This window comes from Mercenaria mercenaria, chromosome 1 (genome assembly GCF_021730395.1).
Source record: "Mercenaria mercenaria strain notata chromosome 1, MADL_Memer_1, whole genome shotgun sequence".
NCBI lineage: Eukaryota > Metazoa > Mollusca > Bivalvia > Venerida > Veneridae > Mercenaria > Mercenaria mercenaria.
In genome coordinates this window covers 26,160,358-26,221,524 of record NC_069361.1, presented here as the reverse complement: position 1 = coordinate 26,221,524, position 61,167 = coordinate 26,160,358, and the positions used below count along the sequence as shown (strand labels likewise).

The window sequence follows — 61,167 nt, the reverse complement described above, 5'->3', positions numbered from 1 at the left end:
AGTAAAAAAGTTTACTATCTGTTGCATAAGACACGCTTATCTCGTGCCCAATGCAAATCGAAAGAATGTTCCAAATGGCGCTTAAAGTTAAGGATTCGACCCCCGGATTTGCTCACTAGATAGGAACAAACTGGCCACTTCAATGCTTTTCAGTCATTTTTACACCAGCTAATATTAACGTAAAAAGTTTAACCGCTTTTTGTAAAACATATAGATCTATGCCCCCATGATGACCTATCGCGGGATATGGAATTTTCAGGTTCAAGTATACTATGACATTTACTTCTGTTAATGGCACAAAAATATTAGAGGTCATCATCAACTGAGCATATATACTATGAAGTTTGATGGCAATAGGCCTAGGCATTTTCCAGGTGATTGATTGGAAATCATTTCTAGGCTCAATGTCATTTTGACCATGATTTTTGACCAAGTGAGTCCAGAATCAACAGAAGACATCTGATGACCCCATGCAATCATAAAACGTAAAAGAAATTGTAAGCTTTATTTAACGTCATTTATGATCAACAGACAATGTGACCTACAATATTTAAAGCTCTTGTACGTGCGACCAACCGTTTGGTATCCAGTAACAGACAATTAGGCTACCTGGATTTATTTCACCTCCTGTTACAACCCCATACATACTGCTGCCAAGTGAAGAAGCTATACTTATCTTTTTTTTACGTTTTTGATATGACGCAGCCGGGGCTACTCTTGCATTCAAAGCAGCCACTCTGCCATTGAGCTATTGATCAGTTGGTCATTTTCAGTCAGGCTCAAGGACCTTGAATTTTGAACTTACTGGCCTTCAAAACAACAGCTTGCATTTACTGAGCACAGAAAAACATCATATGAAGTGTGACACTATAGGCCTAAGCCTTCGGAAACCATCTTTAGTGTTAGGTCATTGTGACCTTGAAGTTTGACCTCTAAAAGAAGAAAAAAAGCACTATTGCAGGCCTAAGTATTTTCTAGTTACAGAGCAAAATCCGTTTCAGTATCAATGTCACAGTGTTCCAAAGACCTCCAAAACAATAGCGGTCATTTATTGACCACGGGCAATCATCCTATGAAGGTTGGCCACTGTAAGTCAAAGTGTTCTCTGAAACCAAATGGTCTTACTCTACCGACAGACAGACAGACCAACCTACTGACCATCAGACAGACAGACTTACTGATCGAGGGAGATGGGGTATAATTTAAGGCATAATTACCCCTAACAAGCTTTGAGCATTAACATATTTCTTTTGTAAAAACTGTTGAATTGCGAACATGAATAAACGTTTGCAAGAGGTGCATGTTGTAAGATGGAGTATGTTTCTTCTCACAAAACCAGTAACTCTCCTCTTCTGTAATATCTCACATCTACAGAAGGAAGATTCAAGGAAAACCTGCTTATGACAAATATTATCACAGAGATTGTGATACTTTTTCTAGATGAAAGTTCATAATTTCACAAACATTTCTCTGAATCACGATATCTTGTAGCGTAATGGCCTCTGAAAGCCACATGTCTCCAGTGTTAACAGACTTGTAAAACCTGTGGTAGAACTTTCACACACACATATAAGATTGAAGACACAAAAGTTCATTTCTGATGTTTATTTAATTTCAGGTAGTTAAAGAAAGTCTTTTAATACAAGTAATTTTATTGTCTCAGTGTCCATCTTTCAAATAATATTTAGCTACTGTAAAATGTTAAGAACTAATTATGTTTGAGTTGTCTTTCATGAAATCTACATATTTGGAAGGTAACCTAACGAGGCATAATGGTACTTTGACTTACGTTGGCAGAACCACGGTTGGTGGCTCTACCGCCTTGCCTCGCTTCCCCGAATGTCTAGTACATAGACCTTTTATATGCACCGACCAGACTGTTGATTACCAAATTAAGATGTAGTTTTCCTGGTGTTATGTCTTAACCTGCCCAGAGCTACGCTAACTTGTCAGTTTAATATTTCAACAATTCTAAAAGGTCAATAGTATGAATATAATTATACTCTCCAAGACAATGAATAATTTAGTCTTTTAAAACAATAGCCTAGCCCCCTTTTTGAAATTACATTACAATCTAACCCAATAATTATTTTAAAGCAGAAAAGTGAAAAATGCTTATTGCCTCACCAGAACACAAAGTGTGTCATTGTCACACCAGGGCATAAAATGCGTTATTAAATCACCAGAGCATAAAGTGAGTTATTAGCTCACCAGAGCACAAAGTGCGTTATACGGTCACCAGAGCACAAAGTGCGTTATACGGTCACCAGAGCACAGAGTGCATTACTAAATCAACGGAGCACAACGTGATTTATTTGGTCACTAGAGCACAAAGTTCGTTATTAGCTCACCGAATCACAAATTGCGTTATTAGCCCGCCAGCCCATCAGAGCACTAAGTGCGAATTATTAGCTCACAAGAATACAAAGTGCGTTATTAGCTCACCAGAGCACAAAGTGCGTTATTGGCTCACCAGCCCATCAGAACACAAAGTGTCTCTTACATCTCTTTTAAGAAAGGCACGTGCACTTTTTTATATTTTATATAGGGCTAACGCATAGTTTTCGTGTTTTAACATTTCGGAAGTCTGAGGGACTGGTTGGTGCACCAATATACCTTGAGGAACTCTGCACATGCAATAACAGAAAGCAAACATGCGTTAACTCAGTTCTACCATAAAACGTTAGACTTACAGTCTGATAGAACGCATTAAAGACTAAATCAATTCACAAATTTATTTCAATTATACGCAGTAGGGTTGTAATACGTTTACGTTTGACCAACAACAACATACAATAACAACATACAACAACAGAATCTTTATTTCACCCAAGTTACATCATACCACAAAATGGCTGTAAGAGATAACTATAGCCATCCTGAGAATGCGCCTACACGTGCTTGTAAAGAAAACGGTGTTCTAACAGCACGTGTATGACATCCAGATTTTGGCTAAAATTATCTTTCTTTTGAATATAAAGTTTGATCATATTATGAACATTAGAATATGAGTTTTTGTTTCTAAACGTCTTTAAAATGCCAAATAGTAAAAACAACTACTTCTCATGTGTCCATATAGCATATAGTTTGTCAAGCTTTCTTAAAAATATAGCACCTAAAACTTTCTCTTTTCTTGTTGTCGTACGATCTGGAGGCCAGTGCCAATGAACTGTTGATGTATATGTATTTCCTTTAGTGGGTACTGACATACCAGCTTACATACAAAATATTAAACCATTGTACGTGAGTGTATATTTGTCAGATTTCTATTCTATTCTGTTTATAAATTCTATGTTACAATACTCATTCTACATTTCAAATCGCATGTATAATCTTCTAGAGTGAGGTGATTATCGAAGATGATGATGCTGCTGCTGATGATGATAATGATGATGATGAAGACAAAATATAATTTCTTTTCAACTGTATAAGTATATTATGAGACCGTTGTGGCCATGCAATTCTATTCCCATCTGTGCCCATGCCCATACTACTGTAGTTTAAAATAATTCAAGGTTGGCCTATACGCGCCACCATACTTTGCGAATAATTCTTAATCCTCCAATAAGTCATTGCACGCAGTTATATAAATTATAATGCTTATAAAACAAACTGTATCAACATATTGTTTTATAGGAAGCCGTATTAAGAATTTAGTTTGTTTACACACAATATCCCCGTGTTTTATCAGTTGTGACCATCTGTGTGAGGATAAAGCGGGAGTTACAAGACTCGAATCAACAGATCTGTATTTATGTGCAGTTCAATGTCATTAAGGATTTTAAAGTGACCATGTATTTGTGAACTCGCCAGGTGTTACAAAGATGAAGACTGTAATAGTTATAGGAGGTGGACTGGTGAGCATTTTACTATCATTTATCTTTGATTAACTGTGTTAAATATTTTTTTTTTTAAATTACAAATCCGGGAAGTCGCGTTACAACTTTGTTTACACGGGTGGTAAACGCGCAATCCAATTCCCACTGGGAATACGCTAAAAATGGGTTGCGCGACTTCCGGTGCTGGTGTTGCGCATCAATATATACAAAATCGAGGTAGGTGGGTTTTTGTTTTTGAAAATAATTACACATTTACGAGTGCTTTCGAAAAAAAGCAAAATGCTATTCGACACAAAAATGAATAAGGATCATATGTGTGAAATACCAACTTATTAATTTAAGAATCAGCTCTGTTATCACGAAAACTCTGATGGCTCGAGCTGTCAAAAAAGCATGGAATCATGAAAAATGCAAATTTTCTAACTCTTGTGCCTTCTTTCTTGAAATGTGACGCTTCGAATGATCAAACACGTGTAAAACAGTCATGAATATTACATACACTTGAACGAAATGTTGCTTTTGGGGGAAAGATTGGCAAAAAAATAATCGGGAATGTGGTTGCGCCCCGGGAATGGAGTTGCGCGTATACATTATACACATTATGATGTATATGAGCAACTCCATTCCCGGTGCGCAACCCCATTCCCGACGATTATTTTGTCAATTATATCCCCGTAAGCAGGATTTGAAACAAATAATTTTGATATTCGTTACTTTATAACAGTTGAGTTATCATAAAAAGCATCAGATGTCCTCAGATTAGGCATATGAGGTCAGAAACTGCCATTTTTGTTGATTTCATACTTTTTTCACGTTTCGTGTCGCCAGAGTTTTTGTGATAATAGAGCCGAATCATAAATTACAGACCAGATAGTTTACACATATGATGTATTATCATATCTGTGTCGAATAGCATTTTGCTTTTTTCGAGAAAATTTATTCTTGTCTCATACTAAGCAAAATCATAACTTCACATACCTCAATTTCGTCTTTTTTTACGCGCAACACCAGCACCGGACGTTGCGCAACCCATTTTAAGCGTATTCCCGGCGGGAATTGGATTGCGCGTTTACCACCCGTGGTTTATATAATTTATTGCAAAGGGCCATTGTTTGGGTGAAAATCAAGGGAGACAACAGTTTTTTTATAGCGGGTTCAGTTTGCCTCTGGTAGGGGAAGTACTTATTCTAATCAAAGGACTGAAAGTACTGGAGGATCGATTGTCTTTGAACAACACAGATTGTACAAGATTTCGACGATTAGCATTTATCATTTATCAGTTAACATTAGCTATTTGACATTGACGGAACCGGCTACCTAGCTACTGCCTTCTCCGCATGTAAAAATATGATTGTTTAATACATACTCCTCGTCAATTATTTCTCGAAACATATAATTTATTAGCCTATGATCTGTTATCCGTAATCTATACTCTGTGTACATATGAATTAAAATACTGCAAGTAAGTCAAGACAGAGTCCTTTGCAATATTTTGCGTGACCGATAACCCGCCATCAGTATTAGCCCGTAATTGCATTCATGAATACTTTTGACCGTTTAACTGAACTTGATGCTTTTAAGCATTTAGAAACAAATTATCGTTTGATTTACTAGTACGTAATATATTTTTCAAAAAATAAAACAACATTTCTATACAAATTTCCAAAATGAAGGTCTGTTAAGCCAGCGGAAGATGTCGTCCCTGAAATAATTTCTGTTCCGTTTTGAAAACGTTTCAGCACTTTATAAAAGTGTTATCTAATCCAGTCCATATCTAACCATCCTTGGACCAATATCTCTTTTATATAGGATAAATATCGTAAAATGATGTCAGACCTTTATAGTTTTGCTCACTGGTTTTAAGTCGGACCGATATCATGTTTAGGTCCGATATCGATCAGGTATCAAACCGTCTATCCGTCACTGGGGATACTGGAGGGAAGCGGGGGGGGGGGGGGGGGGGGGGGGGGGGGGTGGAGCCATCTTTTACGTAGTTCACTGTTATTGCCCAAAAAAATCATCAACGTTGAAATCGGCATGCCAAACAGCTTACATTTATTACATTTAAATTGCATTTCTTACGACATCTGGCCAATACTTGACCTTTGTTGTTTTTGATGTGTTTAACATATATGAATGCTTAGGTACTGACTGAGGGGATGTTTAATCATATCTTACACACATAACACTAAGCCTAATCGTTAATGGTGTGGGTCATATTTTTATATCGGTCAGACTGCTGTCAATCCGACTGAGTGACACATCTATGAATTAGGCGCGGAGAATAATCAATAGTAAAGTGTAACATGCTGTTCAAAGTGAACCTTTGATTTAAAAATAACGTGTAATGTTCCTAGCGCCGTCATTTCATTACTGTATCAACATTTTGATGGAATACATGTACATTTGTATTTAAACGCTACTGACGGAATGAATAATTAAGAAAAACCAAAACAAAACATCTATAAAATCGAACAAATATTTCTCATTCACAAATATTTACAACTCACAACTTTCCCGTGTCTCGCTATGCTATGCTACTATAATCGTAAATGTATTAGCCAGAATCCAAAATAGTCGTAAATATATAAGCCAATGAATCTATTTATATCTTCTGCGTTTGTCCGGTGACCAAGTTTTCGCGCATTAATATGATACTGCAGTCAGAACAAAAAACAACATATATGTATATTATACTGATAGAATTGACGTTCGACAGCTGAAAATACTGGTATCGTGGCAAAATAATTATATTTTGATGGTTAAATAAATGTATGGCACGGAACTATTTGTTTGTACATACGGCACTACTTTTGTTCGGTCTGCAGTAAGGAAAACTTGGATAGATTGAGGCAATCGATCCAAAAAGCTGCATAACGCTTCTGATGATATTTTTCATCTCAGTCAAAAGCAAAGAAATTATTTCAAAAACATTTTTTTTTCTGTCCTGTTGATACCACTACCTAGGGTGAATTCTGACAATGATTGAAAAAAAATATCGCTCACAGTTGGAACTGCAGACTAGCCTAGTCAGCATTTTTATGCCCCCAGACATTTATATATGGGCACATAGCGTTGCTGCTGTTCGTGCGTACGTCCGTAAGTCCCGTAATCTTATGTTAAGTATTTTTAAAATCTCATTTTCCTATCTAGGTTGCCCAACCAAGATAGCGTTATTTTAACATAAGTATAAATTTAATAAACACATTTTGCCTAAGTAATAATGTGAACATAGTCACTACTGTATTAAAATTGTCAAAGATTTGCATCGACAAGTACATATTTAGCCAAAATTAATTAGAAATGCAAGTTTATATAATTATTATTACCCCCCTTTGTCTTTCTTTGTTGCCCACCCCCCACCCCACCTCTCTCGAAATTTTGAAAAGTTCTGAGCAAATCAAAATCAAGTTTTAATGTACACATTACTTGCTTGCATATTTGGAGTACAAGTAGATGTGATCGAAGGTTCGGGGTCCTACCCGAGACTTGACAAAATGGTGTAGCTATATTTATCAAAAATCCGAGCAAATCCGGTCGAAATGTACGCACTACTCGTTTGCATAATTGTAGTACAAGTAGAGGTGGGGGTTCGAGGTATTTCCTGAGATATTTGAACACCCAGTAAGGCAAAATTCTAGTGTCATTCCGGACAAATAAATTAGAGCAAATCAGGTTGACAAGTTTATCCTTGGGCCTCAGGAATTATGAACTTACGGTGTATATGCCAAAAGGAACGTTTTTAGCTCGACTATTCATAGAATAGTAGAGCTATTGGACTCGCCCGTGCGTCGGCGTCCCGATTTGGTAAAGGTTTTGTATGTAAGCTAATCACTTGTGGGAATGGATTGAAACTTCACACACCTATATTCGCTGTGATAAACTGACTTACATTGCAGAGGATCCATAACTTTATTTTGCTTCTTTACAAAAGTATGCCCCTTTTTCGACTTAGAAATTTTTGGTTAAGGTTTTGTATGTATGGTATCTCAGTACTCACTAATTGGAATGGATTGAAACTTCACACACTTGTTCACTGTCATGATCTGACCTGCACTAAGCAGGTCCCATATCTCTACTCTCTTTTTTTTTCAAAATTATGCCCCCTTTTTCGACTAAGCTGTTTTTGGCTTTTGTATATAAGCTGGTAGATCTATCTCAGTATCCACTAATGGGAATGGATTGAAACTTCACACACTTGTTCACTGTCATGATCTAACATGCACTGTGGAGGTCCCATAACTCTGTTTTGCATTTTAAAATTGTTTGACCCTTTTTCGTCTTAGCAGTTTTTGGTTAAGTTTTGTATGTAAGCTGGTATCCCAGTATCCACTAATGGAAAAAGGATTGAAACTTCACACACTTGTTAACTGTCATGATATGACATGCAGTGCAAATGTTCAACAACTCTACTTTGCATTTTACAAAATTATGCCCCTTTTTCCACTTAGCAGTTTTTGGTTAAATTCTTATACACATGTATGCAAGCCATATCTCAGTACCCACTAATAAGAATGGACTAAAACTTAACACACTTGACCACTGTCATGAGCTGATAAGCACAGTGCAGGTTCCATTACCCTGTTTTGCATTTTTACAAAATTATGCATCTTTTTCGACTTTTGTATTCATTCAGTTGACAAGGCTGTTGAATAGTCGAGCGTTGCTGTCCTCCGACGGCTCTTGTTTTGCAATATTGTTAGCACAGCATAATGTAATTTATATTAAAAAATACACACTTAATTTATTATATATGTACTTTGAGAAACTAAATGTGATTTCACTGAATTTGGCGGCCTAGCGGCTTAGCGGTTCAGCTGTTGAGCGGCTATTCCGCTAGGCAGCTGGAACGGAATTTTTGTAGAATAATTAAAATGCTGTTTTGTGTGTTTTATTGAACGTAAATTAACTATATATATGACTGTTTATTAATTTCTTTGTTGTAAGTCTACTCTCAAAGGCTGCGTTGCATTTTTTTCCAAAGTTTATTAACATTCTCCCCTTATGCTTTATTGGGGTTTAACGTTTGTATTCATAGTTTCTTTTGCCAGGCCGCCATGTCGCTGGGCCGCTGGGCTGCTGGGCCGCAAGGCAAATTTTTAAGGAACATGTATTCATAGTTATTTTTATATTAATCTTATCACACAAACCCGATTTTTCTACAAGAAATACACGATTACGCCAGGCCGGTATGGGCCGCCAGGCCGCTAGGCCTCCAACTTCAGTGAAATCTAAATGTGTGACTATTTTTTGGGACTGCCACCACACAACAAACAAATACCTTAAACCAGTGAAAAATATCAAGGTCAGATATCATTTTCATGGTTGTGCATTTAATACATTGGACATTATAAACAGACGATCCTAAAATAGGCAGAGAAATTGTATATTACAGCAGCTACCACAACAACAACAGAAGATTTGAATTAACAATCTCCGACTCAATTTTATGTCAGATATTAGAGCTAGATCTGCTTGGACTAATAGTGCATGTTCATGAAAACATAGAAAAAAGTTGGGAGACAAATCAGAATAGGTCCTTGTATTTAATAAGTGTTTTGTTTGAGGAGAAATCAGAAATTTTGATCTTTATAGATATTTTAAATGCATCAGAAATTACTTTGCTAAAAACATACACTAAGGCAGCTGCTCCTGTGAGACTCAACATAGTTATGGCACTGAAATACATTGGATAATGGCGTTCTTTACTTTGTTGAGAGAACCTTGGTGCCCCCGATATGCCTTCTTGATCAATGATGCAGATTGTCGACTCTACATGTTTTGTTTTCATCTTCACAAGTTGTAAAGTAACATAAGTTTGACATAGACGTGAGAGTATCACGTTTTATGTTATTACAGTTTTTGTTTTCCATGCTGAAAAAAAAGCTAGATAGCATAAAATGTCATAATATCATATTGAATGTTAAATGTAAAATGGTAACTTACATACATTTTGGAACAGTAAAGAGTTTGACAAATACTTGGCACTTGCGCAAAATCTATCGAAATTATTTATATACTTTTGTAATTTGTGTTACAGGTGGGTGCTCTTCATGCATGTTTTATGGCGAAGCGGGGCTACAAGGTGGATATCTACGAAATGAGAGATGGTAAGAAAATAGAAACAGTAAATTAAGACGCCACGGAAATACTCTTTTGGTACCATATCTTAATTAATACAACTTCTCTTTTTTATGCAAATTTATAGTTAAAACCATGCTTGTCGTTCTTGGGGGTCTGCATTTATAAGTTATAACATATGATATAGTTCCCAGTAAAATCCGTCACACTATTAACCACTTTTGACTGTAAGCGTACAATGTCTGTTTTTACTGTTAACTTTTGTTACCTTGTACGTATAGTGTATAAAAATGTAACCGTGAAAAATCCTTTGTCATTTTATTATGTATCTTCAGACATCCGTACTATGGAGGTTGTTCGAGGGAGAAGTATAAATCTTGCGTTGTCTGTGCGAGGACGGGAGGCCCTGAGGAGGGTTGGAGTAGAAGATCAGATTGTTAAGTTCGGTATTCCCATGTATTCTAGGATGATACATGATAGGGATGGCAAACGACGACCTATACCGTACGGCAAAAAGGACGAGGTATACCGATATATTTTAGTGGTTCCTGAATAACTGCCAAATATTTAGGCTTTAAATTGTTTCTAAATCGTATTTTGACACTTGTTTCAAATGCAAATGATGCGTTCTGCTCACAAAAGGTTAGAGGGCAATGACAGTTACATACATGTTCATTACTAGACAGGGTCAGTAAAACAAAGCCTGCAGAATTTTCATTTTGTCGTGTTTGGCGACCTGTGGAGTTTCTACATTTTTGAAACTACAATACAATACGCTAATATTTGACCAAGAATCAATGAATTATTTGTATTTTAGTTTTGTTTACGCAGGCAGTCACGTTGTTTACAAAAATACATTATTTTCAAGTAAATTTATGAAAGTGTCAAGTGAAATAACCGTAAGTTCGGTTTATAAAAAAAAGTATCTACTTACATCAAAACTGTCTTATCTAATATTTGGAGAAAAGGCCAGTTACGGTCGCATATTGAGTAACTACTGTAATACCGCATGTTTTATTTTCTTTCAGTATATTATGTCTATTGACAGGAGGCATTTGAACGAAATTTTATTAACAGGTAAGTAATAAGTCTCGAACGATATCTTCATAATGTATGGTGGCATATTTCTGCCACGAGATAGCTAGGTAGCTGTCACGATAATTTGTAAACTTTCCAGGAAAAGTGTGCTTTTTTGAACACATTTCAGCAATACATAATAATATTTTCTAGATACATGTATTTTTATTTTATTTCCTGCAAATGTTTTAGCGCAAAATTTCGCGTTAATGCTTGGAACTGCCACGAGATGCTCGGTAACTATCACGATAATATTTTAAACTTTCCAACAATGTTGTGCATTTTTCTGAAAACATTATCACAATAAATTATTTTTTTCTCGATATGCTTTTTTATTTCCAGGAAACTTTAGGCTTTCAGAAAAGTTCGAAATATCAGTATAATTTCTGAAAGTATTGAGAAAGCTTATCTAGCAAATGGCAGTTGTGGGCACTAACACAAAAGGTTTCTAGAAAATAATGTAAATTATCGCAATAATATTTTCAGGAAACCTTCCACTATTGAGAAAATCTTTTCAGAAAACTTTGCTTTCTCAAGATAATTTTTTGAGGTATAGCGATAGCTACCTAGCTATCTCGTGGCAGAAATATGCCACCATAATAATGATAGTCTTTCAATTTTGTATTCTTTTCATGTACGATATGTTTTTTTTTTAGAATTTCATGACATTTGCGTTACATGTCAGAGTTTTAAGAGTTCGCTTGGTGTATCTATTTCAGAGGCAGAAAAATTCCCTAACGTGTCAACACATTTCGAGCACAAAGTTGTCGAGTGTAATTTCAGTGCGGGGACAGTAACTTTTCAAAAGTAAGAGTCGTTTTTTCATGCTTCGATTGTGTGATGATAAAGGTGTTTGCTTTAACGACGAAGCGTTTGCAAAAATATCGCCAAGTATCGCCTATAAAAATACTAGTATGAAAAGTGTTTAATGTTGTACCTTTCATAGCTCTGGTGGAAAAGTATCTTAAGCTTTCAACTCTAGCTTGATATCGGTATCCAAACGTCTGCCCATTTTAGACAAAAGATAATCACGTAGAATTTTTACATTTCAGTTTTTGACTACATAATCTAAACGAGTGAGATTATTGTTTTGTAAATATGCAGGAAAGACGGCAGTTCAGTGACAGTGACGGCGGATCTTATCGTTGGTTGTGATGGTGCTTACTCTAAAGTACGCCAGGAAATGATGAAAAAAACATTGTTGGATTATGAACAAGTTTTCATACCTCATGGTTATATGGAACTCAATATGCCACCAACACCGCAAGATAAGGTATTTTTATTTATTTTTATTTCAGTCTCATTCATGTACAAAGTAAACAACATAAAAAAGAAACATGACAGATAAAATATACATGACCATTCATTAATTGAATTATAAGAGACTTGTGCATTAAAAGAATTAAATAAAAGCTGCACAACTGATTTAATATCCCCGCATAAACACATATATATAATACAAATACATACACATATACATGCATGTATGTGGACCTGATACGATAACCTAGTTTTATAACCCCGAAGACACATGTGAAGTTTTAAATCAATATCTGCATTTGATTTGGTGATAGTAACTTGCACGCAAAACTTTAACCAAGATTTTCTTAGTCCAAAAGGGAGCATAATTTGTACATGTCAGAGTTATGGAACTTGACCCAATGAGGTTAGTAATTGACCTAGAAAAGAAAAAAATAAGTATATAACAATATACAACGCATGGATGCTTGCAGCCTATTATGGCCACATCATGTGCGAATTTAGGCAGAGTGCATTTAACTCTGAAAGACAGAACTTAATGAGTCCTCTGACATCCTCTATTACTTGCTTTCAACTTTTTAAGGCATTCATTCATTTCAGTTATGAAATGAAACCGTATTTTCCTCCCTATTTAGTGCACGTGCTATCTTGGATCACTTCCACAGATCTGATGTAGACAGAATTCAGCGTCCTCCTCTGTTTGTGTAATTGGGAGATATACATTCATGTCCACAAGGAAAAAAGACATTATCACATGATTACAAATCGCCGGTCCATAGTTTGTGAAATTGACCTGTTGTTAGTTCAACATAAAAATTTGTTGGGCTAAAGTCAAAACTTGAAGTAAATAGTTACGGAAATTACTTTCTGAATTCATGTAATAAAGCACTGATTGAATGGCTTGCCAACTGATAGTCAAAAATGTTACCCGAGGGCAGACTCCGGTGTTCATCAACAAGCCTTTCGAAGCGTAATACTGTATTACAAGTCAAGCTTAACAAATAGTACTTACATAGTTTCCCTGGACTGTAGGGATGGAAAATACAAACACAGAACACACAAATTGTTATATCACATTCCATAAAAGTTGTAACACAATGACTGTCGGTATCACTTTTAAAATCTCTACAACACCCGGGATATAAATCGACCGGGTACCCAACCGCACTTTTGCACTCGGGAAATCTGCAATTATAAAAATGAATGGGCAAAAGTTATACATTCTAATGTCTGTTTTTTTTCTTTGCCCTCTTATCACAGACGTGACATTTATCATTTATTGTATTCAGGCAAGGTAATGACTCTAATATGTTGATCATTTACTCAATGCTATACTTTTCCAACTTAATTCTGTACATGAATATAAATATGGTAATAATACTTGAAATGTTCTCTTTCAGTACGCGATGGAGGTGAACTACTTACATATCTGGGCGAGAAATGAATACATGATGATAGCCCTGCCCAACTACGACAGGTCATACACTGTTACACTCTTCATGCCTTTCGAGATTTTCAAGACTCTCACCACAGAAAACGCTGTGTTGAATTTCTTCAAGGACAATTTCGCTGACTCCATACCTTTACTAGGAGAGTAAGGTCATTTGTAGCATAACTTTTTATATGTAAAATCATTACTACCACATCTGATAAATACATGAGCAGGACCTTTTCATACATGCGCTAAGAGAAGCTGAAGAGGGGGTATAACCAATTCTCATATTTATTTTCTTCCAAATTGTCTGCGTCAGTCCGAGCACACGCTCAGTACTATAACTTGAAAGATATTGTGTAGCCACAGTAGTAATGACTCCATACCATGTCTAATGTTTGTCTATATTATTTCATATTTTTCAGCTTAAAAGATTGTGTTTGTTTCAATCGTTAATTTAGACGTATTGTGTTTTTTTTTATCTCGACCGCTCAAATCTATTGAAATCATTCCACAACCACCTGTGTTCTTTAAGTGGCCATTTAATTGACAACAGTAAGTTAAAACACGTGTGTCTGTCTGTCTCCCGGCCTAGAAGGTCAATTGCTGCGATTTCCGATGTGGCGGCCTTGCGTGGCAAGTGGAACATAAATAGTTTTGAATTGTATCATTCAGTACCTTCACGAGAGTTTTGTCCCTTAGTATATTTTTTACTTAAACTACAGAACTTTACCGTTTGTGTGTCCACCAAAGATGTTTATTACATTGAAAATTAGTTTGGTGGTGATGCTCCATTGTAAAATTAAATTTCTGTAAAATAACCTCGGTAGACACACTTAAATGCGTTTGTTGTACATGTTTTTGCACTGTACATAGCGGTAATGAAAAGAAAGTATATGACCCTTTGTAGACCTGGAGGTCTTTTTCTCCTAACAGATGTATGCAAATGATGTATTTATTACAGAGACATAAGCAAAACTATGATAAAGAGTAAATCATCCGGCCCAGCTGACCTATATCTGACAGGAAGGCTTTGTTTAGTCTAGGACTGATTATGCACGAGTTTACTCATGCAGTGTATGTATAATGTGCACCTAAAGAAAGACTTTTTGAAATGGCGTTGCACTGTGTGTCATTTCAAGCTGCAAACATGGGGGCCTATTCTTCGGGATAGAGGCATGGCGGGGTTGATCGTTGATATTGGGTTCAAAATATACTTTGGTCTAAATATTGTATCTTAAAAAGAACGTGCCAGGTAAACAACTACTTAGCGTAATTTCATCGGAGAGGTCCAATTCTTAAGCTTTAGAGGGCTTTAGTTTTTCAGGTGGTATCTCAACCTTTTTTATTTTCATCATGTTACATTTGGTCACAGGCTGGGGTAATTAGAAATTAACTAAAATATTAGCAATCTACGGAGATACCAAATACTCTTTTACCCTCTTGAAAAGCGGAGATACTAAAATATTAGCAATCAGCGAAGATACCAAATACTCTAAGCGGAGATATATAGTTTTGGCGATGTTCATGTGTCCGTCCGTCAGTCTGTCAACAACCATACCTTAGTAACGGTTAGTCGCATTGAACTGATATTTAGTTATTTCGTTTGTATTTACTCAGCGCTTCTACTATGTATTTTTTAAATCAAATACTAGTATATGTTACCAGAGTTTTAATGCACGGAAGGGCACCTTGGGTCTTCTTCCACCACCAAAGCTGGAAAGTCGCCATAGTTGTGACCTAAAATTTTGTCGATGCGACGTTAAACCCAACAAAAATGCACTTTAATTAATTGCTACCATTTTGTGTTTTCTTGAAAATCAAATGAGTATAACCAGAGTCTTTAACCTTTAGCCTGCTGGTGGCGAGTTATTCTGCCTTTGCGACCAGCGCAGACCATGATTAGCCTGCACGGTTGCACATCCGTGCAGGCTAATCATGGTCTGCACTGTTCGCTATTCAGTCAGTACAATTTCAGTGAACACCCCTTTGAATAATAAGTGGTATGGCCCAAATTGAATAATAGACCAGTTCATTTTAGAAATTTAGCAGGCAAAAGGTTAATATATTAACGCGACTACAACTTTTGTCTATCTGTCACAATATCTTTCTCTTTCCTTGTTAAGCCTGGCTTTCGGATCTTATCCTTTTTCAACATGTATAATATCGATATTGTAAATTGTAAAATGTAGTACGCACATATGTTTGAAATAAAATATGTTTAAACTAATATCTTTCTCACACTGAGTTGATATTTGAGCCGCACCATGAGAAAACCAACATAGTGCGTTTGCGACCAGCATGGGCCCAGACCAGCCTGCGCATCCGCGCAATCTGGTCAGGATCCTTGCTGTTCGCTAACAGTTTCGCTGATTGCAATAGGCTTTGAAAGCGGACAGAAATGGATCCATGCTGGTCGCAAACGCACTATGTTGGTTTTCGTATTGCGCGGCTCATTTAATGTTTACGAGTAATTTATAGCCATTAAACTGGTTAACTGACGTCACATGAAGACCGTATATGCTGTTCTCACAAGAGTTACTTTGTTTAATAGTGTTGAAAGTTTTTGCGAAAAAGATTCAGTGCTAATAATAGAGCTGTAAATTGAAGTTGTATTTTTTTTCAACTTCTTGTGTTTTTACTGCAACAAAAATTTCGAAAACATTTTTTCAGTTGATTTTGCCTTGCAGTCATGATTGTTGTATATGGTTCAGCTAAGAGATTGAGTACTTGTCCTCAAACGTTTCGTTCAGAAATAAGAAAGTTACACTGCTGTTTCAAATTTTAGTTTTATTTGTCTCAACCAAGTGATTATGATTAATTTGGCTAGACCAGTCATCTTGCTTAAATTCATCAAGATGAAAGTAATTTACATATTTACTAATAAAATCTACTTCTATGCATTGTTTTCCAGTGGAAAATCGTTATAGTATTATCAGAGCTGAAGCTGACACAGAGGGCCCCAAAGTACAATTAATTTCCCATAGGGTTACATACAAATATATCAATGCAAGGCTTTGACACAATGTTCTGAAGACAAATGCAAATACCTTCTCTTTAGAAATCTATCCAAGAGAAACACAAAAATCACTTTGAAGTGACCTGTTGACCTGCTACTTTTCTCCTCTTATCTGTCAGAATGAATACTGTTTTGCATTTTTACAAAGTGAAGCGGTCCAGCCTACTTTTTGTACAAATCCGCAGACAGTCATTTGCACAAGAAACCATGATTTTCCAAATTTTTTTTACCCCTTTCTCTTCATTTACATCAGATCTATAAAATTTGGCTACTTTCAGAAGCTCAGAATATCTATTTACAATCAAATCCATCATGAAATGAGGGACCTCTTTTCTCTCGGATACACTTCCTTTAGTTGGGTAACGAAGGGCAGGTAACTGTACCTTGTTACCAGAGTTGTATAAAGGACAATAATCAGTGGAGGATAATTTTCAACAGTTAACATTCACACCGGAGTTATTTCCCTTAAATCAATGTAGACATTTCTGGTTTTATGTGCACATCATTCTCGCATACCTGAAGCCTACCGTGGTTTCCTTGTTGATCCTCTGGCACATTTCGCCCAAACTTTTAGTTTGGTTACATTACAGATAAAAAGTTTCAGTCAGTCGGAAATATTAGACTGACATGTATTTGATAATGTCAGATAATCAAAGTGAAAAATATTGTATCACTGAAAACATTAAATAAAAAAAAACCCTGTTACTTTTACCCACTTAAGTCAAATATCATTAACCCATGAAAATCAGATTGAACATTTTCTTTCGTGACTACTTCTTTCGTGAAAGTTCACTCTGTGAAAGAGACTTTGACAAATATATTTGTTTTCACTTTTTCAATTTTAATTGATTTAGAACGATTCGTTTCGAAATCTGATAAGTATTTTGTTAAAGCGAAATTACATTCGAAAAAAAAAACAAACAAACAAAAAAAAAAAACAACAAACAAACAAAAAACAGACTGTTACGATATTTCGAAACGTTAAACAAACTATTCCGATTAAAATCGAAAGTAGGACTACACGCAGTATAATTAATTTTAATTATACGCAAGGAGACTGTAGCAAATAAGACAAAATTACCTCAAACGTTTACATTCTATTTCAATATGGAGGAGTACGTAGATAGAGAGATAGATTAAAACGTTTTCAAATATTAAAACTATATTTTCAGTTTCTTACATTAAGCTGGTTTTATATTTAGAGTCGTAACTCATTGAAAAGTATAAAGGTTCAATATATGTATCGGGAAATAAACCGAGGAAAATGCGCCCCTTAATTCTCTGGGTCGGGGTCACATCGACAGGGTAGGGTTATTTAACATGAATAGGGCCACTTTTATACTGGGTCGTATAAAGGACCCATGATATATGAATTTTACGCCATTTTTGTAATAAATTTTCTACTTTATTGAACTGAAATAGTGAATGACGCAATTCGTTCAACGTGAATAAAGTACAGTAATATCCGTTGTATTTGTGAAACTTAGCCATATATGTTTTAGTCGTCTTTTTTTACATTTTCTGAAAATATATCTTATCTGTCGCCACGCCATAACCACTTGAAGTTACCCACCAGCCCTGGCATGGACACATCACTCAAGGAAAACCACAATATCGGTTTCATTTTCTTTAAAACTGTTCAAACAGTGTCCATGCCGAATAATTATCTGCGTGATTCCAAATGACGTGCTTCTTTTTATATTTTAGGAAAGCACTCATCGAGACTGTGATTAAGAACAAGGCCTTGCCAATGGTGACAGTGAAGGTCAGTATATTCGAACACATCTACAGGCCAGATTTTAGCCCTTACCTGCTAAATTTCTAAAATGAACTTGTCTATCTTTCAATACGGACAGTACCATTAACTGTTATAAGGGGTGCTTACCAAAACGAAACTGACTGAATGGCGAACAGTGCAGATCATGATCAGACTGCACGGATGTGCAGGATGATCATGATCGACACTGTTCGCAAAGGCAGAATCGTGTCCAGCATGATAAGGGTTAATAAGATCGGCGAAGAGATCTTCATAGCATAAAACGCAACCATGATTGTTTGTTCATGAGAGATTATGAAATGTGCAACACCCCTCACGCCCCCCTAGCACCGGCTAAATCGGACACCAAATGCACTCCATGCTCTCAATTGGCCGAAAAATAACAACACTTTTTAGTCCTACTACTCCCGCACGATCATTTAAACGACAGCATGTTTATATTATCGTTTGATTGTTATGATTCTCCTGCATCGTTGAACTCAAAAAGGTTGTCAGTGATAGAAGTTAGGTGCAAAACGTTAAGGCAATATAAAAATATTTTCTGTACTGAAACGTTTTAATGGAGAAAACATCATAATTATCAAACATGGTATCGTTCGAGTTACATTGCGGGATTTATACTCTTAATGCAGTTAACATCCTGATATATTATTGCGGATGTGTACATAACAGACGAGATATTTTGTTTCGTTTCTCGCCCCTCTCTCTCTCTCTCCCCCCCCCCCCCCCCCGCCCCCAACGCGGCTACTTTGTCAGCCTGAATTCTGTCATTTGCACCCAATCTTGGTTTTGTGTTACACATGTTTGCGTAAGTATATTATACTTATAGATTTTTTCTTACGCCTTGGTATAGAAATATCGACAAGTCAGACGTATTTCTTTTCATTCAGTTGATCTACTAAGAAGAAGCTATTTCACGACGTACTTTCGGATATTGCTTGTAATTATTTATACTTTTTTTTCGCACTAACATTCAGGTACGTGCAAAAACGAAAAACAAGCAATTGTATTGCGTTAAATCTTTACATATGAACGTTATCATATTCAGCAGATAGGAATTCTAGAATTCGACCTATTAGTACATGACAAGGTTGTGGTGTCTCGCATTGTTTCCGGTAATCAAAGGATATGTGTATGGGATCAAAATAAAACGAATTTTAACTTCAACTATTCACAATGCATATTAGATAACTAGTCAACTTGAAAGTACACGGCCCATACTAATCAACGTTTAAAATGCGAAATTTAGACTGGAATGGGGTGCAGCGTATGTTCTCCGAGACTATTTGGTAAACGACATTGTGTCTGAAATCATTAGTCCTCCACCTCTGATTCATGTGGGGAAGTTGCCAGTTACTTGCGGAGAACAGGTTTGTACTGGTACAGAATCCAGGAACACTGGTTAGGTTAACTGCCTGCCGCCGATAGCTTATGCGAAAACAGCCATAAAGAACCCGGATGAATTTATTAGTCCACTACTGGTTGAAAATTAGTTTCGTTCTGTCATTCCGTCATTTCGTCCGTCCGCAATTTTTCTGTCCGGTTCATAACTTTGTCAATCATTAAGGGATTTTATTATTACCTAGCACAAATGTTTCCCATGATGAGACGACGTGTCATGCTCAAAACCCGGACCCCTGGCTCAAAGGTCAATTCGCAAATGGAGGTCAAATGTCAACAGGGCTTTTTCATGCCCGGTCCATAACTCTGCCATCCATGAAGAGATTTTATCATTACATGGCACAATACGTCATAATAAGACGATATGTCATGCACAACTTTCAGACCCATAGCTCAGAGGTCAAGGTCACACTTGGCAGTCAAATGTTAACATGGCATGAACAGGGTCTGTTCTGTGTACGGTTCCTAAATCTGTCATTCATTACGGGATTTTGATATCACTTGGCACAAATGTTTCCCTCGGTGAGACGACATGTCCTGCGCAAATCCCGGACCCTAGCTCAGAGGTAAATGTCATAGTTGGAAGTCAAAAATTCAACTGGGCTTTTTTCTGTCCGGTCCATAAATCTGTCACACATGAAGGGATTTAACTATTACTTGTCACAAATTTTCTCCATGATAAGACGACGTGTCGTGCACAAAACCTGGACCCCTAGCTCAGTGGTCAAGGTCACATCTGGAGGTCAAAGGTCATTGTTATTGTATCTGATAAACAAGTTTTCTTTATGTTGTTTATGTGATTAGACATAAATCAACTGATATTTTGTTGTGGTTATTATTATTACTATTATATGTCACAATTTTTAACCTTTAAAGATTATTAAAGGTGATATACCTCAGTCAAAAAGTCCATGAACTCCAGTAGTTTTACTCCGATCTCTTTTATTTGTAAAAATCAAAATCAAGCTTTACGTTTATATTTCAGTGTTCCCCGTATCATGTGAAAGACAGAGTGGTCATAATGGGGGATGCTGCCCATGCCATGGTGCCTTTCTACGGACAGGGTATGAATTGTGTACGTATGTTTAACAATTCACTTGGTTCTTATCTATTCCTTCATTTGTAACTTAATAACCTGGAACGGTAGACCAATTTTATTAAAGGTTTTTACTTAAACATTGTATTATTATTATACTAATATGAATACATGGAAATGCTTTGATAAGGGTATTCATCAATATGATTCATTATTCCTGCACGTCAGATCTAAATTGGTATTTTCCCTTAAAAACTATAACTATTAAAATCGATGACTTATAGCGTTTATATATCGCTTATACATATACATGATATTGTGCAGTATATCTAATAATGACAGATTAGATCAGAATTAAGATATCCTTCAAACATCATTGTTAATCAGTTATCAAAGTGCAAAAAAAATATATATTTATGGAATGAGGGCATGATTTAATCTTGACACAGATTTGGTAATGAACTAATTATGAACTAATTTTACAAGACACATAAGATCAGTCTTATATCTGGTGCATATTTTGTAAAACAAAAAACAACCTTGCGTGGAAGCTTAAACAATATTCAGCAATCAGTGATCCCGGTTTTCCTGTCAATGAGATTAAAGGGTTTCAGCTGCATGTTACATGATATGGTGTCAAGCGCATCCCTAATTCGGTGAATATGTCCATTAATATTTACTATATTTTAGGGGTTTGAAGACTGTATTGTGTTTGCTGATCTTCTGGATAAACACGAAGGTGATTTTGGTAAGTCATCCTCCGATTTGTATGCGATAGTTCGAGATAAAATAGATATAATATTTTAGGACTTGTAAATTCAGCTTAATTCCTTAGTCGGTTACTGGTCAAGTGGAAGGCCATAGAAAGTGATCAACGCAAAAATTATTTATTTTTGTAAACAACCTTGACCAAGACGAACGCAAGCGCCTACTAAATATAGATGTGTCAATCTCTAAATGAGAAGTTGATATACGTAGGTTGATCATCTGTAAACATTTTTTCTTATGAAAAAACTAGTAATATTACTAAACAAACTAGAATTAATTAATAGATACTAAGCACATTGTTTTTCTTTAGTATAGATCTAATCATAAAATAAAAAATAAAATACTGCTTGTATGATGATACTGGTAAATTATCCAAGTCAATAATCCTGACTGCATGCCTTTTTCTTAACCCACTCCTCATTTTTATATCTTTCATACAATAAAAATGCACTTGTTGATGGATATTTAGAGCAACCTGTCTGCTATATTTTTCTACTACAGTTTCTATTTGTGGCGGACCTACTTGGCAGTGTATGACTCTGGCTTGTTTTGTATTCTTCTGCTTCCATGAAATTTACTCTTAACTTTTAATTTTTGGTCAGTTCCATGAACTTGGATATGCACCTCATCATTTAAAAGTAACTGTTTAATATCTTATCGCTGTATTGATACATGTAATTTGGTATATATAGTTATGTACGATATATTTTAACGAAAATGACAAACTGTTTCCATTAAAGCTGCTACATTAAGCGAGTTCACGAGTTACCGGTCCATAGACGCCAAAGCAATGTGTGACCTGGCTTTCTACAACTACATTGAGGTAAGATAAAATACCAGTATTATCTTGCTTTCTACAAACTACATAGCGGTCTAGTCAGACATAGTACCAATATTATCATGCTTTCTACAAACTACGTAGTAGTCTTGTCGGATATAGTACCAATATTATCTTGCTTTCTACAAATCACATAGCGGTCTAGTCGGATATAGTACCACTATTATCTTGCTTATTATCTTACAAACTACATAGAGGTCAAGTCTGATATAGTACCAATATTATCTTGCTTCCTACAAACTACATAGAGGTCTAGTCGGATATAGTACCACTATTATCTTGCTTTCTACAAATCACATAGCGGTCTAGTCGGATATAGTATCACTATTGTCTTGCTTTCTACAAACGACATAGCGGTCTAGTCGGATATAGTATCACTATTGTCTTGCTTTCTACAAACTACATAGCGGTCTAGTCGGATATAGTATCACTATTGTCTTGCTTTCTACAAAGTGCATAGCGGTCTAGTCGGATATAGTATCACTATTGTCTTGCTTTCTACAAAGTGCATAGCGGTCTAGTCGGATATAGTATCACTATTGTCTTGCTTTCTACAAAGTGCATAGCGGTCTAGTCGGATATAGTATCACTATTGTCTTGCTTTCTACAAAGTGCATAGCGATCTAGTCGGATAAAGTACCAATACTATCTTGCTTTGACAAATTTATTTTTTCTACAACATCATTTATATATGATATGATACCAATATTGCACTATTTTCACAGCTCCACTGAGGTCAGACCCTTATTATCATTATAGATCAGACACATTACTGATATTATCCTGCTTTCTGCAACGTGTATGTCGGATATAATGCATCTAACCTGATACAATAGTACCGACATTATTTTTTTACTTTCCACAACAATATTGGGTCATATATAATTCACTTATTACCTTGCTTTATAGTCAGTATGATAAAGATAGTAACTTAGGATAGCGGGTACATTTTTTTTGCAATCTCGCCAGGCATATGTATGTTTTTACAACACAGAAAGTGACGTCAATCGACCTTCAGCTATTTTAGGAAGTAAAGAAATGAAAGTTGAAAACGAAAGTCGCCTTTGGACTGGTCGATAGTAAGGGACACACGACCTCGACAAGGGGTCACGCGCAGGGGTCACCCCGTCAAAATGTATGCGCGTGCTTCTTTCTTTTTTTATTTGCTAATAGGGAGTCAATTTTCAGCAGTTTATAACGATTTGAAATTACCTGGGCTTTAGTACGACATGTCAGCTTTTCATCTACGAAAACGTATTTGAGCTTGGGATAAACACAAATCCTTCAGGGGTCCGTTACGAAGCAAGGGTACATAGAGATTTTTGGATCTTCGTCAAATCGCTCAAAAGGTCCTTTTTGATGTTGTCTGAAAGTGTCAGTATATACCTCGGATGTAAGATATTTCCGTATTTGAAAGCTGTAGACCCAGACATTTCAGAAATAGTTAAAAAATGAATTTCGTGTAATAAATGTTGATTCTACGGAAGCGTGAAAGGGTCATCAGAGGCTAATACGTTTAATTACGTTACATGTGCGGAAAGGATATCATTCCGATCAGATATGATATTCATAATATAATTATCTTGCTTTCTAGTCATATCTTTTACTTCATTTATCTTGCTTTCTTGAAATGAAATCCGTTTCGAATGTTATTGATGACATTATCTTTGTTTTCTACATCTATATTAAGGTCAGATATATTACTGACATTGCCTTGCTTTCTGATAGATATCTACACTGCACAACTACAAATGAAAGGTCTAACATCAGTCTATGTCGATAAATATATATGTACAGTATTTCATTGGGTAAAATATAGCTTATAATATTATAGATGAGACTGTATTTGAATTATTCCCCACTGGAAGAGTTATTGTCTTCACCTACATAAAACATTGTTATTTGCTGAGATTTATTCTGTGTTCTTTTATTGGAAACTGTTTCATGTCCATTCTCCTTTCTTTCAGATGCGTCAATCAGTTAATTCTCGCCTGTTTCTTCTGCGAAAGAAGGTTGACAATTTTCTGTTTTGGTTGTTTCCGAACACATGGATCCCACTGTACACAACGGTTAGAATATTATAGCGTTATTTTCGCTGTATTGCTAAAATGTACTTTAAAATCACAATTGTAATTTATGTTAAAGATGCTGGAATTATTAAACAAAAGTTAATGACTTCTTACACCACATTCCCTATCAGATTTCAAATATCACAAGTGTTGGAAAACCTATATTTGTTTAGATAAACAGCGATGAATTGCAATATTCTTATAATTGCCGTACCAAATGGTAGAAACGTATTGCGCAGTTGACCGTTTTCGTTACTTTCCTGTCTTCCGGTCCGGAACAAGCCATGTTTTATGAATCCGCATAAACAATTGCAAATTACTATCATGTACACAAAATGCATACTGGAAAACGACGACATTACATTTGAAAAATGATAAAAACTATATTAAGGTAACAAACAAACAAATTTTTATGCTTGAACTATGGACTTGAATATGCTAGACGCGATATTTTACAATTTGTTTTAGAAATATGTAGTGTATCGAAATGACGTTGATATTAAATCACTGATATATAATACATATACATTGTTCTTTCTAGTCGGAGAAGAACGCATTTAATAACTACCTAACGCATTTTTGTTCAATTCGCTGTCCTGTAATTGCTTGTATAGATAAAGCAGACGACTGGATTTAAAGTTTTGTGGGTGTACATGTATATAGAGAAAGAATGATCTAAGCTGTTTAAATAAATTTTGCAGGTGTCGTTCTCGCGGAAAAGGTATCACGAGTGCATAAAAAACAAAGAATGGCAAGACAAGGTAACTACAATTTCAAGTTTTGAGACGCACCATGAGAAAACCAACATAGTGCTTTTGTGACCAGCATGGATCCAGACCAGCCTGCACATCCGCGCAATCTGGTCAGGATCCATGCTGTTCGCTTTCGAAGCCTATTGCAATTAGAGAAACCGTTAGCGAACAGCGTGGATCCTGACCAGACTGCGCGGATGCGCAGGCTTGTCTGGATCCATGCTGGTCGCAAACGCACCATGTTGGTTTTCTCATGGCGCGGCTCTTTTTATTTGTGTGCAGCCAGAAGGATGACTGTATCAATTTTGTTATACCATATTACGAAACACTATTTATATGAATAAAGACTTAACGTTCATTAGGTCTTAAAGTGCACAAATAATTGCAGTAAAAGATATGATTTTTGGTTGCGTGTTTATCCCGCTACCAAAGTTACAAGTGTATTTCTAACAATCATATAGCATCTTTATTTTATTCCGAATCACATCCAAAGGATGTTCATGTGCTACACAAAATAGTCCCATTCATGGACAATGCAGATGAATTATCAATGAACAAGCAGTTCTTATTCAACCTGTATCCATTCACACTGAGCATTTAGACTATATAAGATCTATCAATGATAAGGTATTCCAGCCCATGGTTACATCACAAGTTAGGTCAGGCAGAGTTCATCTTAGATATGAGGCACATGAAATTTGTATTTGTTTCTCATTCATGTATATTCATAGACTGGCATTTAAACAGAAAATAAATCTAAGGCTTTGATTATTTTTTCGACGAGTTGCACTTATTTTTCAGAGATATTAGTCACTTCAATATATATTTCAGGTGATTCAAAGGGCCATGTATCTTTCCATTCCCACATTTGCAGTTGCAGGATATTATATTTACAAGTATCTCGAGCGGTTGGATGTTCCTATTTACGAGAAACTCGTGCAACTGGCTGAAAACTTTCGGCCTGATCAAAAGTGGTGATGAAATGCGGGAAACGAAGTGACATATACAAGAAGAACTCTGATAAAGAATTTCATTATTTTTGCCAAAGAAATATGTTTTGTTGTTGTATCAACCTATTAACCTGGTGTTGAAAGGTTTAAAACATGTAGCGTGTACATTTTTGTTTAGAAAAAAGTTTTCAAGTGCTAGGTTTCGGGTTAGGCCATTTTTATTGTTATATATACATGTTAATACATGTTCATCGTGCTTGAATTATAATATGTTATCTATGAGTTGATACCAGTTGTATAATTTATCTAACAAGGTAGCAAAATCTGTTGTTATTTCTTCCTTATATAATAACGCCCATATATAGCCAGTTAAAACCAGTGCCCAGCAGCATGGTTTGGTAAAGAGTAATTGCAAGATGTATTCTTGGAAACCTTTTGATGCCCTCTTTACATTGCCTATGTTTGTGAAGTCCATCTTTTACCCTATTACATTGCCGTATTTAAGCCTGATCTCAGTGGATAATGTGTCTCCAATAATTTCATCCAAACGAAAATAGATGCGTTGCGATGTAATTATTACAAAAACACTTGCCACCCTTTGTACGAAATTTTAATTGAATTTCCAAGAACGCAATGAAAACTAGAACAAAACCTAAAAATGAATAATTCAATAATAAAGAACGCAACGTCACAGTATGACGAATTTTTAAACAGGAAATCAATAGGCTACATTTATTAATATATATATATATATATTTATTTTATAAATTGTATAGAAATATTCATTAAATTATGGTCTGATGGCTCACAGACTGGTTCCTAATGTTAACGTTGGTTCATGTATGTACCATAGAAATGTCATGTATAACTGTACCATCAGTATTTCATTGTTTTAAAAACACAACTTTCTTAATATTTTAGAGCCATTTACGAAACACAGATATGACATGAAATACCAGTAAAAGTACTCTCAACGGAATGTTAAGTTATTCTTCGATAACATTATCCTTAAACGAAATATAAGTAAATACTTATCAAAAGGTTTATTTTATCATCTAACTTTAGATGGTTCAGTCTTCTATCTTTTAATATTTGCACTGACAAAAGTTCAGGATAGTTCGGAGGAAACATGCGCGGGGTATTTGCCACTTGCTTTAAAACGTAAGAGTTAAGCCAATGACGTCAAATACATGTTTGGCAGAAAAGTGAGCGTTGAACAGAGATCTCCATTAAGATTATGTTTTACAATTCCGTTTATTTTGGTACACTCTTCGTAACATGAATCGTCATGTTGGACACTATGTAAACAACTTATATTTACATGATATCTTAACACATACTACAAAAACATAAAATGTGGCTGTCAAAACAATACAGTTCGCTATGGGCCTATACGTCTTCTTTTAGCAAATCTATAGCAAGTCTCTAGGGCATATATAATGTAAGCATTGCAAAGATAAATAAGGTTGTGTATATTTCAAATGCTGTGTTGAATAGATGTATCTTGTACCTATGTTACTGTATATAGTAACAAAAATGGCGCTGTTTTGCGTTATTATGGGCTACGTCCACATATCACCACCTATTTACAAACCCGTTCCATGTAAAATCAATTTCTATGTTACTATATAAAGTAACAAAAAAGGCGCTGTCCTTGCGTTATTATGAGCTACGTCCACATATGACAATCTATTTACAAATCCGTTCCATGTAAAATCAATTTCTATGTTACTATATATAGTAACAAAAATGGCACTGTTCTTGCGTTATTATGAGTTACGTCCACATATCACCACCTGTTTACAAACCCGTTCCATGTAAAATCAATTTCTATGTTACTATATAAAGTAACAAAAATGGCACTGTTCTTGCGTTATTATGAGCTACGTCCACATATGACCACCTATTTACAAACGCGTACCGTGTAAAATCAATTTCTATGTTACTATATATAGTAACAAAAATGGCACTGTTCTTGCGCCATTATGAGCTACGTCCACATATTTACAAACCCGTTCCGTGTAAAATCAATTTCTATGTTACTATATACAGTAACAAAAATGACACTGTTCTTGCGTTATTATGAGCTACGTCCAGAAATCACCACCTATTTTCAAACCCGTTCCATGTAAAATCAATTTCCATGTTACTATATACAGTAACAAAAATGGCACTGTTCTTGCGTTATTATGAGCTACGTCCAGAAATCACCACCTATTTACAAACCCATTCCATGTAAAATCAATTTCTATGTTACTATATAAAGTAACAAAAATGGCGCTGTTCTTGCGTTATTATGAGCTACGTCCACATATTTCCACCTACTTACCAACCCGTTCCATGTAAAATCAATTTCGATAAATTTCAGTCAGTTTTTGTTGCCATAATCCCATTATAACCACTAAATGCATTAGTTGTTGACTGTCCTGTGCCATTAGCAAACGAGGTCCAAAGGTTGTATCCGCTTTGAAGTCTTTGAGGGTATTTTCCCATAATCACACAAGCTAGACAAGTGTAAACATTTAAGTTAAAAGTTGAAATTAACGACAGTTGACAGAAAGGGATGCTGGACAAATTCATAATTTCTTTATGAATCGTAATATCATTACGCAGATAGCAAAGTATTTTGTAATAAAAACATACGCATAAAATATCAAAACACACTTGTATCATTGTCCTGAGATGTTTTAGGACAGTTCTCATATACACCGAGTCAAAGTTAAGCTAATTTCTATCGACAAAACATACACATCTTCATCGCCAAATAACTCAAATGACACGAAGTACATAAATTAACAAACACGACTGAGTAACACTATTTTAAGTAATTGTTGAATAAAAGGAACGGCTGCACAGCCGATGTACCAGAAGCTCTTTATCTTTCAGTAATATTTGAAAGTTTGCTGTATGTTTACGTGAAAATAAGAGCCGAAACACACTTTTGCATCTAATGCGTAGTTGTAGCACTGGAGCATCAGATATCATGATCTGAAGGACATTTTTCCTTCAAATTGAAATCTAAAATTAAAAACTGAACCTGAAACTCCGGGCAAAAAATATCCCCGCAATTAAGCACTATTACTTATAAATAAAGACAAATAAACCTTAAGTAAATAATTATTAAAATGAATCAGAAAGTAATATGATTTTTATCTCAACATTTTTTTTTAAATTTTAGCAACACATATTATGTAACTAACTGTGAAATTAAATGATATATGAAAAACAGTTATGATTTAAATTTAACAGTTAAATTTATCAAAATTATTGTTTTTGGTATTGGAAGGGAACATGTTATCTCAAATTATGCGAAAATTAATAAGAAATTATTTAATTATTGTAATTTTTGAAAGTAAATCGGCGAGTTGATGAAGCATTTATCTATAACAAGAAATTAAACAATATTGTATAAACAAATACTGTTACAGAAAAAAGTTATTTAGGCCAAGGAATGCCTTCCATTTGAGAAGGACACCAACACCTCTTTCTGGTGTACGAAAATGTGGAAGTAACGTAAGTTATGAAATGTATCTATATTTAGACAATCAATATGATGTGACCTGTATCGGCCTTTGAGGTAATTTACCATGCATTGCACAGGCATGACCAATGAAATAATTCAAAAGAAAGGATTCGTATGCGAAAAATTATAAAGACGCCTTTTGCGCATTAAGAGTCATTCTGAGACTGGAAGCGAAACAAGTGACAAGATGTCTAATCCTAATAGTAAACAATGGAAAAAAATTGTGGTTATTGGAGCTGGACCGGTGAGACTGTGTTTTAGATATTCATGAATAAGTTAAACTCATAATATTATGTACAATTCTGATTTCAGGTTTTAATACGTATATATAATTAAACAGTTTCTAAATTAGACAAAATAGAGAAAACAAATGGAGCAGATGTGTGCAGCTTTTATCTAAATTTTTCAAATATTCCCTTTTTACCCGTGAGACTGTAAGGAGATTGTAAAGCCCTGTAACTAATATGACTTCTCTTCAATATTTTTTTCAAACATATTGTTTCATATAATCGACTTAAAATAATACTTGTCAATCTTAAATACATGTATTAATTAAGACGTGTATAAAATTCATTTTAGGATTCTGCAAATTTTCATTCTTACCTTGATTTTTCGTTACGAATTGTCAAACTTTCCATAATATTATTTGCTATTCTCTACTCGTTATGTTTTTACAATATTTTAAGTGCACATATTCCACTTCGGTTGTTTGTTTTATTAAGTATTGAGAGATAGAAAAATAAATCTTATAACTTGTGTAGCTCTGTACGGCATTTGAGGATAAATCATGAAAAATAGTTCTAGACCTTTTTAAAAAAAATATACTCGCATGATTTTAGTCACTTGTAAATGGCTTTCAGTATAATGTACATACGTAGATGACACTTTAATTAACATTAAATACTGTTATGATTTCTCTGTATATTATTTTGCTTATTACATTGTTTATTACAACATTTATCTTAAATTTAATAACGTTTAAAATAGAACAAATTCATTGACTGTTTCAAAGAATAGCAAATATTTCCTGCATTCGGTTTCGTGATAAATAGGTTTATCGAAAACGTATTTTGCTTCTAAATACAGAAGGATTTATCATTGGATCTACTTGATGCAACCGTTGTCACGGTGAGTGTCTGACTTAACGCTATGTTACTGAATAATTTTAGTGGTACATTTACGATAGAGCACTCGAGAAAAAAAGTCTTGTGGTCAAGACAATATGGCGTGTCGTAGAGACTTCGAAAAAGAAACAACGAGGTGTAAATCATATATCTATAGCGTTCGAGATAATTGTATCTTAAAAAATTATCTTTCCCGATTAGATCTACCGATTTTTTCTTTTATTATTATCTTTTATTAAGTTTTTAACACACGAAACAGATTTGTTTACAACATGGTTCAAAATACCGAAGAAATGTTTCATTGAAAATGATTTGACGTAGAAATCGAAAGTAATCAAGTAATCGTCCAGAACCACGTTGACAAACAGACGGACGACTGATTATTGTGTGTTTTTCTTTGACCCGAGTAAGCTTAAAAAATATACAATGCTTTTCTGTCTTGATTTATAGAACAGATAACTATAAACAAGTAATTCCATAGTTTCGGAGAAATCAATTCTATAAATAGCAATACAATACTTTATTACAATTGATGCATTCAGGTCTCGTGGATTTTGCAAGACCGGATCACACTCGGCACAGCGACTTGTGGGACTCAGGCTTGTCAAAATCCATCCGAGCTGAATACCGCAATTCACGTAAAGGTACTGTTATGATAACTCTGATATATCAAAAAATCAATAAACTAAGAATGGACTTCATGTACAACGAACAATTTAATTTATTATAAATCTACTGGGATGTTTTTAGCAGCACAGACTGATACTTAAATGACTATTTTTGAAGTATCTTATTGTTGATCAAAACTCTGTTCATCAGCGGTCTTTTGTTGTTTCATTTTTGCAGTTTACAATTTGTGCATGAAAATACAATGAGTGTAGTTTTTCAGTTTTCATCTTGCTCCTATGCCAATGTTAAGTAGCATTGAAATAATTGTTCTTCGGTTACTATGAAATTTCTTTCGTCGTGCTATAGCTGTTTTAGAAGTAAAATTTAATGCCATATTACTTTTTGTCAAAAGTCTCTTCATTTTTTGACTAAATCGCTGCATTGTAAATCTGAGATTTATTTTTAAAATTCATAAATAATCCGTGAATTAGATTTATAAATATTATGTTTAAAAAAAAAATAGTTTACTGAACCGCTACTTAACCAACTATCTGTTAGAGCCATGATACAACGTGTTTCGGTACTGACTATCAAATTTCGAGTTATGGTTATACCGAATTAATATATTTATTTCAACATTTTTTTTTTTTATTTTTAGCAACACGTATGTAACTAACCGTGAAATTTTATGATATGAGCCGAGCCATGAGAAAACCAACATAGTGGGTATGCGACCAGCATGGATCCAGACCAGCCTGCGCATCCGCGCAGTCTGGTCAGGATCCATGCTGTTCGCTAACAGTTTCTCCAATTCTAATAGGCTTTAAAAGCGAACAGCATGGATCCTGACCAGACTGCGCGGATGCGCAGGCTGGTCTGGATCCATGCTGGTCGCAAACCCACTATGTTGGTTTTCTCATGGCGCGGCTCATATATGAAAAACAGTTATGTTTAAATGTATTAAATTATTGTTCTTGGTATTGAAAGGGAACATGTTATCTCAAATTCTTCGAAAATTGATAAGATTTTTTTTTTTTACTTAATTATGGTTTTTGCAAAATAAGTGAAAATAAAGTGAATCAGCGAGTTAATGAAGCATTTATCTATAACAAAAAAAAATAAAAAAAAAAAAAAAAAAATACACTATTGCGTAAATAAATATTGTTACAGTAAATGTTATTTATGCCAAGTAATATTCCCGTTAGAGCAGGACACCAACACCTATGGAGTACGAACATGTGAAAGTAACGTAAGTTATGAAATGTATCTATAATTAGAAAATTAATATGATGTGACCTGTCTCACCATGCATTACGCAGGCATGACCAGTGAAATGATTCACTATGGTATTCCTTTAAAGCAAAGGAAGGAATTCCAAAGAACTCGTTGGCGGAAAATAAAAACGGCGCATTTTGCGCTTTAAGATTCATTCTAAGACCGGAAGCGAAACAAGAAACAAGATGCCGAATCCTAATAGTAAACTAACAGATCGTGGGCGGAAAAAAATTGTGGTTATTGGAGCTGGACCGGTGAGACAGTGTTTTAGATATTTTGAATATGTTAAACTAGCAAAATTATTTACAATTTTTATTTCAGTTTTTAATAATATACTAGTATGTAATTAAACAGTTGCTAAATTTGATAAAATAAAGAAAGTGAATGGATCAGATGTGTGCATCTTCTAAGTAAACTTTCAAAATTTACTTTTTTCCCGTGAGACTGAATAAAGAAAAGAAATTGAAAAGCCCCGTAAATATGACTTCTTTTAATTTTTTTTTCAAACATTATTTCGTATTTTCGTCTTAAAATAATACTTGTCCATCTTAGAAACATGTATTAATTAAGACATATATAAAATTCGTTTTGAAAATATATATCCCGTTTTTCAACTTTTCATTCTAAACTTGATTTTTCGTATTTATTATCCTAATTATGATGATGAACTGTAAAAATTTCCATAATTTTATTTGCTATTTTCTACTCATTGTATTTTTACAATGTCTTAAGTGCATGCCTATACTTTTTTCCACTTCGGTTGTTTGTTTTATTATGTTTTACACTTGGTGTTTATTTTGCTATGTATTGCGAGAAAAAAAGTCTAATAACTTTTGAATAGGGCATTTACGTATAAATCATGAAAAAATGTTCTAGATCTTTTTTCTCTAAATTGGTCGCATGATTTTGATGGCTTTCAGTATAATGTACATACATAGATGGCACTTTAATAAACATCAGTACTGTTATGATTTCTCTGTATGCTATCTGCTTATTGTTTACTATTAAAATTATTACGTTTAAAAATAGAACAAACTCATTGATTGGTAGAAGATAGTTTCAAAGAATAGCAAATATTAAAATTTTCTGCTTTCGGTTTCGTGATAAATAGGTTTATTTAAAACGTGTTTTGCTTCTAAATACAAAAGGATTTATCATTGGATCTATTTGATGGAACCGTTGTCACGGTGAGTGCCTAATTTATCCTATATCACAGAATAAATTTATAGGTACATTTACGTACTTGCCGATAAAAGTCTGGTGGTCGAGACAATATGGCGTGCCGTAGAGACTTCGGAAAAGAAACAACGAGGTGTGGATCATATATATAGCGTTCGAGATAATTTAATCTTAAAATATACCTGTCCTGATTATCACCTTTTATTTATTATCTTTTATTAAGTTTTTAACACATAATCTGTTGAAGCAGATATTGTTAACAATACGTAAAAATGTTTCATTGAAAATGGTTTGACGTACAATTCGAAAGTAATCGTCCAGAAGCACGTTGACATACAGACGGACGACTGATTATTGTGTATTTGCTACTTTGACCCGAGTAAGCTAAAATATAAACAATGTTTTTCTGTCTTGATTTATAGAACAGATAACTATTAACAAGATTTTCCATAGTTTCTGTGAAATCAATTCTAAAAATAGCTACAATACAATACTGTTATTATAATTGATGCATTCAGGTCTCGTGGATTTGTGAGACCCAGACTTGTCAAAATCCTCTCCAGCCAAATACAACTTTGCAGATAAAGGCACTGTTATAATAACCCTGTTATATCAATAATCAATAAACTAAGAATGCAAATTGTTATACATCTACTGGGATTTTTTAGTAGCACAGATTGATACTTGAATGTCTATTTTTAATAAAACGTTGTTTATCAGCGTTTTATTTGTTGTTTCATGTTTGAAGTTTAGTTTAAAGTTTTGCATGAAAATAGTTTAGTGTGTAGTTTTTTTCAGTTTTCAAATCGCTCCAATGCCAATGCTAGGTAGCATTGAAATGATTGTTCTTCGGTCACTATGATTTAAATAATAGTTTATTGAACCGTTACTTACCCGACCAGTTCTCTCATTAGAGCCATGTTACGCCGTATTTCGGTACTGAGTATCAAATTTCGACCGAGTTGTATTTAGACCGTGCTGTGATAGTCACTTGGGCTTAACGTATTCTGTATCTTCACTGCCAAAATGCATTACTTAATAATTATGTACATACATAATATCAAACGGTTTTAATGATAATCTGATACATATATTAAATAGAAGTGTTTGAACATTCGCAGTACGCATTAGATTACCATTACTCGGTGTCCTTCTGAGTGTTATATTTTTCTTCAAAATGTATCCGTTCTACGCAGAATTTTGGTTCACATGACCAAGAAAGGCAAACCTCTGAAACACAAACACATACATTGATCCTTTAACTAAATTTCTTCAACAAATGTTCGGTCCAGTACATTTATCAGTAGGCATTGTCGGACATACGCCCTCTTATATTACCAGTTTTTTTGTGTGTTTTCGCCTCTGCAACGCAATTAAACGATTAATTAAGAAGCCGACAGGATCAAAGTCCCCCGCCATGTGAATATCGACATCGTCTTCTTTGCCACCGTCATGGTAGTATACACGTTCTATACAGTATGATTATGGTAGTATACACGTTCTATACAGTATGATTAGGTACATAAGTAAGATAAATTACTATTAAAGCAACAAGTAAAACTCACGAGCCCAGTGTAGCAAAACAAATAAATGTGTATAAAAGAAATAGTCTAATAAAAAAATATTTATTAAACTGGTCTAACAAATTTTGTTTCATTCCATGTCCCTTGACAAATTTTATGCACTTTTACAACACATTTGGGTACGACCAAAACCTTCGAATACCAAAAATGCCTAAGTACCATTTCTGTAACAAAATGTTTAAGACCACTTTGTGGTGTAACAGGGCCATCTAAGCTTCATAAGCTCGACTTTTTTCAATTAATGGGTGATTGTCGTCGACCGTGTAAAATGAATGTTAGTTGGTTTGTAAGAAAGTGCGAGCTCTTTGGCAACACGTAACAAAATCAAAGTATTAGGAAAGCAACTCTTGCTTACACTTTTGCGTAATTATATTTATTTCTAAAGGAAGATCTGCGTGAAATCAGTTGACCTAATATTTAAGGTGTCCCAGCACGAAATATTGCATTAATTTACATAATTTTCAGCAGAATCTGGGACAAAAAATCACACGGAAAATAACCCTCAGTTGCGCTTGGTAAGAACATATCCAATGCATTTTTGTATTTTTCCTGTGTCTATCGCAATTGAGAATTCTATGAATTCTGTCGTCCAAAAGAGCGTTACTGTCATCTTGAAACGCGAAAAACAAGGAACCGAGTACATAAAACACGTTCTGCGTCCAACGTACGTCCGTTATAAAACTGTCGCTGATATTTAAGCGGTGTGCATAACCCCACGCGCAAAATTGCTTCAAAAGTCACGAACTAATCAACAGTAGACTTTGTGGGGGAAGACTTTGGTGCTAAAAATGTGTGAGATTTATTCGGATAGAGAAAAACTACCGTTTTTATGCCGTTGCTCGCTCGCTGTGCGTAAACGGTTTGAAACTAAGATTTTTCTGAAAGAGTTTTCACTTGCCAAAAAAGACGGCCAACCATTTGTAAAGAATTTTTTTTTTTAAAAAGTTACGGACCTGGAAGCAATGTACATGTCAAAATGCTCTTAAAGACCTTTCTAAAGGCTCATTGTCACAGGAGCAAAAAAAATTCAAATTGACTTTTTGGCATTTTTTCCCTTAGAAAACATAATAATTGTAATATATTTAAGTGTATATGGCTCATGGGCCCATACTGTATCCTAGGTACGCTACTGCCACCTGTGTGTTAGATGGTGGCGAGATTGTACATTCACTGGTTTGAAAATTCCTTATACAAAGTCAACAATAGATACCTTTTAAAACTTGTATATTCAACTTTGCATTTTAATGTAGGCTACACTGTTTTGTAATGTACATTAACGGTTAGCCCGACATTCTGAGAAAAAAATCTAATAACAATAAATCATAGAAGGAAAAGTTGTTTTTACATGACAACTGAACAGCATATAAAACATGTATATCACTCTACAGGACAATTGTCAATTCATTGAATTCAGGAAAAAGGACTGCACAAAGTGGCCACATTTTCGGACAGTTCAACACATTTCAAACTCTCCGTTTTCAAAGGACTATTATATATTTGTGCTTCGATGCATTTGCAATAATGTTCAAGTGCTAAAATTTCACAAAACTATGTTGAACGTAGTTTTCAGCAATTACTTATTTCAATTCCTAAACAGATGACATTCATTTTTAAGGGGGTGGAGGATATTTTAAATATCCAGTCGAATGGGACAGTACGGTAGAACATGTAATGGATAGTAGATTGTTGGTAAAGCTAGAATATTTCTGTGTTTTGGTATTTTGTCACTGATGTTAGAGCCTTTCTCAGCGGGGAGTGATTTTATTTACACTGTCTAACTTGTTGAAAATAGGGTAAGTGCGCGTTTGGCATGCCCTAAACTCGTTTAAATCCCCGAGTTTCCTTTTTATAGGTTACTGACCGTTCCAAGGCGGTGCTGCAATATTCAACTTGTTTTCTGCCCGTCTCGTATTTTGTGTTGTGTATGTTGTCATGTTTGTTGTTAGCGTTTCTTTCCTCTTTCTCCTCACTACACACTTTTACCCCCATCGCCCTATCCCATCCTTTTCCCTTGCATTTATGCTTCCTTTTACCAATAGTAAGTTATCGTGCCCACCATAATTTTGTTCGCCGGCCGTCTTTAGGTGAGGCCCGACTGTTGTTTTTTCCTGCTTATGTGTGTGTCTGTGTATCTGTGAGTGTTTGTCATGGGCGGTGTCCCACAGTGTTGTTTTTTCTTATTTGTCTGTTTATCTGTGTATGTTGTGTATGTTAGGTGTGTGTGTGCGTGTGTGTTTGCGTGCGGGTGCGCGCGCGTGTGTGTATGTCTTTTATACGTGCGTGTCTGCGATGTTGTAGGATTACTGCAATTTACACAAAGTTGATTGAATATCCATGCATAGATGAAAAACTACAGACAGAGCATGAAACAGTAATCAAAATATTTTACAAAATGGACGGAAAGAATCAATTGAAGCAAGGGATCTGGATGTTATGCATGTCACATAGTCTTATTATTGGGAACATTTGTGTCAAATATTATTATAATCCCTTAATGGATGGCAGAGATATGGGAGATATGGACCAGAGACGGAAAATCCCTATTGACCTTTACCTCCGACTCTGACATTTACCTTTAAGCATGGGATCTGGGTCTTGCGCATGACATGTTGTATCATTACGGGGAACATTTGTGCCAAAAATATTAAAATCCCTAGATGGATCGCAGAGTAATAGACCGCACAGGTAAAAAAAACCCTATTGAACTTTGACCTCCAAGTGTGTCCTTGACCTTTGCGTTAGGGATTTGGTTTTACACGTGAAATATTCTCTCATTGTAGGAAACATCTTAGTCAAGTTACATGTAAATTCCTTGATGGATTAAGAGTTACGGGCTTAAAAAGATATAAGATATGAGTGTGACATTCACCTTTAGACTAGGCGTCAGAGTTAGCGCATGACATACGGGATACATTTATGCTAATTAGTATTAAAATCCCTTCAAGTGATCTTGAACCTTAATGTAGGGGTCCGGATGTCGTGCATGACACTTCGTCTTATAATAGGGCCAAGTAATATTAAAATCCCTCTATGGATGACAGACTTATGGAACGGACACGAAATTGCGGACGGACAGACGAACGGATCGAATGACAGAATGACAAATTGAAAAGCGCAAGCCAGTAGTTGACAAATAAATTTTAACAATTACTTACATGAGTATAAAAAAGAAAATGAAAGAAAAAGAATGACCAGGGAATGGTATACCAGACTTGATCGTAAGTTTTTAAAATAGTTATATGAAAGTGAGATCTCGTTTTGTATGATGCAACGATCACACAAGCTATTTTGTCCTAAAATAGAACAAAAAGGCAAACAGCTAAGTTAAGTTTCCCAACTTTCGTTTTCGCTCATAATGATTCCTACATGCAATTTATTTAGGTATTTTCAGAAAACGAGAATCCAATAAGGAATTTTGTAAGGAAAAAAAAAACAACAAAAAACCCAACAACAACAACAACAACAACAAAAAACAATGGCTAAGCATTTTTTTTCTGAATAACATTGGAAGATTGCACCGCAGTAAAACACATGACCACATTTGTTTTCAAATGAATTTATGAGTGAAAGACACTGGAATTTGATATAAATATTAAGCTATTATCTATATATACTCACCTGAGCACGAAGTGGTCAGTGATTGTCCGGCGTCCGCCGTCGTCCGTCGTGTGTCAACACATCTCCTCCTAAACCACCAGTCTAATTTTGATGAAACTTCACAGGGATGTTCCTTGCATGATCCTCCTTAAAATTCTTCAAAGTATTGAATTCTTCTACCAAATTTTGTCCTAAAATAGAACAAAAAGGCAAACAGCTAAGTTAAGTTTCCCAACTTTCGTTTTCGCTCATAATGATTCCTACATGCAATTTATTTAGGTATTTTCAGAAAACGAGAATCCAATAAGGAATTTTGTAAGGAAAAAAAAAACAACAAAAAACCCAACAACAACAACAACAACAAAAAAAACAATGGCTAAGCATTTTTTTTCTGAATAACATTGGAAGATTGCACCGCAGTAAAACACATGACCACATTTGTTTTCAAATGAATTTATGAGTGAAAGACACTGGAATTTGATATAAATATTAAGCTATTATCTATATATACTCACCTGAGCACGAAGTGGTCAGTGATTGTCCGGCGTCCGCCGTCGTCCGTCGTGTGTCAACACATCTCCTCCTAAACCACCAGTCTAATTTTGATGAAACTTCACAGGGATGTTCCTTGCATGATCCTCCTTAAAATTCTTCAAAGTATTGAATTCTTCTACCAAATTTGTTCAAATTATCCCCTAGGGTCAAATATGGCCCCGCCCTGGGGGCCACATGGTTTACATTGATTTATATAGGTTAAAAAGTTGAAAATCTTCTTGTCCAAAACCACAGGGCCTAGGGCTTTGATATTTGGTATGTAGCATCAACTAGTGTTCATCTACCAATATTATTCAAATTATTCCCCTAGGGCAAATATGGCCCTACCCTGGGGGTCACATGGTTTATATAGACTTATATAGACTTATATAGGGAACATCTTCTTGTCCAAAACAACAGGGTCTAGGAGTTTGATATTTTGTATGTGATATAATATACTGGTTGATATTTGGTATGTTGCATTGCCTAGTGGTCCTCTAACAAAATTATTCAAATTATGCCCCTTAGTTGAAAAGAGGTCCCACCCAGGGGGATCCCAAATTTACATAGACTTATATAAGGAAAAATATCTTTTTTTTCTGAAAGTTTAAGGCCTAGGCCTTTGACATTTGGTATATATCATTGCATAGTTGATCTCTAACAAGATTGTTCGAATTATGCTCCTGGGGGTGAAAAGGGGCCCCGTCCCGGGGTCACATGTTAAATGAGTTATATAGGAAAAAATACTTAAAAATTATCAGATCATATTTCTTAGACTGTTTGATTATAATTACCTGATGATTAGGGGTCAGTTGACCTTGACCTTGATCTACTTTCTTATTTTTAGCCCACCATCATCAGATGATGGGCTGTTCAAATCACTCTGCATCCGTGGTCCGTCCGTCAGTCCGTCCGTTAACAATTTCTCGTTATCGCATCTACTCAGAAACTACTGGGGGGATTTTGACCAAACTTTGTCAGAATAATGTATTGGTACCCTAGTTGTGTCCCCCTGAAAATCAGACTGGTTCAACAATTTTAGTGAGTTATTGCCCTTTGTTTATTTCTATAATTTATATAGATTTATATAGGGAAAAACTTTGAAAATCTTCTTGTCCAAAACCACAGGGCCTAGGGCTTTGATATCATCTAGTGGTCTTCTACTAAGATTGTTCAAATTATCCCCCTAGGGTCAAATATGGCCCCGCCCGGGGGTCACATGATTTACAAAGACTTATATAGGGAAAAACCTTGAGAATCTTCTTGTCCAAACCATAAAGCCTAGGGCTTTGATATTTTTATTGTAGCATCATCTAGTGGTTCTCTACCAAGTTTGTTCAAATTATCCCCCTAGGGTCAAATATGGCACCGCCCTGGGCGTCACATGGTTCATATAGACTTATATAGGGAAAAACTTTTAAAATCTTCTTGTCAGTAACCTACAACATTCAAATTTGGACCACATGTATGGTTTTGAGTGGCAAGATGAACCTTGACATGAGTTGACCTTGATTTTGACCTTATGACCTACTTTCACATTTCTGTAGCTACAGCATTTAAATTTGGACCACATGCATAGTTTTGTGCACCGAAAAAAACTTTGACCTTGACATTGACCTAGTGACCTACTTTCACATTTTTGAAGGTACAGGCTTCAAATTTGGACCACATGCATAGTTTTGTGTTCCGAAATGGCATTTGACCTAGATTTTTACCTAGTGGCCTACTTTCACATTTCTCAAGCTTCAGCCGTCAAATTTGGACCACATGCATAGTTTAGTGTACCAAAACAAACTTTGACCTTGACCTTGACCTAGTGACCTACTTTCACATTTTTAAAGGTACAGGCTTCAAATTTGGACCACATGCATAGTTCAGTGTTCCGTAATAAAATTTGACCTTGATTTTGACCTAGTGACCTACTTTCACATTTCTCAAGTTACAGCCTTCAAATTTGGACCACTTCCATAGTTTTGTGTACCGAAATGAACCTTGACCTTAAGATTGACCTAGTGACCTACTTTCACATTTCTGTAGCTACAGGCTTCAAATTTGGACCACATGCATAGGATTGTGTACCGAAACAAACTTTGACCTTGATATTGACCTAGTGACCTACTTTAACATTTTTGAAGGTACAGGTTTCAAATTTGGACCACATGCATAGATTTGTGTTCTGAAAAATAAATTTGACCTTGATTTTGACCTAGTGACCTATTTTCATATTTCTCAAGCTACAGCCTTCAAATTTGGACCACTTGAGTAGTTTTGTGTACAAAGAACTTTGTCCTTGAAACTGATCAAGTGACCTACTTTCACATTTCTCAAGCTACAGCTTTCAAATTTGGACCACATGCATGGACCACATGCGCAGTGTTGTATACGGAAATGAAATTTGACCTTGAGCTAGTCAATAAGTCTTGAAATTAGGAACACTCAAAAATGGCACATTGGTGGGCGCCAAGATCACTCTGTGATCTCTTGTTTGAAGATACAGCCTTGAAATTTGGATGACATATACAATTTTGCACATTTATCTAAAAACTAACTTTCAATGACCATGAATGTAACCTACTGATCTACTTTCTCTTTTTGTTTTAAGATACAGCCTTGCAATTTGGATGACATGTTCAGTTAAGCACACTGATCTTAAAACTGACTTCCAGTGACCATGAGTCTGACCCACTGACATACTTTCTTGTTTTAGAAGCTTTAGCAAAGAACTTTGTTCAAGCAAGCAACTTAACTCAGGTGAGCGATATATGGCCATCATGGCTCTCTTGTTTTCAATGGGATTGCTGGCTGTCAATTAGTCCAACCAACATGACGTTTAGAACGGCGTTGTAAGTTTTGAATGCCTCTTAAAGGGATGTCAGCTACAAAATTTTCGAATCATGAATTAAGCAATCCTGATAAACGGAATGAGTTAGGTCTTAAGATTATTATATATACAGATTTCAAATAGTTGACTTAGAGACACACCGCATCCGTTTACAGTTGGGCGCTACTCTTCTCTGATAGTGTCTGACGGAAGAGGGGGAGGATTCTGTGTTTAGCAGTTTTTAAATCCTGTTTTGATTTCTGTCTTCTGACCCGTTTCGGCGGGCCCTTAAGGGCGTTTCTTTTGTTGTTCTGTCTTCTGCGAAGGGCATTGAGTACATGCGTTTTTGGTTCTTAATGTTTGCTTTTTAATTAATTATACAGGAGCATTTTGTGTTTTAGATGCCATGTCTTTTGTTTCCATTGCGTGTGTTAGAGATTCACCAGGCGGGATTTACTTTTATTACACTGTTTAGTGACTTTAGAATATGGTGAGTGTAAGAGTGTGGTTGGGAGCGCACCGGTTTAAGCTCCTCGGTTGTTGTTTTGTCACTGACCGTTCCAAGGCCGTGTCCCATTTTGTTCCTTTGCTTTTTCGTTTTGTTCTCGTGTGATTTGTATGTGAGTGTGTGCGTGAGTATGCGTGTGTGTGTGTGTGGCTGGGGGGAGAGGTTGTGGGGGTGGGGGTGGGGTAGTGTGGACATTTGCATGCTGAGTTTCGTTTTGGTTATTGGATCTTGGCATTCCCTGTTTGATATTTATCCTTGTTATTTAACCAATGGACTTACGTCACCACGATGAAATTGTATGTAATGTAACATGGCATGACATATCCTTAAAATTGTCAGTCTCAAGCGTGTCCAGCACATCGACATATACATAGAATATTCAACATACTATGCGTACTAGTAAATATGCATAATTGAATTACAATGTACCTGAATCAATATTCATTTTATCGAGCCTAATCAGTTTCAGAAACAAAACAGAAACATGCAATAGCGCATAAATATAAAGAACAGGTCATTATGAAGAAGTTTCGATGAAACTGAAATTAGCGCGGAAATATAACTGAATCGTAAGGTAACTGGAATGCTATCAACATTCTAGAACGACATTATACTGTTTATAGCTTTTTGTAACTGCACAAAAGTTTTTTTAATTTTTGTTGTATGAATCACAAATGGCACTTGTTTGTCTTTATAAAACGTATATAACGAACCTAAAATAGGATATTTATTTGCTTAGACCTACACGCGACGTTATAACAATACCACATATTTACAGTTAATTATTGCAATATTGGAGTAAAATATATCTTATATCATATCATAATAATTTCCAACATACGGTGCACAGCTAGAATATAAGAAGCAAATTTAGTGAATTGTTTTCCCCGTGGAACGGAATAAAGGTTTCGCCCTTAAAGAAGCATTCTCTGCGTGTATAAACACTTAAATGCAATTGCGTTTTAGTCTTTTTGAAAGCTATTCATTCTAAATGATTTATTTCTGTATTTAGTAACAATCACCTTGACCAAAGCTGCCTAAAATGAAACAAACTAAAAATTATCTCTATGAAAGCTTCCTATTCACCCGTTTTGAAGCTAACGTTAGAAAACCACTTTTTTTATTTTTAGTAACGATGATACCATAGCCTTCCTAAATTCTAAGTTTGATCGCAATATTTTCTATTCCTTACTTAAGTTATTGATCAGTTAAGTAACAGCAACCTTTACGTTGATCCCCGCGGCCAGAACGCATACCATACTCCGGGCGGGCAGAAAATGGAATAAAACAGTAAATATGTACTGTACAAGGAGCCATAAATCTTACTTATGCAATCTGAAACTTGCACGATGGCATTTCCTTACAGCAGTTAACATTTCTGCTGTGTTTTATTTAAATACTCCACATCGTGCCATAGGTATGGTTTCCGACGGATAGACGGACGGACGGACAACACCAAAACTATATTCCTCTGCATTTGTCGGGGGATAAAAATAACTGTTGTCCTTTTTTGTCAGTCACACGAAGTATCCCATCAGTTGTAATCTCAAACGTTTTTGTTACATCAATATTAAAATGAAAATATGACAATATGGTCAGTTGCAGTTTTGAATTCACATTTATATCAATCAGCGTTAAAACTATAATGGTTATTTTTTGCCAAGTTGATTAAATCTGGTATAATAATAATAATAATAAATAATAATTATCTAAAATAAATGAAATTTTATATGTTTAGTTTTCAACGGTTAAAAAGATTTCCAAATAAAATTAATCGAAAATATTCTTTGTCAGCATAGAGCACAAAGAAGAAAATAATGACATACAAGCTCTCACACGCCCACTCCTAGCGGAACTTTGAATAAAATAGATAAAAATTAAGTCATGAATTGATTTTAAAGGAGTAATTGGGCAACTAAAGGGACTTCACCATATTTAAAATCATTTTTCTGATTTTGTTCGCCACTCTTGTCGACACGTAACAATCGAAATGTATGATGTTAGAGATAGCTTTGTGTGGTTGTTGTATTTTTTTTAAATTTATTGTGTGAGTTAGTCTGTTATAAAGGTCAAGGTCGGTTCATGAAGTGGAGGACAAAGCACCTAATACGATATGTTTATTGCAGGTGGGTTGTGCTGAAGCATTATGGATGGAAAAACGTGGTCATCATGTGGATGTATACGAAATGCGGGAAGGTTAATATAACATATTTATTAATAAAGAAATGCGTATTTACATTTTACCGAGTGTCAAATGAATTGAAATACTTCCGGAATTTCTTCGTAAATTCTATTTGTTTATTTAACACTTGTTATTCGTAAACCACATAAGGTTTTGTTTTTGACAAATGAAGTTAAGATTTGTTTACTGTACTTAATAACAGTTGTAACTTCGACTCTTAAAGGTTTTGAAATTGCTTTTGAATCAATATCGACGGAGACATGTTTTTTTTTTATTTTACAAAATCATTCCGTCCGTAAGAGGTTTCAAGTACACCCTAATCGTTTTGTATTTGCTATATTTCTGTCCAGACCCTCGGATTTCAATAGACGAGAAAGGAAGCAAAAGTATAAACTTGACAATTTCCCACAGGGGTCTGTCCTCCCTGGAGAAGATCAACATGAAAGACCGTGTTTGTAGGAAGGCGATACCATGCTATGGCAGGATGATACACGACAGAGACAAGACAACACGGATCAGTCTGTACGGAGAGAAAAACGAGGTAAAAAGTTAACATAATAATATGTCCCTCTCCATTAACATTGAAATAAAATATGACTCGGTAAGTCACTGACGTTTTACAACAAGTGTAACCACTTCAAAGTTACTTTGATGACTTCGTATTAAATCAAATATACAACTATCATCACCACCTGTTCAGAAGATTTAAAAGGTGCCTAGTAGTAATATTACATCTTTCTTTTTATATTGGAGGCCAGCATTTATATGATATTAATCCAGCATAATGGTGTATGTATGATCATTTACAATCTTATAATACGCATTTTTTAGCCCACCATCATCAGATGGTGGGCTATTCAAATCACTCTGCGTCCGTGGTCCGGCGTCCTTCCGTCCGTCCGTCCGTCCTTCCGTTAACAATTTCTCGTTATCGCATCTCCTCAGAAACTACCAGGGGGATTTTGACCAAACTTTGTCAGAATGATGTATTGGTACCCTAGTTGTGTCCCCCTGAAAATCAGACTGGTTCAACAAATTTTTAGTAAGTTATGGCCCTTTGTTTATTTCTATAATTTACATAGATTTATATAGGGAAAAACTTTGAAAATCTTCTTGCCCAAAACCACAGAGCCTAGGGCTTTGATATTTGGTATGAAGCATCATCTAGTGGTCCTCTACCAAGATGATTGAAATTATTTCCCTGGGGCCTAATATGGCCCCGCCCCGGGGGTCACATGGTTTATATAGACTTATATAGGGAAAAACTTTGAAAAACCTCTTGTCCAAAACCACAGGGCCAAGGGCTTTGATATTTTGTATGTGAAATCATCTAGTGGTCTTCTGCTAAGATTGTTCAAATTATCCCCCTAGGGTCAAATATGGCCCCGCCCCGGGGGTCACATGGTTTATATAGACTTATATAAGAAAAACTTTGAAAATCTTCTTGTCCAAACCACAAAGCCTAGGGCTTTGATATTGTAATGTAGCATCGCCTGGTGGTTCTGTTCCAAGTTTGTTAAAATTATCCCCCTAGGGTCAAATATGGCCCCGCCCTGGGGTCACATGGTTCATATAGACTTATATAGGGAAAAGCTTTTAAAAACTTCTTGTCAATAACCTACAACATTCAAATTTGGACCACATGTATGGTTTTGAGTGGCAAGATGAACCTAGACATGAGTTGACCTTGATTTTGACCTAGTGACCTACTTTCACATTTCTGTAGCTACAACCTTCAAATTTGGACCACATGCATAGTTTTGTGCACTGAAATAAACTTTGACCTTGACATTGACCTAGTGACCTACTTTCACATTTTTGAAGGTACAGGTTTCAAATTTGGACCACATGCATAATTTCGTGTTCCGAAATGAAATTTGACCTTGATTTTGACCCAGTGACCTACTTTCACATTTCTCAACCACATGCATGGTTTTATGTACCGAAACAAACTTTAACCTTTACATTGACCTAGTGACCTACTTTCACATTTTTGAAGGTACAGGCTTCAAATTTGGACCACATGCATAGTTCTGTGTTCCAAAATGAAATTTGACCTTGATTTTGACCTAGTGACCTACTTTCACATTTCTCAAGCTACAGCCTTCAAATTTGGACCACTTGCGTAGTTTTGTGTACCAAAATGAACTTTGACCTTAAGATTGACCTAGTGACCTACTTTCACATTTCTGTAGCTACAGGCTTCAAATTTAGACCACATGAATAGGATTGTATACCGAAACAAACTTTGACCTTGACATTGACCTAGTGACCTACTTTCACATTTTTGAAGGTACAGGCTTCAATTTTGGACTACATGCATAGATTTGTTTCTGAAGTGAAATTTGACCTTGATTTTGACTTAGTGACCTACTTTCACATTTCTCAAGCTACAGCCTTCAAATTTGGACCACTTGCATAGTTTTGTGTACCGAATTAAACTTTGACCTTAAGATTGATCTAGTGACCTACTTTCACATTTCTCAAGGTACAGGTTTCGAATTTGGACCACATGCACAGTGTTGTGTACGGAAGTGAAATTTGACCTTGAGCTAGTCAGTAAGTCTTGAAAGTTGGAACACTCAAAAATGGCACATTGGTGGGCGCCAAGATCACTCTGTGATCTCTTGTTTAAATTTTACTTTTTTTTCTAGTCCATACTGTCGGTCAACAGAGAAGTGCTTCATACAGAACTTGTAGATGGTAATTTAAAATCATATTGTTGTACTTTTTAAGTCTCAGTTATTTGTTTTATCTTATATATAAGATGTTATAAAAAATTGACCCATTTCATAATGTAACGTCAGCGGAGAAAATGCGTTATTGTTTAAATCAAATTTGGATAGATATTAGAAATAGTTTATTCATTCATTTAGAAACAAATTTACGTTTACTTGTGGTTATCTAACAATTTGATAAATAAAAGTTCGCCATTGTAATACTTTAATATCTAAAACTGTTCTGTAAAATGATTAATATTAAAATGAATTAGAATACCGTCAAAATGATTGCATCTTAAAGTACAAATATATTTTTGATTCAGCTGTTGACAAATGCCCAAACACGAGAATATTCTTCAATCACAAACTTGTTGGGACGAATTTTGACAAAACAGAAGTAACGTTCCAAACGTAAGTTTGTTTTACTAAACAAACACACTATTTAAAAAACTTTTTTTTATTTAAAACACAAGACTACTTCAAGAGAAGAAAACAAACAAATTTGTGTTCACTTCCTTGTTTCGTGTATTTGCACTTTTCCAGAATGGTGTAAATCTCAAAAAGTACACGAGTTAATATATCCCAAAATTTCTTTAGGGTGCTGTGTTGCCAAGTAAAGAAAATAAGAAAGGACAACTCAAATACTATGCAGTGTTTTCATTGTTTCATTCTAATTTGATATTGAAAGAACATTTAAGGTAGCGTACGTTATTATATAATGATTGAAAATATTTATACATTGTATATATATCTTTATATATTTTAGACCGGATCCGAACAGACCAGCAGACGATAAAGACAATGTGACGATAACCAGTACAGTGAAAGCAGACGTGATTCTTGGATGTGATGGAGCGAACTCCTGTATGAGAAAATACATGAACAGGGAGTCATACCTGAGATACAAGGAAGAGAGTATTGATGAACGCTACACAGAACTGACCATGCCAGCTACAAAACACAACAAGGTATACAATAAAGTTGAAAGGAGTATGAAATGTTTGCAGTTATCGTGGCTGACTGAAAGTTACTTTTTATGATTTTGGCACTTGATAAAGTTCAATCATGCTACCATTCCCTTGTACTACACCAACCGCTATTTTATGTCTGCGTGTTTTTTCATTTTCTATCATTGATAACGGAAACATAATACTTGCTGTAATAACGACTTGGATTTCATTGTCCACAAAAACTAATTCATAAGTTAAAGACAATCTTTTTCAATTGTGTGTGTCTAATAGAAACAGTTTAGAGTTAAAGAGATTATTATTATCTGTATTATTACCTTAGATCGTTTTGTGACGTATATGGTGTAAAGTAAGTTGGATTGACGACTTTTGTTGTGTTTTTTTTTCTCAAAATATTTTGTAATTTATATCTTTTGTATTCTGTGTTATGTCATTGATTAGTTTGCCATGAAGGAAAACTACTTACATATCTGGGCCAGGGATGAGTTTATGTTGCTCGCATTACCAAATCAGGACAAGTCTTTCACTGTGACTCTTTTCATGCCGACCAACGTGTTCGAGTCTCTGACTGACCGTGAAGCCGCCACTGCATTCGTTAACGAACATTTTGCTGATGCAGTGTCTCTAATTGGAGAGTAAGATTTATTATTTCACTATCAGTTATACAAAATGAACTCATTAGATTCCGAGCATATATTGCTTATAGATTTTCAAAAAACGAGAATATATCGGACCTGTTGTCAGCATTAAGGCAGAGATATTATGGAAAAAAACCTCTTACCAGTATTTCTATTTTGTGTCTCCTGCATTTCAGGGAGCAGATCGTCGACAGGCTCACTAGCAGAGGGAACGCTCACTCTCTAATGTGGGTCAAGGTAACTTTAAGCATTTCTTAAATTATCCTGTGTCTGAAGTGTTTACAAAGGATATGTCTTAGAAATAAGATAACATCAAAAGTACTGTTTTAGTTACAAGCATTACTTAGAAGGTATTTTAACTCAGTAGAGTAGCACACGTCAAGACAAGTAGTTGTAAGTCATATATATACCGAATACATTTGAATGACTTAACTGAAAACAAGAAAGTGTACATGATTATCGAACAAACTTTCAAATTGCATCAGAATTGTCAGGTCAATACAATGTACTAGCATACCAGTATTTCTTATACATAATTCCTCTTCTACGGCCCATATACCGAAGAAAATTGATGCCATTCATACTAACTTACTCTTAACAGAAACATAGTATTTATAATCATTGTCACTTATCTTTTACGGTTCTTTTCTTTCATCTTTCCAGCGGTTCCCACTTTCAACCGGTCGAAAATTATCTTTTGTCAAACAGTTTCTATGCCGTTATGAGTTTATTATCTGTTAACATGCACCTTTTTGTTTATACAATTAACTAACAAAAATGAGCCGTTTTCAGTGTTCGAGGTACAATATTGATGGGAAAGTGTTGTTGCTAGGCGATGCAGCGCATGCAATGGTACCATTTTATGGACAAGGTGTTAACTGTGTGAGTAATCAAAAACTAAGATAAGTTCCAACTCCATACTTGATTAAAACTATATTAGTACAAGTCTGCATACCTAAAACAAATATATATCATTACCTCGGCGCAAAAATTAATAAGTGTTTTTATGCCAGTGAAGTAATCCACCTTTTGTATTGAGATGGCGATATGCATTTTATCATGTTGACTGACAACTTCAGACATTTATATCCGGTGATGTTGCATGTAGATTATATATATACAAAGAAATAGAGAACTTATAAACTCATAAAACTGTCAACGACTAATGGTGGAATCCTATCAACCAATAAATGTTTATTAATTTTTGTCGAAAAAAAAAACTCCCAAACAAATGAAATATCGTCAATAATCTACCTTTGATTTTAGGGATTTGAAGACCTTATGGTACTTGATAAACTTCTGGATGACCATAACGAGGATTTTGGTACGCATTGTAATTTACTTTAATAATATTTAGAAATAAAGGGAACATAACGAGAAGACGTTGATTTTAGACTGTTGCTACAAAAAAGCAAACTCACTATTTTAGTAAACAGAAAATTAAGGAAATAGCTAAGAATATGTATGACAAAGTAAAATGTTCACGTACCAGCGTTAAGGAAATACCTCGCCACCCTATTCTGATATGTACCCAATACCTGATGTTGCATAATTGATAACTGAATGCATAGTGGCTTCGTATAATTGAATACATGCTACACATGGTAGTCCTCCAAATGCTTCGGTTCGGCAGTTAAAAATTCTAACGATTACTAGAGGACTATCTAACAATTCTAACATAAAACCTAATTACGAAAATGAATTTAACTGATTTTTTGCCATGACATTACTGATACAAGCTAATCACAAATTTTAAATAGTTTTTTTTTCGATACAAATATCAAATTGATATCATCTGTGTAGGTACATTTCACCATTATTAACGAACTGAGTTGCTTTCCCCACAGTCCCAAGTTTTATGACCAAATCATTTTTATAAACAAATTACAATGAGATTGTGGTGAAGAGAAACATTCCTTTAAACAAGATCTAACTGACTCCCAATTTTTTTAAAATGTTTTAAAACTTCATTGGGCAAGAAACTTCTGACATTGAGAGAAAATCCTGTGTAAACATGTTTGGGAAACTAAACTATCAAACATATTGCTCTATAAATAGCGTTGTATGCCTTCGTAGGAACTTACAGTTGTGCATAGTCTCTGTGATACTGAGTATCTCCATTATTCAAACGGGTTGTATACGAAAACATAATGAGTAATTATCTTTATTAAACAGAGAAAGCAATGAATGCATTTTCTGAAAAACGAACCGAAGACGCTGCAGCGATGTGTGACCTGTCTCTAGAAAACTACAATGAGGTATGACATCATTATTGTTTTGTGTATATTTTACGATTCATGCTATTGTAATGTCTTATTCATGTTTTCAAAATTCAGAAATGAGGTCTATCCATTTAAATGGACACATTTTAATAAATTGGTTAGTAACTACAAAATTCTGATTTAAAACGCTAAAAACGCGTATGAATATGTTATTTAAAATGATACGCTATGCTAGTATCTCTAACAGTTCCATAAGATAACTAAATACTAATGCATTGTTGTTTATAGTTGAAAAGAAAAGTGAACACCCCTTGGCTTTCCTGTAGAAAACGTATAGACAGTATTTTGTACAGAGTATTTCCAAGTAGTTGGGTGCCAATCTACACAATGGTATGTTCTTGTCTCATCTCCAACTACAGCTAACACTAGAGTTGCAGTAGTAACCGGATGACTTGCATGTCTTATTCACATCTCTTCATTTGTTGACTCTACGTTCCGGAATCCTTCTTTCGGATGAGTCTCAAACTCTTACGACTATCCTTAATATTGATAGATTTAAATTCATACATTGTCATCAGTTATATCATTTTTCTTTCCTTCAATGAACATTTCATATTTTGTGCGTTAATAATTCTTAAACATAAATTAGATTTTAAATAATTTAATCATTTTGTCTAGGTTAACAATCTGTACAATTGTTAGTTGCATAATTTGTACAAACATTTTTGTGACCTTCTTCAAACGATGATAACAAATGTGATAGATATGCATAAAAATTACTGTGTTTTCTGTTGCCACAATTTGATATGATGGTGTATATGAAAATTGTAACGTCTTTTTTCATTTGTTTTGACTATTCATTATCCTATTTTACTGCAGGTAGCATTTTCAGATATACGCTACAGTGATTGCGTTAGGAAAAGAAAATGGCAAAACAAGGTTAGTTAAGCTATTACGTACAGTGTAACTAATCAATTAATACAGACTTAACATCATTACTATGCAGTTACAATAATATGTATATGTATTACTTTGCAATAGAGAAAATTTCTGTTCTTGAAACATGGAAAATGACAAAATAGATGAGTTATGAATTTGTATACATGTATTTCAGATGATTTACGGAGGCGTTTGCGCAGTCGTCATAGCAGTTTCTGTGATTACAGGGTTGTGCAGCATTGCATACACGCACGGGTTTACGTCATAGTAGCGGCTTGTGGCTTTATGTACCCAGATAATCTTGTACAGAAAGGCAACGGTGTATATATAATAAGGAGAAGTCCAGTCCTGTCCGGAGTAACTGACTTGTAATTCATTACTAGTTGCTTGTGAATAAAAGATTAGCAGGATGTTTAATATATGTGCAATAGAAGATAAAGTGAATGATAACAGTAAGAGAATTTGTGCAATGTGACTGATTTTATGCAACAAGAACGATGCCGAGGCAAGAAATAGTCCCAACCTGTGGCTCTAATCACTTCCTCTGACGTCCAAACTGAAAGCATGAGGCAAATCAGATGTTTGACAACAACAGAAACATTTTTTTCTCCATATAAGCATTACGCATTACCATATCCAACAGTATAGTTTGGAGACTCGATGGGTTCAAGGTGAATTCTTAGGCAACTGGTACAGTTTCAGGAAAATAAGTAGGAAGGTTCTTTTAAAGTGTAGAAAGAAACCAAAGAAAATAGTAGCATACTGTGTTTGTTTCATTCTGTTCATAGTACAAGTGTATGAGAATTCCATTTTTGTGTTAGTTTTCTAAAGAATGTGTAAAGGCGATTTGCAAAAAAAAAAAAAAAATAAAATAAACATGTACGTAAATAAATTGTTTTACCTCATTTATTATTTCTAAAAAAAATTAAAAGTCGTCCATATGGATATCTTTAACTAGCTGTAGTAATGAAAATAAGTGTAATTTACTCTCTACTCAGTTCTAATTACAAAACAATCAGCTTCAGTTTTGTGAGAATATGGTATTGTATTATATCACCGTTCTGTAGTCAAGTATTCCGAATCCGGAAAAAATTCAGTTTTATTTTTTATCGACGTAAAGTCCAGGCTAGATTCAACATTCAGTAAAGTGTCTGTGATTTTTTAATGTTACTGTATAGGTCGGCAACATTTGAGCTTTTCTGTGATAATTTTGATAAGCTCAGCATTTGTATATTTGGTGCGTTTTTATAAAGAAATGTTTGCGAATATTGTAATAAGGGTATTTCCGTTTGTACTTGTAAGTGATTTAACTGAGATCATATCATGCTTTACATTTCCTACATACACAAAGGTGAACAGGATAGACTTTTGACTTTGCTGGGTATTCAATTTTTAAAAATAAAATTACATTTAAAGATATGAAAATGCTTACTTACTTATATAAGTCAGAAGAAATCGATACATGTATTCGCAAAACACGTTTCATAAACATTCGTAGAACATTCAGTGAAGTCGAAGCTCTACAAACAAATCTTAATGAACAGTTTGGATAAGATACAAAACAGAGTTACTCTTAATAAATGAATAGTAGATAATTTCGCACGTGAAATCCACACCATGATCTCGTGACACCATGAAATAATATGGTTTATAAAAGTTTATTGTAATGATATATCAAAGTACAAAACATGTATAGTCTGTCAATTTTAATGTACAAAACATGTATAGTTTGTCAATTTTAATGATTTAACATTAAAGTGTTGTAAAAAAACATATTTTATCGACTCCCAAATCTGGCAACTTCTTATTTTTAGTCTTACGATAGCGTTTAATGTTTTTGGTTGATGCATATACTACTATGTATTTAAAATACAAGGACGCAAGTACAGTTAATTTGAACACATTTATATATCGAATAATTATTGTACTTGCCAAATTATGTGACAGAAAGTTTGTTTAATTTTTTATAACTTGTAATCTGTTGCATTGTTGTTACCTGCATTTTAATATAAATGATATATTTAAATATATCATATGACATTTTATCGCGTTTAATATCTTCTAACGTGTCCCCTTTGAAATATGATTTCAGTCGGCGAACTCGTAATTAGGAAAGTTCAGTACATACTGAGTAGATTGTGCTCTTGAGTTGAACTTTCCAAATTTTGTCTGACTTTCTAAAACTGTTACTACTTACAAGTCAGTATTTTTTTCATATATATTTCACGTACGTTTAAGAATACCATTATCGCTCATATGTATACGGATGGTTGAAGAGAGACAACCGCGATTTATATTTCATACTTACAAAGAGAGCACAGTAAACCAAATTCCAGAAGGCAAATATTTCCCCAACAATACCACTGATACAGCAAATTTGTGCTCTAGTAGTTTGAAAAGAACGCATGCCGTTAATTGTGCCCCAGAAGGTTGCATAGAACACATGTTAACGGCATGCGTTCTTTTCAAACTACTAGAGCACACACTGTACCTAGCCCATCAACATACTACTAACCTACTGTTTGAACCCCAGCACAGATTCCGTGAAAACGATTCTGTAAGACCAACTATTTTATAGTATAGAATTGATCAAAATCTCACAACAGATAAACAGACCCAACCACATTAATGGGTGCACATTATTGTGGGTCGTATGTGTCTTACATTTTACCGATTAGATTGGTTATTTCTTAATTTAACGAAGTTAAGTACGTCGTTTTCATTTTTTTGCTAACCTGACTACTAGTATGCCACGTTAGGAAAACTTGAAAATTGCTATAAAATACCATATTTCACTTTTTTACATGTAACTAATTTTTACCACGAAAAGGGTAAGATGTATTGTATTTGCATTGATTTGACTATCTGTCATATGTTTTCGCGACTTGAAATATAATTGATTTGCGACTATCATAGAAAGATTTAAGCTAGGATAGGCCCCTTCTGTTTGGCCACCACACACACAGGTCAACTTACACAAGCTGAAAATGGATTAGCGGAGTACAATCAGAGGAGTCAAAATGACTATTTAAGCAACGTACTTAGTTAACATAAATGCAAAATACTCTTGAATGGGGTGTCGTTGACAACAGACGTTTTGAAAAGTCATTTAGATTCCAAACTTGGCCATGTACTGCAAGATATAGCATTATCTTGTAGCTTTCACCTTCCTGGAATATTTAGAACTCCTGACCAGATTAACCAAACATTACTCCATCAGTCTCTGTCAAGTCCATGTCTGTTTAGATTATTTTAAGTACATTTTTCCAAACACGACAGTCCTATGTAATAGGTAACTCCTCGCCCCATTCCACTCCCAGATATTACAACACTGCCTGACCTTGAGTCTCTTAAGACGGGGATGTCACAGCTCAGCTACTAATCGCCCCACTCCACTCCCAGATATTACAACACTGCCTGACCTTGAGTCTCTTAAGACGGGGGTGTCACAGCTCAGCTACTAATTAATGGCAATTGTTTTTATCCTGTTACTCCTTTTTATAAGCTCACCTGAGCACGAAGTGCTCAAAGGTGAGCTTTTGTGATCGCCCTGTGTTCGTCGTCGTCCGCCGTCAGTCATCCGTCCGTCGTCCGTCTTCCGTCGTCAACAATTTGACTGTTAACACTCTAGAAGTCACAATTTTGGCCCACTCTATGAAACTTGGTCAGAATGTTACCCTTAATAAAATCTTGGATGAGTTCAATATTGGGTCATCTGGGGTCAAAAACTAGGTCACCAGGTCAAATCAAAGGAAAAGCTTGTTAACACTCTAGAGGTCACAATTTTGACCCAGTCTTAATGAAACTTGGTCAGATTGTTACCCTTAATAAAATCTTAAATGTATTTGATATCGGATTATCTAGAATTAAAAATTAGGTCACCGGGTCAAATCAAAGGAAAAGCTTGTTAACACTCTAGAGGTCACAATTTTAGATCAATCTACAGAAACTTAGTCAGAATGTTACTCTTAATAAAGTCTTGGATGAGTTTGATATTGGTTTATCTGGGGTCAAAAACTAGGTCACCAGGTCAAATCAAATGAAAAGCTTGATAACACTGTAGAGGCCGCATTTATAACTGTATCTTCATGACTCTTGGTCAGAGTGTTAATCTTGATGGTCTCAAGGTTCAATTTCAATCTGGGTTATGTAGGATTAAAAACTAGGTCACCAGGTTAAATCGAAGGAAAAGCTAGTTAACACTGTAGAGGCCACATTTATGACCATATCTTAATAACACTTGGTCAGAATGTTGATCTTGATGATTTATAGGTCAAGTTCAGATCTGGGTCAGGTGGGGTCAAAAACTAGGTTACTAGGTCAAATCAAAGGAAATGCTTTTTAACACTCTAGAGGCCACATTTAGGACTGTATCTTCATGAAACTTAGTCAGAATGTTAATCTTGATGATCTTTAGTTCAAGTTCGAATCTAGGTCATGTGGGGTCAAAAACTAGGTCACCGGGTCAAATCAAAGGAAAAGCTAGTGGACACTTTAGAGACCACATTTATGACCATATCTTAATGAAACCTGGTCAGAATGTTAATCTTGATGATCTTTAGGTCAATAGGTCAGGTGAGCGATACAGGACCTTCATGGCCCTCTTGTCTTTAATATAATAGCAATACTGTTACGTTTCAGGATTTTACTGTCGCCGAAAGAACCGTCTTTCAGCATCTATACTGTATCTTCACTCACAGCCTATGTGCACCCTGTCTATAATACTATTGAGAATTTCGAGGCATGAAGAGACAGACATTCTCGAAACATACCCATACATTATATTTATAAACATATTTACAAAACATGTTTTTGTTCATTCAGAGACAGACGGATTTAGAAACATTTATAAAACATTCGATGAAGTCAAAATTCTGCAAAAGCTTAATGAGCTAATTCCGTGAATTAATTACACGTGAAGTTATTCTAACAAATTGAATTGTAAATAATTTCACATGTTGTGATATATAAAATCCATTGTGTAAATATTAATGATCTAACATTTAACTGTTTTATCGGACATGAGTTAACTTTCTTTCAAAAATATCGTATCGATTTCCACACTTGTCAACCTCTTAGCTATTTTAGTGATGTGATGGTGTTGAACACCATTTATGTATACATATGTTGATAGTGCCATTTTGTTTAGAACTTACAACACAATAATAGTTTATTTCAAATACATTTGTAGCAAATATTTTGCTACATTTGTGTTCAAAAAAAAATGTAACCATAACACTGTTACAAGTTTAAAGTTACTTTATTTAATTAGATACTTCTTTACATCATTTCATCAGTCTCTAAATGATAATGTAGATTAGTGAACCAGTAACTTCTTAAACGTGTAATCCAGTAAACTGGTAAACGTACAATCTCGTAAACATGAGATCTCGACCTGAAACATGTAAATAAACTACTGGCTAGAAATGAGTCAGAACAATAACTATCAATATCATTATATATAATACATATATTATGTCTTTGTCGGCCTAAACGGACAATATTGAATCCAGCTCTTCTTATAATGTTCAACAACTCATTTCAAACAAAGTTCATGATGCGTACATGTACAACATACATTTACTGTGTAGTATGGACAGTGTACTGGTTCACTGAATAATAATATCACAACTATTTACATAATAAAGTATTCTAAGCAATCATTATACAATGAATAAAAGAAATAGTTCCGTCTTATATTCCGGGTTCACCAGTGCTGCTCAAATGCCTTTTTTTACATGAATGACTAATCAAAAATACAATAGTTATTACAATAACAACTTCTCAATAAATATAATTGTTTACCTTCATCCAAGAGATGAATGTCTCCACTTTACCACACTGGCTCACTCATTCGTGGCAGTACTGTGCTGGTTAGTAAGACCTGAAACACAGAGGGCCAACCACCATTATAGACATGCAAATTAGAGTAATTAGATGTAGAGAGCGGCAATGCAAACCGAGTGACAGAATATGGACTCCAAACCCGAACGCGGAAACCAATGACAACTTGAATACTGAACAACATAAAAACCATACAACAGCAATAATTACAGGAAACTGACAAAGCAATACATTCTAAAATAACAGATACATACTTCTAAATGCTATGTTATTGTTATTTTGTTGCAGTTTAGTCCTTGTTACTGTTTTATGATATTTTATACATTTTATATTTAGATGGAATATTTGCTAATACAATGAGACATTTTATTGTGTTTTGTATTTTCTACACTTCCCTTTTAAAACAAAATATCGTCCGACGAACTCGAACTTTTCACTATACACGGTTATGTACATACTGAGTAGAAAGAGCTCTTAAGTAAAACTTCCCTATTACTGTTTGAAGAAATGTTTTAGTTTGATACGTTTTGACCTGATCATTGTGAAGACAAAGCCTTTGTCATTTTCATAGAAAACAACACGGAGAATATTATCTTTAATCTTCGTCACTTTCTAATAAGGAAAAGGAAATGAGATATTGATAGCTGTTTGCTCGAACCGTTGTCAAAGAAGTATTTCCCAAATTCTTTAATATTCTCCAAAATTAATATATATAAGAGGTTTCGGGCCCTGTTTCCCTAATTTTAATTCTTGATTAGAAGACCAATAAATTTTTAAGTATTATACCAAATTTATATAGCACCGTTTTAGTGATAATACTTTAAACGTGCTTTACATTCAAACGTAGCCACTCAGGGCATGGCATTCATCCTGAGCCGGTACAGATAAAAAGCGATCTAATCACAAAGAACAGAAAGAGAAAGTTTAGATACAAACATGTCTAGAGCGCTTCTGGATACGATCTGATTCCGAAACGTTTCCAGTGTATAGAACCGACACCAAATGTTCTTCCCACGGCACTTATAAGTGTTTGTTTGTTTTGACCGTAACAACTTTTTTTCAACAGTATTTCAGTTATGTAACGGCGGGCGGACATTTAACTTAACCAGTGTTCCTGGATTCTGTAGCAGTACAAACCTGTTCTCCTCAAGTAACAGTCAACTTCCCTACATGAATTAGAGGTTTAGGACGAATGATTTCAGAAGCAATATCTTTTATCAAATCGTCACGGAGAACATGCGCCTCGCCCGAGAATCAAACTCATGTGATCCGTAGATCTGCGCTGTCCATGTTGAGCTAAGATGGCTGATACTAATAAACAAAGGCAAATATCAAACAGGGAATGCCACGTACCAAAAACGCAGCCTCCCCAAAACGAAACCCACAGCACACAGACGTGCACACACACGCACACGCACATACACACACACACAAAGCCAAACGAACAAACTAAGGAACACAGTGGGGCACCGCCTTGGAACGGTCAGTGGCAAAAACACCACTGGGGAGCTTAAACCGGTTTATGGTGCGCACCCAACCTCACTCTTACCCCCACCATGTTCCAAAGACACGGGACAGTGTAAATAAAAGTAATCCCCTCCAGGTGAATCTCTAACATACGTAATGGAAACAAAAAGGCATGGCATGGTAGGAAATAATATGAAAAGCATTTAAGAAATTTCTCCTTATTGGAACTCGGCTTTTATCATACTGACCTCACATACTTCCGTGGAAGGTCACTAAAAGCACAATAATTAGTTAGAGTTTAGAAAAATAGCAAGCGATATATCTTTTTCGTTCGAGATAATTTGATATTAAATGAACTGATAAATGTTTGACAATCAACTTTGCCAATTATCGAATTCTTTTACTAAGTTGTTTTTTTACAAAGAAGCTATATTGAAATACTTGCTAGAGTTCATAACACGGGTCAAAGTATGTAAAGAAATGTTTCTATTTAAAATGGCTTTACATATAAATAAAAAAAATCTTGTGCATTATCGCCTCTGCTCCGGGTTGCCTAACTAACTATATATAATGCCTTATTGTATTGATTGAAAGCAGATAATTTGATATGGATAAATCATTCCAGTCAATTCTGCAAATATCTATAATATAGTAATTATACATCAATAATCAATAAATTAAGAGACTGCAATTACAAATAACAAATAACAACCTAAGATTATTTTAACTGCACAGTTTGGTATTTCTACTGGCTAATCTCTTTATATTGTTTAATTGTTATCCTTCAGCTGTTTTTGTTGTTTATGTTGTTTTTGTCATTAAAGTTTAAATTCAATTTGTGCAGTGTATTTTCCCAACTTTGAAAACACTGCTATGCCAATGCTTGTAAATTTCTATGAAATTTTTCTTTTATCATGATATAGCTGCTTTAGAAATACGATTATGGACATATTTTGTTCAGCGTCCGTTAATTATATGACTAATTTGCTACATTGGAAATATAAGATTAATTTTTGAAAATTCATAAAATATACGTGATTGGTATTAAAGTAATAGTTTATTAAACTATTTTGGTACTGAATGAATACAAAATGTCGATCGAGCTTTGTTTAAGGGCAGACCATTTTGATATTCT

General features: G+C 34.9%; 2 protein-coding genes across 4 annotated transcripts; both read left to right on the top strand.

Annotated features, from left to right (window-relative positions):
* Positions 1-3,571: 3,571 nt before the first annotated feature.
* LOC123543466 (kynurenine 3-monooxygenase-like) lies at positions 3,572-26,624 on the top strand. The gene is made up of 14 exons (XM_045329537.2): positions 3,572-3,857; positions 9,880-9,949; positions 10,256-10,443; positions 10,949-10,997; positions 11,717-11,804; positions 12,102-12,270; positions 13,658-13,851; positions 18,416-18,473; positions 20,872-20,961; positions 21,613-21,670; positions 22,431-22,513; positions 24,496-24,597; positions 25,299-25,358; positions 26,181-26,624. The coding sequence occupies exons 1-14, from the start codon at positions 3,825-3,827 to the stop codon at positions 26,325-26,327; spliced, it is 1,389 nt and encodes a 462-aa protein (XP_045185472.2). The 5' UTR covers positions 3,572-3,824; the 3' UTR covers positions 26,328-26,624.
* A 3,302-nt stretch (positions 26,625-29,926) lies between these two features.
* Positions 29,927-58,934, top strand: LOC123543449 (kynurenine 3-monooxygenase-like). Of its 3 annotated transcripts, none has more exons than XM_045329524.2 (14): positions 29,927-30,066; positions 45,179-45,248; positions 45,585-45,775; positions 47,889-47,937; positions 48,278-48,365; positions 48,721-48,922; positions 49,364-49,557; positions 49,737-49,797; positions 50,353-50,442; positions 50,827-50,884; positions 51,736-51,818; positions 52,071-52,172; positions 52,662-52,721; positions 52,897-58,934. In XM_045329524.2, the coding sequence occupies exons 1-14, from the start codon at positions 30,010-30,012 to the stop codon at positions 52,987-52,989; spliced, it is 1,398 nt and encodes a 465-aa protein (XP_045185459.1). In that variant the 5' UTR covers positions 29,927-30,009; the 3' UTR covers positions 52,990-58,934. The 3 variants fall into 3 exon arrangements, with proteins under 3 accessions (XP_045185459.1, XP_045185454.1, XP_045185469.1); XM_045329519.2 differs by lacking the exon at positions 29,927-30,066 and adding an exon at positions 32,875-33,084; XM_045329534.2 differs by lacking the exon at positions 29,927-30,066 and adding an exon at positions 33,912-34,017.
* Positions 58,935-61,167: the final 2,233 nt, after the last annotated feature.

Excerpts from the sequence above, each read along its gene's own strand:
- LOC123543466 (XM_045329537.2), top strand. The coding sequence starts at position 3,825 with ATGAAGACTGTAATAGTTATAGGAGGTGGACTG. Across the intron at positions 12,271-13,657 it reads CACCAACACCGCAAGATAAG|TACGCGATGGAGGTGAACTA; the intron begins GTATTTTTATTT and ends GTTCTCTTTCAG. Across the intron at positions 25,359-26,180 it reads ACAAAGAATGGCAAGACAAG|GTGATTCAAAGGGCCATGTA; the intron begins GTAACTACAATT and ends TATATATTTCAG.
- LOC123543449 (XM_045329519.2), top strand. The coding sequence starts at position 33,016 with ATGCCGAATCCTAATAGTAAACTAACAGATCGTGGGCGGAAAAAAATT. Across the intron at positions 47,938-48,277 it reads TCATACAGAACTTGTAGATG|CTGTTGACAAATGCCCAAAC; the intron begins GTAATTTAAAAT and ends TTTTTGATTCAG. Across the intron at positions 49,798-50,352 it reads ACTCTCTAATGTGGGTCAAG|TGTTCGAGGTACAATATTGA; the intron begins GTAACTTTAAGC and ends AGCCGTTTTCAG.